The sequence below is a fragment of the Prionailurus bengalensis genome, chromosome E2 (genome assembly GCF_016509475.1).
Source record: "Prionailurus bengalensis isolate Pbe53 chromosome E2, Fcat_Pben_1.1_paternal_pri, whole genome shotgun sequence".
In the NCBI taxonomy this organism is placed as follows: Eukaryota; Metazoa; Chordata; class Mammalia; order Carnivora; family Felidae; genus Prionailurus; species Prionailurus bengalensis.
Genome location: NC_057352.1, coordinates 14,113,876 through 14,185,301, shown reverse-complemented (window position 1 = coordinate 14,185,301; position 71,426 = coordinate 14,113,876). Strand labels below are relative to the sequence as shown.

General features: G+C 47.0%; 1 protein-coding gene across 1 annotated transcript; it reads right to left on the bottom strand.

Moving 5' to 3' along the window:
* Nucleotides 1-29,502: 29,502 nt before the first annotated feature.
* LOC122494013 (cytochrome P450 2B11-like) lies at nt 29,503-44,696 on the bottom strand. The gene is made up of 9 exons (XM_043598849.1): nt 44,456-44,696; nt 40,969-41,131; nt 40,673-40,822; nt 38,873-39,033; nt 36,932-37,108; nt 36,496-36,637; nt 34,564-34,751; nt 34,223-34,364; nt 29,503-30,238 (listed from the first exon to the last, which is right to left on the bottom strand). Exons 1-9 carry the CDS (start codon nt 44,624-44,626, stop codon nt 30,048-30,050), a joined length of 1,485 nt encoding a protein of 494 aa, XP_043454784.1. The 5' UTR covers nt 44,627-44,696; the 3' UTR covers nt 29,503-30,047.
* Nucleotides 44,697-71,426: the final 26,730 nt, after the last annotated feature.

The following is a 71,426-nucleotide window of genomic DNA, read 5'->3' as shown; positions in this document are numbered from 1 at the left end:
GAAGCAAGAAATAAAGCCTGAGATAGAAGGTGAGGGAGAGGGACACAGAGACACAAAGAAGAGCCACAAGAGTCCAGGGAAGGAGACAGAGACCTGCCTGAGGCAGAAACAGAGTGACAGTGGGGATGAGACAGATGATCTCCTCAGAGGGCTGGCGACCTGGCCCAGCCTTGCGAACAGCCAGCAGACATTATATTTTTCTTTTTTTCTTTTTTTTTTTAATTTTTTTTTCAACGTTTATTTATTTTTGGGACAGAGAGAGACAGAGCATGAACGGGGGAGGGGCAGAGAGAGAGGGAGACACAGAATCGGAAACAGGCTCCAGGCTCTGAGCCATCAGCCCAGAGCCCGACGCGGGGCTCGAACTCACGGACCGCGAGATCGTGACCTGGCTGAAGTCGGACGCTTAACCGACTGCGCCACCCAGGTGCCCCTATATTTTTCTAGTACGTTTTATGTGTCGGGCCCTGACAGACCTGATCCCTTGTAATCCCAACTACCTGCTTCAGTGACAAGGACAACAGGTAACACTTACAGAGCCCTGACTGTGTCTGGGAATGGTCTGAGCACTCTGCACACAGCCAGCTAGTCCCACAGCAACCCCACACAGTAAGGGCAACTGTGACCTCCATTTCACAGAGGGGGAGACTGAGGCATGCAGAAGGTTAAGTCAAGGTCTCTAGCGAGGAGGCAACACCCAGGCTGTCTGGCTCCAATCTGCCATTTTAAGGCCTCCACTCCCAAGAGAGAGAGAGAGAGAGAACTGGGGACCCTAAAATTGTGCCCCCTAAATTTGCAGAAGTGAGAGTTCTTAATCCAGAGTCCAAAAATTGTTGGAAGGAGCCTGTGAATGCCCTCAAAATGATTGTGAATCATGGGGTTCCATAATGCCCACCTGGAGAAACTGAGCTCAAGTATTCTGGATCCCTGGAAGGTACAGCTCTAATTTGTTCCACACATGGTTATTATTTTTTTTTAATTTTTATTTTTTGTTGTTCTTTTTTTTCCAATATATGAAATTTATTGTCAAACTGGTTTCCACACAACACCCAGTGCTCATCCCAAAAGGTGCCCTCCTCAATACCCATCACCCACCCTCCCCTCCCTCCCACCCCCCATCAACCCTCAGTTTGTTCTCAGTTTTTAAGAGTCTCTTATGCTTTGGCTCTCTCCCACTCTAACCTCTTTTTTTTTTTTTCCTTCCCCTCCTCCATGGGTTTCTGTTAAGTTTCTCAGGATCCACATAAGAGTGAAACCATATGGTATCTGTCTTTCTCTGTATGGCTTATTTCACTTAGCATCACACTCTCCAGTTCCATCCACGTTGCTACAAAGGGCCATATTTTGTTCTTTCTCATTGCCATGTAGTACTCCATCCACACATGGTTATTATTAACCTTACTACATGTTGGGTGCTGTTCTGAAGGATGGGGGTCCACAGGGACCAAAGCAAACAGTTGCAACAATAAATAAATCAATGAGAATCCCTGTCCTCATAGCTGTCATTTGGACAGGAAGAGTCATTGATGGCTCCCAAAGTTCTTCAGGCTGGCACTTGCTTCAAGGCTTTTGCCCTCACCAAGGCATTTCCTCTGCCAGGAATGCTTCTCCCCACAGCTTCCCATGGCTGAGTCTCAGAAATCACCTCCTCAAAGAAGCCCTTCCTGACCACCCAATCTCCAGCAGCCCCCATAATTCAGTATCTTTTATGTTTCCTTGCTTAATTTTCGTGATGGTGTTTATCACTGGCTGAAGTCATTGTATTTATTCGGTATGCTGCTTGCTTTTAGTTGGCTGCACCTGCTAGAATTTACAGCCTTCATGAAGGGAGGGACTTTGATTTTCATGTTCTTTGCTATACAGCCCCTGTGCCTACATTAGCATGTAGTATGTGCTCACTAAACCTTTGTTGATTGGTAAAGACAATAAACTCATGTATAAGGCTCCCCCTGGACCACTAGTGGCTCTATCTGCCTTTCTCACAAGTATTAACTCAGTTAATCTCCACATGCCTTGGAGGAGGGGATTGTGGATGGGGAAAGTGAGACCAAAAGCTTAAGAAACTTGCTCCAGGTCACAGCACTGGATAATTCAAAGTCACACACAAATATGGAATCTAAGAAAACAAAGGTTAAGAACCAGATCTCAAATTACGGTGAATTAACAGAGTAAAGAATATCCACCCGGGGGGCGCCTGGGTGGCTCAGTGGTTAAGTGTCTGACTTCGGTTCAGGTCATGATCTCACGGTTTGTGACTTCGAGCCCCGTGTCGGGCTCTGTGCTCACGGCTCAGAACCTAGAACATGCTTCATATACTGTGCTCCCTCTCTCTCTGCCCTTTCCCCACTTGTGTTCTGTCTGTCTGTCTCTCTCTCTCTCAAAAAAAAAAAAACCAAAAAACGGAATATCAAGCTGGAAATACTTTTATTTAAAAATTTTTTTTTTCAACGTTTATTTATTTTTGGGACAGAGAGAGACAGAGCATGAACGGGGGAGGGGCAGAGAGAGAGGGAGACACAGAATCGGAAACAGGCTCCAGGCTCTGAGCAGTCAGCACAGAGCCCAACGTGGGGCTCGAACTCACGGACTGCGAGATAGTGACCTGGCTGAAGTCGGACGCTTAACCGACTGCGCCACCCAGGCGCCCCATATTCTGGTGAAATCTAACGAAGGAAGTTTCCCTCCTAAAAGTATTTCCAGGGGTGCCTGGGTGGCGCTGTCGGTTAAGCGTCCGACTTCAGCCAGGTCACGATCTCGCGGTCCGTGAGTTTGAGCCCTGCGTCGGGCTCTGGGCTGATGGCTCAGAGCCTGGAGCCTGTTTCTGATTCTGTGTCTCCCTCTCTCTCTGCCCCTCCCCCGTTCATGCTCTGTCTCTCTCTGTCCCAAAAATAAAAAATAAAAAATAAAAAAACGTTAAAAAAAAAAAAAAAGATTTCACCAGAATATTACAGTGCGAGGTGCTGGGGACACAGCAGTGACCCTGGCGGCCCAGTGCCTCCCTCACCATGTCCCCAGTCGGGGAGACAGCTGTGTCCAGGCAGGCAGCCATCTCCCAGGGCCTGGCTCCTGTTGACACATGCTCAGGGACACACACCCCAGCTCTCCCAGCCTCACATTTCCTGAGAGAGGCCTGCTTGGGGAGGTTGGGAGTGAACCTCCCACTCAGCTGAGCAGATACCTGTGAGAAATCTGGGGGAGTAAAGAGATGAAGAAGGACAGGCAGGGAGAAGCAGGAGGCAGGAGGGCAGGGAGGAACAGAGAGAGGCTGGTTGTCCAAACTCCCTGAGAGCTTACCATCTGGGTGGTGACCCCCTGCCTGTGTCTCCCAGCCCAGCCCTGACCCCTCTGGACTGTCGCTCTTGGTGGGGGGCCGGGGGGGGGCAGGTTTGTCTCTCCCACCATGTGCTCTGTGAGGGCAGGACACCTACTATCTCAATCCCTGCTGTGTTGCTGCTCCTTGAGAGGCTACTCCACAGGAAATAATAAAGGATAACTTAATAGTAGACAGCAACATTCCAGGTGAGAGGTGCAGCTGAGGCCTGAGTTGGGGCTCTAGAGCAGGGCAGGGGTGAAGGTGGCTGGCCCTCTCTTTTTCTTCTCCCCCTCCTCCTCTTGCTTCTCCTCCCTGCTTCCTCTCACCCTCCCCACCCCCCAACTGCCCCATCCCTCTCACCCATTCCCGACAAGGCCTGACTTCTGATTTCATAATCTAAGTTCTGGCTCCTGCTGGTTGAAACTGTTTCCTTTGGAAACAAAACAAGCACCAACCTTGGCCGAGGCTGGCCCCTTCCCCACCCACCCACAGATCTAGCCTGGGAGGCGGCGGGGTGGGTGTGACTGCAGCTCTGGCCAGAAGACCTCGGTGGGGCCCGCCTGTCAAGCGGGTCACCGTGGGGCTCGTGCGCCCCCTGCGGGAGGAGGGGCTGCGACCGTAGGGCCCAGCGGCTGCGGCGGTTGGGCTGGGGCTGCAGGGATTTCCCTGAGGAACAACCACCGTCTGCTGTGCGGTGAGGTTTTAGAAGGAAGGCAGATACCCGACTTTTTCCTCTGGGGTCTGCTTCCCCCAAGTGAAAGGGGCTTTGGGTACCAGGGCGGAAGCCGTTCTGTGCCAGGAGGGTAATGGGGAAGAAGCACCAGGTGATGTGACTGACTACTACAGGACCAATAAGTTTTTTTTTTTTTTTAACTATAATCAGTTTTTTTTTTAATGTTTATTTTTGAGAGAGAGACAGAGACAGAGAGTGAGCAGGAGAGGGACACACACACACACACACACACAGAGAGAGAGAGAGAGAGAGAGAGAGAGAGAGATGGAGACATAGAATCCAAAACAGGCTTTAGGTTCTGAGCTGTCAGCGCACAGCCCGATGTGGGGCTCAAACCCATGAACCATGAGATCATGACCTGAACGAAGTTGGTCGCTCAACCCACTGAGCCACCCAATCGCTCCAGGACCCAATAAGTATTTTTTTTTTAATTTTTAATGTTTATTTATTTTTGAGAGAGAGAGAGACAGACAGAGCATGAGCGGGGGGAGGGGCAGAGAGAGATATAGAAGGAGACACAGAATCCAAAGCAGGCTCCAGGCTCTGAGCTGTCAGCACAGAGCCCGATGTGGAGCCCGAACTCAAGAGCTGTGAGATCATGACCTGTGCTGAAGTCGAACACTTAACCAACTGAGCCACCCAGGCGCCCCTTTAAAAAAAAATATTTATTTATCCTAATAAGTTTTTCATATTTTATTTTTTTATTTTGGCAAAATACACATAAGGTAAAGCTTGCCACTTCAACTACTTGGAAGTGTGCAACTCAGTGACATTAACTACAGTCACAATACTGTGTGGCCGTTACCACCACCTAGTTCCAGAACTTTTTCACCACCCCAAGTGGAAATCCCATATCTATTAGGCAGCCACCACCCACTCCCCCTCCTTCCTCCCCAGCCCCTGGCAACCGCTGGTCTACACTCTGTCTCTATGGATTATCTACTCTGGACATTTGGTGTAGATGAAAGCATATACAAGTGACCCTTCAACAGTGGGTTTGAACTGTGCGGGTCTGCTTATATGTGGATTTTCCCCCCAATAAACATGTGTGGACTGCTTTGGATGTGCTAAGAAGTACATTGAGGACATGCCTACCACCTGCTGGCTGTCTGTTCTGTGTCTGCCATATTGATATGTGCTACAACCACTTCATACACCACAGAGGGAGGAAACTGGAGAGAGATTCTGAGACCTGGTACCGTTTCAGGAACTTCTAAGATCTGGGGGACTCTTCAGATGCTGCCAAGTTTCTTTGGCCTGGACTGTGATGTCCCAAGTGGATTCAGGTGAACCCAGGTGAGATTCCAAGGATATCCCTGTAAATGTATTTTTTCTTCCTTATGATTTTCTTTTCTCTTAAGTTTATTTATTTTCAAGAGAGAGAGAGAGCAAAGGAGAGGCAGAGAGAGAGAGAGAGAGAGAGAGAGAGAATCCTAAGCAGGTTCCACACTGTCAGCACGGAGCCCAACATGAGGCTTGAACCTATGAACTGCAAGATCATGATCTGAGAGGAAATCAAGAGTTGGATGCTTAACTGACTGAGTCACCCAGTCACCCCTTCCTTATGACTTTCTTAATAACATTTTCTTTTCTCTAGCTTCCTTTATTATAAGAATATAATATATATTGCATATAACACACCAAATATGTGTTAATCAACTGGTTATATTATTGGTTAAGACTTCTGGTCAATAGTAAATATTAGTAGTTACGTTTGGGGGGAGTCAAAGTTAATTATGGATTTTCAACTACAAAAGAGGTCAGTGCCACCTACCCCCTACGCTGTTCAAGAGTCAACTATGATATGTGGTCTTCTGTGACTTTCTTCTTCTTCTTCTTCTTCTTCTTCTTCTTCTTCTTCATGTTTATTTATGTTGAGAGAGAGACAGACAGACAGAGCACAAGCAGGGGAGGGACAGAGAGAGACACACACACAGAATCTGAAGCAGGCTCCAGGCTCCAAGCTGTCAGCACAGAGCCCAACGTGGGGCTCGAAGTCATGAATCGTGAGATCATAACCCGAGCTAAAGTCAGACGCTTAACCAACTGAGCCACCCAGGCTCCCCTCGATTGGCTTCTTCTACTTAACATGTTTTCAAGGCTTTCAAAATGTTTCAGTGTTGGAGCATGAATCAGAATTTTGTTCCTTTTTATGGCTGAATAATATTTTATTGTATGGATAGAACACATTTTGGTGCTGATGGCCAATTGGGTTGTGTCCACCTCTTGACTGTTGTGAATAGTGTTGCTACAAACATCCATGTTAAAGTTTTTGTTTGAACATATATTTTCAAGGACCTGACAATTTTTAAATCCAAAAGGCTAGAAAAGAGGACCAAACTGCTATTTTGAGGAAGCCCAAAGTTTTCTGACTGTAATTAGCATTAAGACATGTTTTAGTCCTTTTTCTTTAGGGAAAGATGCTTCAGTGAGCCCTTCAGTTGTGCAAAAGGAAAGCCAAAGGCTCATTAAGGATCAAAAACATTTAAGCCAATGAAGAGGAAACATGTTCCATAATATTTACCCCCTAGGGGAGCCTGGGTGGCTCAGTTGGTTAAGCACTCTACTTCCACCAGGTCATGATCCCATGGTTTGTGAGTTTGAGCCCCATGTCTGGGTCTTTGCTGACAGCTTGGAGCCTGGAGCCTGCATCAGATTCTGTGTCTCCCTCTCTCTCTCTGCCTCTCCCCCACTCGTGCTCTCTCTGTCTCTCAAAAATAAACATTAAAAAGAATTTTTAAAAAATAAAAAATAAAATGAACATTAAAAAAATTTTTTTAATATTAAAAAAGTCCCCTTAGATGTGGGGATTCCTGTGACCCATGGTGGTGGATTAGCTTTGTCGTCCCCACCCTCCTTCAAGGCAGAATTGCAAGCCCAGTGGCTGAGAGTGTCACCGGCCCCCAGCTGTCAGCCTCAGGGTCCACCTCTGCTCAACAAAGAAGGAGACCCTCTGAGCAAAAGGGCATGCTCACCAGGATAGCAAAGATGTTGGCTTTACATTAAAACTTAAAAACAAAACAAAAAAAATAAATAAAAGAAAAGAAAGAAAAACTGGAAAAAATGAAATTGTATATTTAACTAATGGATGTGTAGAGTAACACTTGTTGGCAGTGACCTTCTGTTGGGTGAGTCAGTGAGTAAATTTCACTGATATTGACATTAGCCTGTATGTTGTTATTTCAGTGTCAGCTTTGTTTTCTTCTACTTTGGAGCTAATGACAACTGCCCATCTAGTTTCGAGTGCAGGAAAATAGCACCAATAAATCCCACCTTTTTAAATTTCTTTTCCAGAATCGTGTTTGTTTCTGTAGCAGTTGTGTACAGCACCCCTTCCTGTACGTTGCCTTTTTGCTGGAAAATATTGCACGTTGAATCAAACTTTCTATACAAGTTAGAGGTGGGGGGGTGCACCTCACCCAAGGTCATGCCTTTTCTGGGGCAGCCCACTTCAGCGATTGATGGAGATGCAGGACAATTCTGATGAGCCATATTGCTCCAGAGCACCCATGGAGTTAGCTGAGGCTGGTATGGAATCAGCCACAGAGCTAACTTCTTCCTCCACCCACTCCTGCTTCCTGGTCTCCCTTCTATGGGTGTTGGTTGATGCCAACAACACTCCCTAATAACTATCCTACAGACCAAACTCCATGTCAGAGTCTGCTTCCCAAAGAACTCAACCAGCAACAGCCACGTACTGGATGAAGACAGTCATCTAAGTGTATAGAAGTTAACCATGTGGTGAGCACCCATTGTTGTAGATGTGCTAAGAAGTGCATTCAGGACATGCCTACCACCTTCTGGCTATCTGCTCTTTCATGCTGTTATGTGCCACATCCACTTCATACAGAGGAAGAAACTGGAGAGAGATTCTGAGGCCTGGTACCATTTCAGGAGCTTTTAAGACCTCTGAGACTCTTCAGATGCTGCCAAGTTTCTTTGGTCTGGACTGAGATGTCCCAAGTGGATTCAGGTGCATCCAGATGAGTTGCCAAAGATATCCCTTCTGTGCCGTTCTGTTCTCATATCCTGAGCCATGCAAACTGTAAAGCCATAGTAAATATTAAACAACAGAGACTAGGTAAACTGGGTAGAAATGATACTGGTGGAAACTTTATTTTGGGTCTCTCGTGAGGTTGCTGCCTGGGGCTAAATTGATCCGAAGGCTTGGCTGAGGCTGCAAGATTCATTCCTGAGTCCACTCAAGTGACTATAATACTACAGAATAAGGAATTTATTATAGAAGTTAGACCTTACAAAATGGTGGGACTAGCTAGAAAGATAAAGATCTGAACAGGGAATCAAGAACCAGAGAAAGCTCATTAAACAGCCCTGAGACAGATGAGTGAGTCAGAAATCTGGATGTTAGGCACATCCATTGTTAGAGAAAGACCACGAAGGGGGAGGAACTTCTCTAGAAGCTTATTGGCTTTTTGGGCTACCACTTCTGTGAGTTCAAAGTGAGATGGCTGGTGGTGGGTTTGGGCCACTTTTGATCAGCAGGACCAGCAGTTGGGAAGGAGAGTTGTATGTAGAAAAATAAGATCGAGGGCAAATCAGAACCCTTCACCAATTCTAAATCTGTCTCCCAATGTCTCTGACTTACGGCAGTCTTCAAAGAAAAATGGCTGCTCCTTGGTTTCCACCTCAAAAATCCCATACATCCTTGCTTCTTGCAAATTCTAACGTGGAACCAGGCAAGGATGTGAAACCAGGCAGATAAAAAAAGCACAACATAGGAACTAAAGCACTCGCTGAAAGTGGCCGGGCAGGAAGAAGGCACCTAAGTCCTTGATTTCATGGTGCCCTAGACACATGGAGCTGTCATCCTAGCCTTGGACTGTTTAAGCTGTGCGTTTTTCTTATATTTAATTTTTTTAAATGTCTCTTTGATCTATTTGGAACCCTCTTGCTGCAATCCCAACAAAAAAGGAAAGGACCTAGAGAAACATAACAGACTGATTATGTGACTTTGGAAAAGTCCCTTCTAGATATCTGAGCTTCAGTTCTCCTAAGTCTAAAAAACAGAAGATGTTTCAGTATTAGGAAATGTATTAACGTAAGCCATTACATTAATAGGTCAAGGGGGAAAAAGACCATATGATCTTAGTGTGGGCCAGGCAGTGTTCCAGGCACTACAGATACTGCAGAGAGTGACATCATAGTGTAGAGGAAGTAGACTATAATAAACAAGTTAATACATACATAAGGTGTTGGCTAGTGAGTGGGACCAAGAAAATAAAACAGAGTGGGGCACCTGGGTGGCTCAGTCAGTTAAGCTGCAGACTCTTGATTTTGGCTCAGGTCATGATCTCACAGTTTGTGAGTTCGAGCCCTCCACTGGGCTCTACGCTCACAGTGCAGAGCCTGCTTCAGAGCCTGCTTCAGATCCTGTGTCTCCCTCTCTCTGCCCCTCCACTGCTTGTGCCTGTGCACGTGCTCTCTCTCTCTCAAAAATAAATAAAAATTGTAAAAAGGAAAAGAAAACAGAGTAAGAAAATGAAAAGTAATTTAATTAGAGGGCTACTTTATTTATTTATTTTTAATGTTTTTAATGTTTATTTTTAGACAGAGAGACAGAGACAGAGTGTGAGTAGAGTAGGGGCAGAGAGAGAGGGAGACACAGAATCTGAAGCAGGCTGCAGGCTCTGAGCTGTCAGCACAGAGCCCAACATGGGGCTCAGACTCACGGAGTGTGAGATCATGACCTGAACTGAAGTCAGCTGCCTAACGGACTGAGCTACCCTGGCTCCCCTAGAGGGCTACTTTAAATAAGTTGATTCAATCTTCTAAAGAGAGCATTTATGCAGAGGTCTGGAGGATGAAAGTGAAGCCAGTTGAGAAATAAAGAGGAAAGAGAATCGCAGGTAAAGGGAGCAGCAAGTGTAGCAGTCCTCAGCCTGAAAGGACTCCTGAGGTTCAGGAAAGAGAGAGGCCAGTGGGACAGGGGTGTGTTGATTGACAGCTAGGTCTGGAAGCCACAGTAGGGTGTCTGGGTCCTCATTGTTTGCGGCACTCAACCATTCAAAATTCAAAATCCAGAGAGGACTAAGTACCTGGTGGACCTGACTTGGGTCATGTGGCCAGGGAAACTTGCATGGGGCAACTTGATCAACCCCCAAGTAGATTTCATCTAGTGGGGATGTTGAGATACCCAGAGCTAAGTACCGGTGCTGCTATCTGAAGAAGGAGGAGCGGAAGCTGGGAGGGCACAACGAAAGCTATCAATTGTACTATTTCAATGGCACAAGAGCTTCACCCCCAGTGAGAACAAAATACGTACTTCTTAAGAGGCGCAATTATTGGAAAATGATGTCAATACAAATCTCTGCTTCCTCCTAGCTGTCTGTGATGCTGCCACCGAGGCAGATTTTGTACGTTTGTTTCTCCCTCTGTCCAGGCGCCCTTCCTTTTCTTTCCATATCATTCCTTCCTCTGCTGCATCAGATGCTTGGAGGGGTTTGTGCGAGTCCCCATTGTTTCAGGGCTAGGAAAAGCAGCCACAGGCCCAAAAGGCAGCCACTCATCAGCACCACGAACAGCGGCCCATAAACCTCCTATTCCTATTCTCTCCCAAACCTTTTCAAGGATGTCGTGATGGGTTTTAGACACGCCTATAAATGCTTTCACACTCCTCCAGTCAGGGAGGGTGTCTGATGCCCCTTCTCCTGAAAGTCTGACTTCCCCACTTGCTTCTATTTGAGCTGGTGGATGAAGGGTCTGACTGGGCTGGTGATTAAGCCAAGCCCACCCAGGATAATCTCCCTGTTGAGATTGAGTTAAGGAAATGCAAGTAAAAATACAGAAAGTACTTTCGTGGAACACATTATGGGAATTAAGGCTGTATCTCTCAGTATCTCCCTGGGGACTCATAGCTTCCTGTTTTGCTTCCCTCAACATGCCTACTTGAAGGCTTTTGTGAACCCACAACATTTGGCTTGAATGTGTTTCTGGCTTTCCCTGGCATCGTGACTTACTCAAGCAAAGTGACTTTGGGTTCATAGTGTTGGAAAAGTGAATTGGATTGATCTAACCCATGGATTGACTCCTTGTCCTCTCAGCAGATGACAAGATTGTCTTTTTGAAGATTGTCTTTAAGCCAAACAACTGTGGACAAGACAGTGAGGTAATGTAGTAAAAATGACTGCCCCAAACATCCTTTGGAAGGCACCAGGGGTGGGGAATAATTTCAAAATGTCCCTTTGGCCAGATTTTTGTCAATCTCATTGACCACCCATCCAGCCTCTAGAAAGCTGCCTTCTTTTGGTGCAGATGTGGAATCTCTGGACAAGAGAACAGGGTCACATGATGTAAATCACAGAAACTAATGTAGGAGGAATCAACCAGCTCTTTTCTCAAAAGCAGATTCTGAGGCTCTGATGGCTTCCTTTCCAGAACACTTTTCCAAGTATCTTCTGGACTGTCTCCTAAGTACTGAATCCTTCAGGGCTCCTAAAACTGTTGTAACAAGAAAGACCTGGGGGCAAGAGGTCTACAAGGATGAACTCTGGCAGAACTCATGTTGCTGAAGGCTTACATGAATGTTTGAATGTGTGGATTAAAAAAATATTAACAACTTGGGGCGCCTGGGTGGCTCAGTCACTTGAGCGTCTGACTTCGGCTCAGGTCATGATCTCATGGTCTGTGAGTTCAAGTCCTGCGTCAGGCTCTGTGCTGACAGTTCAGAGCCTGGAGCCTCCTTCAGATTCTGTGTCTCCCTCTCTCTGCCCCTCTCCTGCTCACTGTCTCTCTATCTCAAAAATAAATGAACATTAAAAAATTTAAAAAAATATTAACAACTGGATGGCTTAGGAAGAATAGATACTCTAATGTACAGGGCAGAACTGGTAGACAGTGTGAGCCCTTGAAGAAGAGTCACTCTAGAGATAAGAAGTGGTAGAAGTGTTTGGTACAGGGGATAGGCATGACTCTGATTCGTAAACAGAGAAAAATGTTTTGGAAAGACATAAATGAGTCATAGATTCCATGGCTACTGTCTCTCCTTCCTTGCCAGTGACTCAAGGCTCAAACTCCAAGGAATGACCGCTTGATGAATATATATTTGATCACATGCCTGACCTCTGGCTATATGGTGACTGGGTAAGGGAAGAACCTTACTCCCTGAGAGAGACTGATTTGTTCCCAAATTTTCACTCCTCTGTTATAGGAATGTACACACCCACATTCTTTGCCATGTACCTTTGCAACACCTCCCATTGTGAGCAGAATATATAGACCCCTCCATGTTGGACTTGACCATGTGACTTGCTTTAACCAATGGGATGCAAACAGATGCTTTAACTCTGGTGCCCAGGTTTGATAGCTTCTTATGCTGCTGTCATCTGCAGGAGAGGAGCAGGAGAGGAGCAGGAGAGGTAGCTGCTTCCCCATTAGCTTGGGCCCCAGAATGAAGGACTCCAGACTTTCAGTTGGATTCAGGTCTTAACAAACAGATTTTCTGGCATATACATATAAAATCTATTATACACATGCATAATACATATATATACATAATAAATATGCATTATACATTATTTACATTATATATTATTTACATAATATGCATTACCAAACCATACGAACATACCTGCTACATTGCCTGGCACATAAAAGGTCATTTCATTCATTCATTCATTTATTCACTCACTCATTCATTCACCATCTTCCTGAGTGTGTCACTCTATTACCCACTATTCCCCCTCCTTCTGGTCTTGCCCTTCTTTTCCTTGGCCCCTCCTCCTCTCCTTCTGCTTTCCCGGATTCTTTCCCTCACATACTTCCTTTGCTCCTGTGTCTGTCTCATCATTCATTCGCTGACACCAGTGAGGTGGCCTGTGATTCAATTCCATTCTGACACTGATTGCCTGGCATTCGCATCGGATTCCACAGGTTTAAGGGCTCCATCCCACAGGACTGTCCCCACTTCAGCTTCTACCTACAAATTTCAGGTATCCCAAAGCCATCCACACTTCTGCCTAGCTGGCTACAAATTCAGGGCTTCCTACAGCCCTCTCAGTAGTTCACTAATTCACTAGAACAGCTCACAGAACTTAGCAAAACACTATACTTAGGACTATAGTTTTAATATTATTATTCTAAAGTTTTTTAATGTTTAGTTTTGAGGGGGAGGGAAGGGGAAAAGAGAGAGACAGAGACACAGAATCCAAAGCAGGCTCCAGGCTCCAAGCTGTCAGCACAGAGCCTGATGCAGGACTCAAACTCATAGACCGCAAGATCATGACCTGAGCTGAAGTCGGACACTTAACTGACTGAGACACCCAGGCATCCTCATCTTATTTTCTTATATTTAAAATTTGTCTATTTGTTTCCCATAGGGAGACTGAATAAATAGGGTCCACTGCTGTTCCCTGGTCCAGTAGGAAAAGTCAGTCCCCATCCCAAGACCCTAAATGTGGAGAGTAGATGTGGTCTGCTTACCTCGAGAGAAGGGGATAAAGATGGGATCTTCCTTGAATGTCTCTTCCTCATCGAGGCTAAGAGAGATGATGTCTCACTTCTCACAGCAGTGAAGTCATAAAGGATTAAGCTAGGGGTAGAGTATATCCTGGGATTGAGTGATCCTAGGAGAGTTACACAAGTCTCCTTCCCAAAGACAGCCTGGCAGAAGACCCTCAGAACACTTTGGTGAACAAAAGAGACTCTCATTAGAATAAAGACCCTCATTCCAAATTTTCCTGGCCCTAGCTAGTCTTGTCTTGGGGGTGAGTTATTGTTGAAACAAAGACTTCTGGGGAGGGCAAAGCACTTGAACAAAGGGGGAGATTACAGGGTCTCTGGATCTCACAAGGAGCAGCTTTAATTGAGAGATTTTTTTCTTGGTGGCCAAGTGCGTATGGGTGAACTGGCCAATCACCTTGTAAACCTCTTCCTGTGTTTCCTCTGAATGAAGTAAGTGTCAGGGAACCTCACTGACAAGGAGCAGCTTTCCAAGAAAGCCTTGGAGGGACTGGTGAATCTGGGAAAATTGGTACTAAACAGGGGAGTCATTTCCATTCCATACTCTAACCAATAGAACCAAAAGCCAGGTCTCAGACATCCACTATTTAGTGGGACCATCAAGTGTCATATGGGTAAAAAGTCCTATATGGACATGACTTTAATTTTTAATTCCAGCTCATTTTTTTAAACATGCATTGTGATAGGGTGGGGAAGTTGTGAGAAGTCCGGAATCTTGGATTCCAATTTTTGCCCACCCCATTGATCTCCTTTGAGATATTGGATAACCACCTCCCTTCTTAGATCCTAATGTCTGAGATGTTGGGTTGGTCTAGATAATATCTTCCAGAATCAAGACTAGTTTATGATATTTATTCATCTGCCAAAGTTATTTTAAGAGTCAAGTGTGGGGGCACTTGGTGGCTCAGTCAGTTGAGTATCCGATTCTTGGTTTCAGCTCAGTCTGTGATGTCACTATTCCTGGGTTTGAACCCCGCATCAGGCGCTGCACTGACAGCACAGCGCCTGCTTCAGATTCTCTCTCTCCACATCTCTCTCTCTGCCCCTTCCCTACTTTCTCTCTGTCTCTGTCTCCCTCTCAAAATAAATAAATAAACTTAAAAAAAAGCGTTAAGGGGCGACTGGGATGTTCAGAAGGTTAAGCACTCAACTTTGGCCCAGGTCATGATCTTCCAGTTCCTGAGCTTGAGACCCACATCTGGCTGTGTGCTGACAGCTCAGAGCCTGGAGCCTGCTTGGGATTCTGTGTCTTCCTCTCTCTCTGCCCCTCCCTTGCTCGTGCTTTGTCTCTTTCTCTCTCTCTGAAAAATAAATAAACATTAAATTTTTTTTTAAAAGTCAAGTGTTACGGTGACTTCAAAAGTGCTTTGTAAACAGGAAAGCACTTTGACACCCAGTTTGTTGGGGGAAGTATTTTGCAGTGCTCTGTGACTGAAAACCTTTGCTCTAACTAAGCTCCCCGCCTCTTCCTATTTATTTCCTAAGTTTGTCAATTCTGCTCTCTCTTCATAGCGCTTATCACTGTCTGCCATGATTTTGTTTTTTTATTTTCTCCCCCACTTGATGGCAGTTCCACTAGGGCAAGGACGTCTCCCTGGTTTGTTGCTTAACCTTCACCTTAGCACACTGTCTGCTCCAGGTAGGCACCAAATGAACATTTATCAGATGAAAGCTGGAAGGCTTATAAACTACTCCCCAAGTGCTTTGGAAACATTTAAGCCTTCATCAAGTGCTGTTCTATTTTGACCTGTTCTATAGGTAGGAGGAAAACCCTTCGTGAATGGCAGCTTTCTTGTGAATGTTACAAAGGAATTAATAAATATGAACTCTGTAAAATGGAAAATCACTTCATAACAGTGCACCCTGCCATTCTGTTGAGGTCTTTTGTAAAGAGAAAATTTTTTTTTATGTTACAAAATGCTGTGCAAACCACATACAGTGTTTACAAATACTCTTATCACTTGGGCCATTTGGAATCTTTGTAAATGTTAAAGTGCTTTGTAAATGTCAAACTATTTTAAAAAACTACAAAATGCCCTGTAAACAACAAGGCATTCTGTATACTACAGAATACTCCGCAAATCTCAAACAGTTTTGCTGAAAGCAAAGAATATTTTTAAACGCAAAATGATCTGTCCACGTCAAATTGGTAGTTAATTACAAAGTGCTCTTATACTGCAAAACACTTAATAATTTGGAGAGATAAATACATTGCTATATGCTTCATAATAAATTATTGACAAGAGGCAAAGTCTCTTACACAGTGTAAAGTGAGGTGGGAAACAAAGGCAAAAGAAAAAAAATTAAGTATCCTTACAACTTACAGCCAATTGACAAGTCCTTGAGACAGGCAGTGACCTTCATCTGGGATCTCAGCTGCCTGGATGTTGACCCTTTGCTAAGGGTAAGCGGCAATCTTAGCTTAACATTTTCCAGACCCCTGCCTCAGGGTCCTGTGTCTACTTTAAACATAGTAGAAATACCTTTGAAAATATCCTTTATCTCTACCTTCTCTAACAATCATTCTCCAAGCATATGGCCCACTGATACACATCTGAAGGGTCTCATGACTGAGATTTTACTAAACATTCATAAATGACCTTTTCCTAACTACAGATAGCCCCCTCAGAGTCCTGGAAACCTTGTTTTACAAATACCTTCGAGGCTTGTGATGTCCCTAACCCTCTCCCAACTTGAAGGCACATAATTGCCCTCACAAACCCCAGTGCAGCTCTTTTTGCCCATAGGTCCTGTCCCCATGCTTTAATAAAACCACCTTTTGCACCAAAGATGTCTCAGGAATTCTTTCTTTTTTTTTATTTTTTTAAATGTTTATTTATTTTTGAGACATAGAGAGACAGAGCATGAACGGGGGAGGGTCAGAGAGAGAGGGAGACACAGAATCCGAAACAGGCTCCAGGCTCTGAGCTGACAGCACAGAGCCCAACGCGGGGCTCGAACTCACGGACCACGAGATTGTGACCTGGCTGAAGTTGGACGCTTAACCGACTGAGCCACCCAGGTGCCCCAGGAATTCTTTCTTGACTGTTTGCTCCAAACCCCGACATTTCCACATCATAAAGTACTGAGCACACTAGATAACAAAGTAATTTGTAAATATCTGCATGTTTGTTGATGGTAACCTGCTTTGTTATGTGTGTGATTTGTTGGCTATCCAATGTCCTCTCCTTCCCTTCCTCTTGAACCTGGGTGGAATTCGTAGCTGCACTGGCCAGTAGAATGCAGGGGAAGTGACACTGCCAGACTTCCAAAGCAAAGTCCTAAAAGGCAAGAGTTTCCCACCTGGCTCTCTCTGTGCTCCACCCTCCATTCTCTGATTCCCCGTAAGACTGGTGCCAGGAGCCCCAATCTTGCCCCTGCTGGAGAATCCCTGGACTGTTCCCTCAGCCCCTCCCAAGAAACCTCAATCCCACATAGCACAGCCATGGGCCAGAGCCCTTGGAGGAAAGATCAATGCCCTGTTTTCCTCCTAACGTTAGAGTATAGCTTCCCCAGCTTTCCTTCTGGTCACCTGCTCCGGTTGAGCCTGAGTCTTGCTGTCTGGCGCCCCAATAAGGAAGGGAAGGAACATTGGTGAGCTCCATGTGTGACCTCAACCGCGACCTATCCCTCAGCTGTGAAGTTGTAGCTCAGACTCTCTAAGGACCATAATCTGAGATGTAGTAAGTCTCTCACCCACCTCAGACCCCCAGCCTCCCTTGTCCTGAGCACTGGGACCAAGCAACTGCCTGGGGTTGAGGCAGAGAGGATGGAATGGGAAAGGGGGGTTACTTTTCCTGACTGGAACCCCCCTACCCCCACATCTATTGTCTCAAACATAGGAACTAGCTACCTATAGGCCATCTCTCTCCATGGCACCCTTGGGAGTCGTCAGGCTCCTATGTGTCCAGCTCTGCCCTCAGGCCAGTGACTTTGCCTCCTGGAGCCTCAACTCGAAGGTGAGGATTTATTTACATGGCAGTCACTTCAATAACACTCATTTGGTGCCAAGCTCCTTTGTCAGTATGGCCTCATTCAATCTTCAGTACTGCCTGGGTCTTCACAGAGACCCAAAGGCAGAGAATGAAAAACATCTGCTTTCCATTCCCGATGAAGAGTAAAACAAATGCAGGGCCACCCTGTATTCAGTGTCCACAGTGGCACCGTTCACATGAGCCAAAAGGAGAAAACAATCCGTGTGCCCATCACTTGATGAGGGGATAAACGTTGTGTGAGCATGAAATGAACTTGTTGGCCTTAAGCCAAGATGTTCAGGTTGTTCATCACAGCCTCACACACCCTAACATAGGCCACAACTTTCTGCGGGGCCTCGGTCAAGTCCCCTGCCCTCCTGGGCCTCTTTTATTCCAGCTCTAGGGGACAGCATGATTCAACACTAAGACACCTACTATTTTTTAGACAGATCAAAGGAGAAAAATAATTTGACCATTATGACAGGATCTGAAAAGACATTTAAGAATACTCAAACCAAGGGCACCTGGGTGGCTCAGTCAGTTAAGCATCCGACTCTTGATTTCCACTCAGGTCATGATCTCATGGTTTGTAAGTTCAAGCCCTGCATTGGGCTCCGTGCTGATGGTGCAGAGCCTACTTTGGATTCTCTCTCTCCATCTCTCTCTGCCCTTTACCCACTTGCGCTCTCTCTCACAATATTAAAAAACAAAAGAATACCCAAATCAAATCCTGATCAAAATGTTTAAAAATGAAGAATCTGATGTAAAATAGAGGGGGGCAAATGTCTTTCCTTAATTTGATTTAAAATTGAGAAAAATAATTTGGCTATTGTTTAAAGTGCTGCTATAAACATTGGGGTACAAGTGCCCCTATGCATCAGCACTCCTGTATCCCTTGGGTAAATTCCTAGGAGTGCTATTGCTGGGTCATAGGGGAGGGCACCTTTTGGAATGAGCACTGGGTGTTGTATGGAAACCAATTTGACAATAAATTTCATATTAAAAAAATAAAATAATAAAATTGAGAAGAGTATATAATAGAATAACCATAAAATATATGGAAAGGGTCATAGACAGCATTAAGCTTAACAGAGAAAAAGAAAATATTCTTTTTTTTTTTAAGCTCATATATTTATGAGAGAGAGTGTGCACATGAGCAGGGGAGGGGCAGACAGAGAAAGTCCCAAGCAGGCTCTGTGCTGCCAGCACAGAACCTGACCTGGGGCTTGAACATACAAACTGTGAGATCAGGACCTGAGCTGAGATCAAAAGTCAGATGCCTAACCGACTGAACCACCCAGGTTCTCTGAGAAAATATTCCTTCTTAAGGTTCAGAACAGTCAAGATTTCTCACTATCGCTACTATTATTTAACATGATTCTGTAAGTGCTAGCCCACGACATTAGGGAAAATCTTATGTTATGATTTAACATAAGAAAAAATTAAGTCAAAATATCATTATTTTCAGATGTTAACACCAAGAGAATAAATAAAAAAAACTATTATAGATAAAAGTAATATAAGGAAATTGCCCAGTTTTGACAAAAATATCCGACCCCCAAAAAGCCCACTGAACTTCTGATATACTAATTAAAACAATTTAAAATACTATGTTAAGGGGCGCCTCAGTGGCTCAGTCAATTAAACATCCCATTTCGGCTCGGGTCATGATCTCACAGTTGGTGGTTTGAGCTCCGCATCAGGCTCTGTGCTGATGGCTCAGAGCCTGGAGCTACTTCAGATTCTGTCTTCCTCTCTCTCTGCCTCTCCCCCATTCATGCTCTCTCTCTCTCTCTCTCTCTCTCAAAAATAAATAAACATTTAAAAATTTTAAATACTATGTTAAAAGAGTGCTACGGCCTAAATTGTGTCCCCCCCCCACCGCACCCCCAAATTCATATGTTGAAGCCCTACCTCCCAGTGTGATGGTATTTGGAGAAGAGGTCTTCTTCTTCAATGAGGTCACAGGGGTGGGGCCTGTATGATGGGATTAGTGTCCGTGTAAAGAGAGGTAGAGACACCAGAGCCCAGAACTCTCTCTCTCTGCCTTGTGAGGACACAGCAAGGAGGCAGCTGTCTGCAAGCCAGGAGAAGAGGCTTCATGAGAACCCACCCATAGTGACACCCTGATCTTAGACTTTCAACCTCTACAACTGTGGGAAAATAAATGTCTGCTGGGTAAGCCCCCCACCCTGAGTTATGTCTATGTCATCCTGAGCTCGGTGAGACAAAGAGGCATTTTGAACTATAGCCCCAATCTCCTCCTGTGTTTCTTAGAAAAAAACTTAGCAAGAAATATGTAAAACCTAATTAAGAAAACGAAAGTCCCACTTGCCAGCAAATGGTATGACCGTGGCTTCAATGGACACATTACCTTTTTGTTGGGGATATCTCAAATTTTAAAGTTGTCGAAGCTATCTAAATTAATCTGCAAATTTAAATTCATCCTGGTAAAACCCTAGTGGGATTTTTTGAGACCTTGACAAAATCATTTAAAAGTATACTTGGAAGAACAATGGGGTGCCTGGATGGCTCAGTTGGTTAAGAGTCCAACTTCAGCTCAGGTCATGATCTCGCAGTTTGTGGGTTCGAGCCCCACATCAGGCTCTGTGCTGACAGCTCAGAGCCTGGAGCCTGCTTTGGATTTTGTGTCTCCCTCTCTCTCTGCCCCTTCCCAACTTGCACTGTGTGTCTCTCTCTCTCAAAAATAAATAACCGTTAAAATTTTTTTAAAAAATTAAGCTTGGAAGAACAAAATGTGTTACAGGAACCATATAACTATCTGAGAAAGAAGAGGAATGGAGGGGGACTAGCCCTTGTAAAATATTAGAATATATTATATGGGTATAATAATTCAACTAGTATTGTAGCGCTAGAAAAGACAGATCAGTGAATCAGTGTCAATATGGGTCTGTATTAATAAGTGCAGAATAGACGTAAGGAGATTTAAAATTTTAGCATATGATCAATTCCAAGTCAGTGGCTAAAAGTTGAGCTGTTTGATAAGTGAATCAAAGCACTTGTACAACCACAAGAGTTAATATCCCTTATATTTTTATGCCCTAAGTCCTTCCTGGGCCTCATTCTAGTCTGGGGCTTGGATTTTAACTGGCTCATAAGAAGTAAATCAACTAATTTTCCTCTTTTCCCTTCCCTACTGTTCTCTTTTTCATCTTACCTTTCTTTTATCTACCTATTTATCTATCTATCTATCCATCCATCCATCCATCACCTACCATTGTGTGTGTGCATGTATTTCATAAAAAATTTGGATTATCTATCTATCTATCTATCATCTATCTATCATCTATCTATCTATCTATCTATCCATCCATCCATCACCTACCATTGTGTGTGTGCATGTATTTCATAAAACATTTGGATTATCTATCTATCTATCTATCTATGATCTATCTATCATCTATCTATCTATCCATCCATCCATCCATCACTTACCTTTGTGTGTGTGCATGTATTTCATAAAAAATGTGGAAGGACATCCTCTGTAATATTAACACATCTGGTTTTTTAGAGCTCCTCTCTACTTGCTAGATGGGATTCTTCCCAACTCATAAATCAGTTAATAAAGCCACTTAGACTTTTTTTAAGCCTGATTTTGGTAGTGAATTACAGATGATTTTCACTTTCAATTTTATTGCTTCCTTGTTGGATACAAATTAGAAAAAACAATAAAGTTATTTTTATTTTGAAAGAAAAGCTCAAATGCCTTTCTCAGTTCTTGGCACATAACAGGTCCTCAATAATGGATCATTCATGTGTCTGCTCTTTGTCTGTACATGTGTGAGCATGTGTGTGTGTTTGTCTTTCACCTAATCTCCATCATTAGTTTAGTCTCTATCTTCCCCATTGTGCTCCCTCCTTTTCCTTCCCTCTCACACTGTCTCTGTCCTTGGATATTTCTTGCTTTCTCTTTCCTTCAGAATCCTCATCGTTTTCAAAAATGTTCACCCGGTGTTTGGAGCTGGACAAAGGTAGAAAGTCACACAAGGGAGAGGTGGAGAGCAGGTGGGGATGGGCCCAACTTACCTAGGGAGAATGGAACAAAGGCTTCTTGCTTCTTGAAGTTGTCCTCCACATCCAGGAGGTGGCCAGGGTGGAAGGCTTCTGGCTTCTCAAAGTGGAATGGATGATGGAGGACAGAATTCAAGATGGGATACAGGGTTGTCCCCTAAGAGGGTGTCAAAGTCAAGAGGACCCAAGTGGGTATCAACAAGGAGTGGCTGACTCACTTATGGTACAACCACAGTTGATAATAAGCCTCATCCACTCATGGCTCTACAGTTAGTGGTTGATCTATTGAAATAACGTTCCCCTATTTGGTTAATAGTTGTGTCCCGATCCCTCTAGCTATCCTCGCAGACTACCCTCTTCCCCAAATCTCTTTGGACTTCTCTATAACGCATCAACTAAAAGATTCACATCTGGATCACTGGAAGCCTCCAAAGACCCAACTCAAATACAAGAGGCAGGATCTACAGACATACCTTGGAAATATTGCAGGTGTTATTCCAGGCCACTGCAATGAAATGGGTAGCCCGATAAAGTGAGTCAAATGAATTTTTTTGTTTCCCAGTGTATATAGAAGTTATGTTTACACTATGTTATAGTCTATTAGGTGTGCAATAGCATTATGTCTGAAACAAAGTTTAATAGTTAAAATTAGTTAATTTAAAAACACTTTGCTAAGAAATGCCAACCATTTTTGGGGATTTCAGCAAGTCCTAATCTTGCTGATGAAGGGTCTTGCCCAATGTTGATGGCTGCTGATGGATCAGGGTGGTGGTTGCTGAAGGTTGGGGTGGCTATGGCAATTTCTTTCTTTCTTTCTTTCTTTCTTTCTTTCTTTCTTTCTTTCTTTCTTTCTTCTTTCTTTCTTCTCCCTCCCTCCCACTCTGTCTCCCTCCCTTCCTTCCTCCCTTCCTTCCTTCCTTCCTTCTTTCCTTCCTTCCTTCCTTCCTCCCTTCCTCTCTTCCTTCCTTCCTTCCTTCCTTCCTTCCTTCTTTCCTGAAGTAAGCTCCATGCCCAGCGCAGGACTTGAACTCACAATGCTGAGATCAAGAGTCACATGCTCTACCAACTGAGCCATCCAGGCACCCCTGGTTGTGGCAACTTCCTAAAATAAGACAACAATGAAATTTGCTTCATAGATTGACTCTTCCTTTCACAAATGATTTCTCTATAGCATGCGATGCTGTTTGATAGCGTTTTACCCACAGTAGAACTTCTTTCACAATTGGAATCAGTCCTCTCAAACCCTGCCACCGCTTTATCATGTAAGTTTATGTGATATTCTAAGTCCTTTGTTGTCATATCAACAGTCTCCCCAGCATGCCCGCCAGGAGTAGATTCCATCTCAGAAAGCCACTCATCACAGATCACCATAACAAATATGATAATAATGACAAAGTTTGACATATTGCAAGAATTACCAAACTATGACACACAGACACAAAGTAAGCAAATGCTGGTGGGAAAGTGGCACCGAGAGACTTGCTCGATGCAGAGGTGCCGCAACTTTCAATCTATAAAAACGCGGTTTCTGCAAATCGCAAAAGAGCGACATGCAATAAAATGAGGTATGCCTGTGTTCTCATGGGTTAGTGCCATTAGGTGATTAGATAATATGAATATTAACCCTAGGTATATCTATGCTTGGGAACATGTGCGACCACAGAGAAAATTATTAGAACCATACCTATTGACTTGACAATATATCAACAGCATACTGTTGTTATATTATAAAAAGAAAGATACACACACACACACGCACACACAAGACAAGTGACACGTTGCAATGAGATAGACATAAAGACAGGTGGAAAAGAGACAGGCACACTGGACACACAAGCCGCAAAGTGATAGATACAATATGAACCGATATTTGTGTGTGTATATATGCAGTATGTATTCATATAAACTTAAAGAAATCGTGGAAAGAGAAACATCAAATTTTGAATGTCTTCTCACGAAGGAGGAAAGTAGGAGAGATGACAAAATAGCTTGTAAAAAAAGACAGCTATTGTACAACATATTTTAAGAGGTATTTTTTCAGTCTTCCTGACATCTAATACAGTTAAAAAAAAAAAGCACAGAAGAGAGAGGACATTTATACATTTCTAAAATCTCCCTTCTTCCCACAGAAATCTGGAAATAAAAATTCTCGTTATAGTCCAACAACCAGAGACATGAATCATAAGACTGCATCAGGATTCTGTGATCCTGCCTGTCTCAGATGGTATCTCCCGAAGTGAGTGTCCTTGATGACAGAGCGGGGGATGCCAAGGGGCATGATGTCACTGAATCTCTGAATTTTGCAGATGACAGCATCTGTATAAGGTATTTTTGCCAAATCTTCCAGGGCTAGAAGACGGTGTGAGCCAATCACTCTGCCAATCTCCACCGGACTTTCTCTAAAAATGATGAGAGTGGCAGGGTGGGTAACATCAATGAATGACCGTAATAGTGGGTTCAACCAAGTCACCCAAAACATGACCTACAGACTGTGGGGGGAGGGTCTTGTGAACTTTTCTTAAGGTGTTATGTTATTGTTCCTTCTCAATGAAAGCATGGAGAAAGAAAGTCAATGGCCTTGTTGTAGGGAAGTCTTGTCTGATGTTTCCACTCTAGTTATGAGTGGGGACCACTTGGGTAATGATGGGTGGGTGGAAATTCATTCAAACTTTGGCCACTTTTTTTAACTAAAGATGGATTATGGCTGAAACTGGTGTCATATCCTTTTGTCCCAGTGATTTTCTATGTGATTTTTAGATAAGCCACTTCCCCACTCTGACCTTGAAATTGATTACCTGTGAAATAGGGGAATTTGATTAGATGAGAATTTCTCCAAGTCTGATCTGCAGACCACCAACATGAGAAACAATTGAGGGGCTTTTTAATTAGTAAATCAGCAAGCTGCTCCAAAGAGTCAAGTTCTTTGTCAAGTTCAAAGTGTCAATCTCAAAGCGTTGTGTCAAGAGCCATGTGCTTTAAGGGGGCACCTGGGTGGTTCAGTCGATTGAGTGGCCGACTACAGCTCAAGTCACAATCTCTCAGTCTGTGGGTTCAAGCCCCGCTTCAGGCTCTGTCCTGAGAGCTCAGAACCTGGAGCCTGCTTCCAATTCTGTGCCTCCCTCTCTCTCTGCCCCTTCCCTGCTTGCCCTCTGTCTCTCTCTGTCTCTCTCAAAAATAACAAATAAAAAAAATTTTTTTAAGAGGTTAAAAAAAAAGAGCCATGTGCTGTTTTAGACTGCAAATGCTTTGTCAATAGTACTCTTTGTGACTGGGGCAAGCTTCATTAACCAGAAAGCATTTTACAACCACCTTATGTACTTCATAAGTACGAAAGTACCTTTCAAACCATGGGTTGCTTAATTGAATGAAAAATATTTTGTAAACTAAATTATTCTGTCAACTTCAAAGTGCCTTGTTAGCAACAAAGCTTTATCATAAGTTACCAATCTTCACAGGGGTGAATCTTTTATTTTTTGGACTGACCAGGCTAGAAGTTGTATGTCCTTACCCATCACGTGACCACCTTCCAGCATGGCTGCAAGACCCTCCACCCTTTCTGGCCCTCAACCACCCTAAGCCCAGCTCACCTAAAATATCGGGGTTCTTAAGAAGGAGTAGAATCCCAAACTAAAGAGTGGTGCTGGAGCTCTCTGTGCCAGCAAACAACAGTAAGACCGCTGTGTAGACGAGATTCTTACAGTGGAACTCACTCTCAGGATTCAGGAACTCCTGGGGAATACAAAGGACATTACTTTACTTAACATCTCCCCTTGCAAAGATACCCAGCTTCTGGGTCTTCTTTTCTTCTCGCCCACTCCCCTGTTACTCTGTACCAGTTTTTTCTTTTTTTCTTATTTCCTTTTCTCTCTATCCAAGGTCAGAAATGTAGCAAAAAGTGTGGGCTCTGGAACCAAACTGCCTAGGTTCAAACTCAAGCCCTACCATTCCCTGGTTGGGTGTCTTTGGATAAGGAACTTAACCTCTCTATCGTGTAGTTCATCATCTGGGGTTATTTTGATACTAGGTATGTAAGTACTCAATATATGTTAGGGATTGATATTTTTTGGTTTTCATCTTTTCTGTCTTTGGGTGTCTTTGCTTTCCTTGCAGCTGCGCATCCAGGAGTGATATTGAAGATGTTTAACAACCAGTATGACACTTGCCAAACCAATCAGAATAGACATGGGTGTCTGGCCAATGGAGCAGACACGGGCCTCCAACCAAGTAGAACAGACAGGGGGGTCTGGCCAATCAGAACAGACATGAACCTCCGACCAATCAGAACAGACAGGGGCTTCCGACCAATCAGAATGGGAGAAGGTGGAGAAGGGTCTTGAAGACCTCCTGCAGGGGCAGTTGCTATCTCATAACAGGAATTCCAGGAGAGCCTAGGGAAGCTGAGGAGGGAATAGGGGGTGCGAAGGGGGATGGACTAGTGGCTTTCTTACCAACACAGAGGGAAGTAGTTCAGCATTTAAACAATGCATACATCATATCCAAACATATTAGCTCAATGTCAGTAATGTGCCCATCACTCTCTTTCCCACCTGCCTCCCATCCAGCTCACCCTTGCCTTGTCCATGTGAACCAGGAAGGAATTAATGAAGTCTTGCGGGGCCCTGGGGTCCAGCCTCTTGATGTTTTCAGGGACAAAATCTTCCATTTCTTGAATTTTGTTATACACTCGATTGTGGGTACCAGGAAAGTGTTTCAGGATGCCGGAAAGGAGTTCAAACATTTCCAGGGAAGAAGCAAGGAGTTCCCAGAATCTGTTCTCTCTGGGCTGGTGCTACAAGGGTTGAGGCTGTACCTGCACAGCACAGCAATATCTGACAGGCTTAATTCATCCCGTAGCCTTCGGGAATGTGCCTCCCAGTTGAGCACTCATACAAATAGTGGCACGTGAACAAGTGCGTTATTACCTCTGCTGGGATTTCTCTCACAGGCCACCCTCTCCTGAGGCCTGATTTCTACCTCCAGTTGGACTCATTGCCTCACTTAGAAGGGTGTAGAGGGTAAGTGTGTGCACAGAAAACCGATCTCGATGCCTTCTTGCCTCAGTGTTAGGAGAAAAAACATCTGATCCCTTCCCAAGTTCCACCCATCCCAATTTCTGGCCCACCATGGAAACTTTGGCCTCACCTGGTTGTAGAAAGAGCTGGAAAAAGTGGAGAGATCATTCATTCAATGTAGCAGCCTTAAGATTCTGGGGTCCTGGTACTGAAAGTACTGGCCAAAGATGATGGTACAGATGATGTTGGCCATGGTGGAGTGAAAGAGGAAAGTGGGATCCAGATAGGTCACAGGGTGATGGGGGTGGGCGGTGGGTGGAGGACTGCATTGTCCTTCTGGAAGGCTCTGACCTGGCTGGTGCCTTCTTAGCTTGGTTGGTTTCTTTCTCTTTCTCTTGGCCAGCCTTGCTTTCACTATGTCTCTTATCACACCTCTTTCTGGGCATTTTGCACTTTGTGTCTCATGGTTTTCTTGGGCTCTGTCTTGGTGTGACCTTCTTGGTGCACCTGTGTCTTTGTCTGGTCTTGTGTTTGAGTCTTTGAGAATCAGCCCCTTCTACTCTGTTCTCTCTCTTTCTGTGTCCCGTCTGTCTTTGTGGCCCTGTCCTTGGCCTCACTGTCAGTCTTTGTTTCCCCTGACCCTATTTCTCTCCTTACCTTTTTCTTTCTAAGTCTTTTCCTTATAGTTTCTACTTCTGGATTGATCTTTGTCGGTATCCTGGGTTTTTCCTCTGTCTTGCTTTCTCTGTCTGCTTTCTCCACCTCTCTGTCTCCTTCCCTGTTTTCCTCATTATTTTTCTCTTTTTCGATCTCCTTCTCCCTTTCCCTGAACTTGTCTCTTCATCTCTCTGTCTCTGGATCTCTCTGTCCCACCCTCTGCCTGCCCCTCCAACTCCTGAGAAGTCCCCAGGGCTCACTCTGGGATTTCCTCAGTTCCTCCACCAGACACTGAGCCTCATCCTGGTTTCGTTTCTCAATGCTCCGCTTCCCCATCCCAAAGTCCCTCATGGTGACCTGAGAGATTTGTTGAAGGGCCTTCTAAGACTTTCCATTAGCGAAGATCATACCTGATTGGTGGGTCATGGATGGAAGATTGGGAGGACACATGGGATGTCCCCACCTCTTTTCCCCAAACCCACCCCTATGCCCCACTCACCTCTTCCCCTGAGGATGGGATCAATGATGGCGATGTGCCCTCAGCCAGGGAAAGCCTCAGCCTGACCCACCAGGGCCTCCCTCACTGCCTTGTACCCACACAGGTTGATGACTGGCCGTGGTCCCAGGTAGATGGTGAGGGCATCCAGTACTTCACCCGCAGCTGTGGGGGCAGGGTGCAGATCTCACTCTCTCACTCCAGAGAAGAGTGAGGAAAGAGTCTCCACCCTCACACCTGGATCACATGTGCCAGCCTAACCTAACCACCACTACTCCCTCCCCACTGCATCCTTATCAGGGAAGCATGGACACTTGAACGCTGTGGCCTCCTCCAAGCCTCGCTCATGTGCCCTTGCCCCAAATGTCCCCCTCTTTCAGATTTTACAAGAACTCTCCCAGGTTTGAATTTTAAAAATTACAGAGAATCCTCACACATAAGCTCTAGTACCTCTCCCTTCCCACCCCAGCAGAACCAGAGCTCAAAGCCTCGTGTCTATCAGAATTTTCTCTCTCCGGTTTACCTTCCCTGCATTCCTTCTTATAAGAATTCCAGAAGTTTCTCTCATGGGCCCGATCCCAGCTGGGAGAAGTCAGTCCCCGAGCTGGCCTGCGAAGTCCCCCCACAGTTTGACCCTCAAGTGCCTTCCTGCCTGTGAGCTGTCTACTGTCCAACCACCTCTTGCATTCCACCCGCTTTCCCCATCCCATCTCACCGCCTGGAAGGACTTGAGAAAGCTCTTGGGGTTTATTTGCAAAAAGTTCCCCAGGAAGGGCAGAGGCCACAGTCCCGGAGGGACTTGACTCCGAGAAGCCGGGTGACCCCAGAGCAGCAAGGGGCTGTGACTGCCATGGTCCCGCCTATGTCTTCCTTCCATCCTGCTGTCCCTCTTAAAAAGTAGGCTGCTCTGTTGTGTGTCACCTTCTCTTTTCTGTGATCGTCGGGGCGGATGTGCCAAAAATCTACTTTAGCACAGCTCTTGGTAACTCCCCAGTGGCATCAGTGAACCCAAAGATGGCAGGTGCTGCAGAGGCCAGGAAGTTTAGCCTCTCTATTGGATCCCCAAACTGGCTTCCCATTGGCCCCTGGCTGGCCGGAGGTATCTTAGCAGGCAATGCCCTTGAACCTGGGGTATCTTCTTGAGGGAAGGGCAGTGGTGCCAGCTGGCAGAGCCTGGTGTAGGATGGTCTACTGCAAGGGTGGCTCTTGGCTGATTTTCTTAGAGGGTGGCATTGCATCATGAGGGATTGGAAATCGCTAGAAGACCGAACTGAGGCATCCTGAGATCGTTGGAAAGAGGATTTGCTATGGGCCTCAGAAGAGAATGAGAAATGAGGAAAAAGATAAGGTCTGATGGGGGAAGCCTAGCTCCATGTTGGGTGGGTTTGAGGCTGCCTGATTTAACCATTCATTCATTCATTCATTCATTCATTAATTCATTCATTCCTTAGCAAATATTTGCCTTCTTGGGCCTGGTTTTGAGGTGAAGAAGTTCTCATCTTCTAGAAGGATCCCTAGTGACCTGACAACAAGTGGGTCTCATGTAAGATGGCATGGATCACCATCTTCCCAGGGGATGTCAGGATTTGAATGTTTGTTTCAGTCTCAGGGGATTTGAAGGGGAATACCAGGGAATCCAAGGCACCAGGGGAGAATCATGCAGCTGAAGGGGCCGAGGAGGCCCTTGCATAGAGGGACGGAAGTAGGGAAATTCAGTAAGAATGGGGATGGCAGCGTACAAGCAATGGTCTACAATGTGGATGAACCCCAAAATATTATGCCAAGTGAAAGAAGCCGGACACAAAAGAGCACGTATTGTATGATTCCATTTGCATGAATCACACGGAATAGGCAAATACATAAAGACCAAAAGCAGATTGGTGGTTGCCAGGAGCTGAGGGGAAGGGGGAATGGGGAGTGACTGCTAGAGGATTCCAGGGAGGTCATGTATGTACAGATCATGGAGCGCAAACAGTTGCTAAATGGAGACTGTGGTTGTTCTGAGGAAGGGAGAAGCCCCTGGGGGAAGCCGTGGCCTGGGAGGCACAAATGCAAAGAGCATCTGAGTCAAGTCTCCCATCTTAGCCCCCAGCTTCTATATATACACCACACTGGGAACTCTGTTAACAAAGGAAAGGAAAACACTTCCATGAGTCTATACAAGAGCTGCAGAGTGATGGTCTGAGATGAGGCTGCAGAAAGGACTCTCCCACAGAGGCAGCAACCGAGGAGGGGGGAGACACTGGCTTGTGGTGGGTCTCTCAGCAGCAGGAAGACCCAGGGCCAGTCAAGGAACTGGCTTCTGCAGAGGTGGGAATACTTCCTGATCCTGGGATGCTTTGAGGCCCTTCTCTCAGTCCCCTCTGCGGGACCGAAAGCTGATCTGGTATACTGGGGGCACTCTTCCTATGCCACTCTCCTGGGGTGTGAGGTCGATGTCCTCGGGGGCCACAGGGCTGGCCACAGAGAAGTTCTGGAGGATGGTGGTGAAGAAGAGGAATAATTCCATGTGGGCGATGCCTTCACCAAGACAAATGCGCTTCCCTGTGAACACAGAAGGTCACCAATGTGGGCACAGAGCCGATGCACATCCCTTGCCCGGTCACATCCCAAAGCCCAGACATCTGTGTCCATCAACAACAGATTTGTATGGGACTGGCCTTCAACCTGCAATCCAGGGTGGTGTTTTAGGGGCATCCCGAGCCCTCTGAAACCAAGGGCTAACGTTTGGGTGGAGGTGCCTTGCACGTTTTTCCAGGAGAGTTTGTAGCTTCTGTGAGATTTCCAGAGGCTTCAGTGGCCACTTGGAGAATAAACACTCACTTTAGGTTAGATGTGTGTGTGTGTGTGTGTTTGTGTGTGTGTGTGTCTGCCTCCACATGTGCAGGTGTGTGCACATTTCTGACAACATTTTTAATGTCCTTCATCTCTAATATGAGGACGATGGTACTTATTTCAAAGGACTATTATGAAGGTAAAGAAATTAATATTTGTAAAAATTCTCAGACTAGCACCTGGCCTGTACTAAAGATACTATAGGTGTAGATATTGTTTGTGTTTATTTCTGGGTGTGTGTGGTAAGAAGTGTGTGTGGGGTGGGGTGGGGAGTGTGTGTCTGGTGGGGAGTGTGTGTACCTGTGGTGGGGAATGTATGTGTGGTGGGCAGTTTGTGTGGGAGGGAGTGTACGGGGTGTGGGGGGGAGTGTGGGTGTGTGTGTGTGGAGGAAGTGGGGGAATGTGGAGGGCAGTTGTGTGGGGAGTGTGGTGTGAGAGCTGGGGAAGGGTGTGGGGAGGGGTGGGGGTGGAGAGTGTGTTGGCCCGGAGTGGGTAGGGGGGAATGGGAGGGATAATTGGGGGGGGAAAGTGTGGGGGGAGTACAGGGGGCAGTGTGAAGAGGAGTTGTGTGGGGAGTGTGGAGAGCAATTTGTGGGGAGTGGGGGGGGCCGGGGTGTGAGGAGGGGTGGGGGTGGGCAGTGTGTTGGGGGGAGTGTGTAAGGAGGAAAGGGAGGGGTGGGAGCTGTGTGTGGGGAGTATGTGCGGGGAGTGTGGGGAGTGTGGGGGGGTGAGGGTGTGGGGAGGGGTGGGGGTGGAGAGTGTGTGGGGGGAGTGGGTAAGGAGGAAAGGGAGGGGCAGGAGGTGTGTGTGGGAGGAGTGTGTGGAGGGAATGTAGAGGCGAGTTGTGTGGGGAATATGTGGGGAGAGTATGGAGGGGAGTGTGGAGGGGAGTTGTGTGGGGAGTGTGTGGGGTGAGAGCTGGGCAGGGGTGTGGGGAGGGGTGGGGGCAGAGAGTGTGTTGGCCCCGAGTGGGTAGGGGGGAATGGGAGGGGAGTATAGGGGGGAGACTGTGTGTGGGGGTATGAGAGGTAGTGTGAAGAGGAGTTGTGTGGGAAGTGTGGGGGTGTGGGGGTGTGGGAGGGGTTGGGGTGGGGAGTGTGTTGGGGGGAGTGGGTAAGGAGGAAAGGGAGGGGTGGGAGCTGTGTGTGGGGGGGTGTGGGAGGAGTGTGTGGAGGGAATGTAGAGGGGAGTTGTGTGGGGAACATGTGGGGAGAGTATGGAGGGGAGTGTGGAGGGGAGTTGTGTGGGGAGTGTATGAGGGGGGAGAGTGTGAGGAGGATTGGGGGGCAGGGAGCGCATGGCGGGAGAGTGTGCGGTTGGGAGCATGAGGGTGTATCTGGCACTGTGTGTGTTTGTCTGTATCTGGGTTGTCATTTTATCTCAGTCCGAGAGCCATGGGCTTCAAAAGTTTGGGGGAAAAACCAAACCACACTTAAAATTGTGAATGGGGCGGGGCACCTGGGTGGCTCAGTTGGTTGAGTGTCTGACTCTTGATTTTGGCTCCCAGGTCTTGATCTCTGCGGGAATAGTACGGAGCCTGCTTTGGATTTTCTCTCTCCCTCTCTCTCGGCCCCTACCCTGCTCAGGAGCCCATGCTCACGTGCTATTAAAATAAATAAATAAATAAATAAATAAATAAATAAAAAGAATTGTGAGTGGGTCTGCTTCCTTGGATTCCCAGAGGTGTGAGAGCCTCCAGTAGGTTATGAAGCATGGGCTTGAAGAGAAATAACACAAAGGGAGTAGGAACCCCAGGAAGAGGCACCGAAAGCCTCCTTTACCTCAGTGGCTCTTTCTTTTTTAATGTTTACTTATTTTTGAGAGAGCTCTCTCAAATACACAGAGTGGGAGCAGGGGGGTGGGGCAGAGAGAGAGGGAGACAGAATCTGAAGCAGGCTCTCGGCTCTGAGCACAGAGCCTGACACAGGGCTCGAACTCACCAAGGGTGGATCATGACCTGAGCTAAAGCCCCACATTTAACCGATTGAGCCACCCAGGCACCCCACCTCAATGGCTCTTGATCTGCAAGCTGGCCACCATGGCAAGGCCATTCAGATATTTCCTAGACCGGTCAAGGTGTCAGACATTATGCCTATGTGGACAGCTCTGGGGGAAACGTCTGTATCTTTTTGGCACATCAGAAGTTAGGTAACAGGGACTTAGAGATACTCAGAGCAGGGCTCTAGACTAGCTCTCCTGTGACTGGTTCTGTGACCCAGTTCTTTCCAGAACAGCCTGACTCCTACTGTCTCCCTCCCATCCTCTCTTCCAATCCCAATCCCTGGGACTGTCCACTGGGACACCCTTCACTATCCCGTTGGCTCTAACATCTTTTTGGCTTGGTTTGTCGTTCTTTCCACTCATGGCAATCTTGCATCAGTCTTTTGCTCTGATTGACCTCCCATCAGGCATTGCTCCTCTGTCTCCTTCCTCTTTTGCCCACTTTCTTCAATCTTAAGCTCCCTGTCTCTGTCCATTTGGATCTGATTCCATCTGAAACTCTCTCCCTCCCCCTCTCTCTCTGTCTCCTATTCTCTCTTGTTTCCCCTTCCTCACTGTATTGTCTCGGTGTGCACTCAGTCTCTGTCACTTGTCCCCTGTCATTATCTCTCTCTGTGTCTGTCTTTGTCCTTCTCTCCATTTTTCTCACTCATTCTTTCTTTGTCTCTCTCTCTCCTTCCCTCTCTACATCTCTGCCTCTCTCTCTCACCTTAGAGCAGGACTAGTGAATGGGATCATGGGCCCCACCCCACCATCCCACAAGTCCCCCAACTCTCACTTAAGATGAAATGAGGGAAGCCGTAGCACTGGGCAGAGCCAGGGGATCTGGGTCACTGGGGTCACTGATGGAACTCAAGACTAGGGCCTTGGTTCGGGGGTCCTCCTTTCTCCCAAAGGATGAGGATTCTGGGCATTGGGGTTTTCTCAAGACAGGGCCACATAGTGGAGAACGGGGAAAGAGACAGGTCAGAGCATGTCAAGACCCACTCCTGGCTCCCAGTACCAGCAAGATAAACCCAAACTCCCCCCAGCTTCCAAGGCCCTCCAGCTGAGATCTTCACCCTTCTCCCCTTTTAGAATCCACACTCCAGGCTCCCTGGGTTTGTCTCATTTCTCAAATACGCCATGCTGTCTCCACCTTCAGGCTTTGACTTGCTGTTCCCTCTGCCTGGAACACTCTTCCTAGTGGCTGATTGATACTCACCCCTGAGGTCTTAGCTTAGAAGCCAGTGCTTCGAGGAAAGCTTTTCCTCACCGAACCACCAAGAGTAGTCCGTATTTCCTCTTTGTGTTCCCAAAGTCCCTTTCAGAGCATTTATCACAGTTATGATTAATGATAATAATCATCATCCCATCCATGAGCACCGACTTTGTGCCAAGCAGTTCTAAGCTCAATGCAAGCATTGCAAGCTCAGAGTAGTGCTCACCAGCTATTTTATACCAAGGTGTATCTCTATACCAAGGTGTAGAGAGGTTAAAATACTTTCCCAAGGCCCAGCTTACCGAGATGTGGCTTTGGGATGTGGTCTTCTTAAGCCCTGTCTAGGGCTGCAGGGAAGATGAAGTGGGTTAAAGGTAAAGCAACTGGCATATAGTAGCTGCTCAATGAACCAAGATCTCTCCTGGACTGTCTCAAAGAGAGAGTGGCCTTTCACTCTGGTGTCTGGGAAAGAGAGTGGAGGCCTGGCTTACCCATGGAGAAGGGGATAAAAGCTTCAGTCTTCTTCAGTGCCCCATTGGCATCCAGAAAGTGGTCAGGGTTGAAGGCATCTGGTTTTTCAAAGTAATGTGGGTCATTGAGAGCAGAGTGCAGGAGGGGATATACTTCAGTGCCCTGAGGGAGAGTCACAAGGTCAACAGACACTGCCATTCCTTTCCTCAGCCCACCCTTAAAAACAAACAAAACCAAACAAACAGACAAACAAAAAAACCAAGAGGGCCCTAGTGATAAAACCAAAAACAGGTCAAGTGCAGAGATTAAGAGAACCCAGGATGCCCACACAGGAAAAATGTGGGAGCCCAGCTGGCCTCACCTTGGGCATGAAGTACCCTCTGAAGTGAGTGTCTTTGGTGACCATGTGCGGCGCGCCAATAGGGAAGAGGTCACTGAATCTCTGAATCTCATGGATGACTGCGTCAGTGTATGGCATTTTGGCTCGATCATCAAGGGATGGAAAGCGATGTGGGCCAATCACCTGGTCAATCTCCTTGTGGACTCTCTCTGAACAGAAGAGTGGGACCAGGGAACCTCATTTTATTTTAGTTTTTCCAATATATGAAATTTATTGTCAAATTGGTTTCCATACAACACCCAGTGCTCATCCCAAAAGGTGCCCTCCTCAGTAACCATCACCCACCCTCCCTGCCCTCCCACTCCCATCAACCCTCAGTTTGAGGGAACCTCATTTTAAAGAGACATTTCAGCAGGGACACTGCTTTGTGTGGGCTAATGAGCCAGGAAAAACCTGTAATAAAGGGTAAGGTTATCGACACCCCTCAGAGCAACCAGCCTGGAGGAGGGGGAGGCGGGGGGGGGGGGAGCGGTGGGAAGCAAGAATTCTCACCTTTTCAAATCTATTGAATCTTATGAATTATCTTCCCACCGGCACAGGTAAACACACACACACACACACACACACACACACACACTCACGTGCGTGCGCACATGCACACACCACAATTTTGTACAGAATTTCACATTAAGAACTCAAGGCTATAAACCTGTCAAAATTCTCCCTCTTAAAAGACTGGAGAGGAGCCTGGGTGGCTCAGTCAATTAAGCGGTTAAATGTCTGACCTCACCTCAGGTCCTGATCTCAAGGTTCATGACTTTGAGCCCCACATCGGTCATTACAGAACCTGCTTTGGATTTTCTGTCCCCTCGGTCTCAGCTCCTCCCCCATTCACCCTCTCCCCTCTCTCCCTCTCTCAAAAATAAATAAACATTAAATTTTTTTAAAAACAAAAAGAGTAGAAAATGACCTAATATTTATTGTGTGTGTATTATAGATGAGACACTGTGCTAGGTACTCAGGAATATAACCATGAAATAGATCAATAGATTAACCCACAAACACCTGGATAAATGAATACATAAGCCAGTCGACTTATGAATGGAAAGAGTGATGAATGGAAGAACGTTAGTGAATGGATGGATGTATTTGTTTATCAATCAATATATGAATTATTGGGTCATTAATTAATAAATGGCCCACAGACAAATAAGTGAACCTGATTAACCAGTAAATCAATTGCATAAATGAATGGATGGCTAGATCTATAGAGCAATAAATAAATAAATAAATTAGTGAAATAACAGGTATCAAAAAGTGATGAAATAGGTATAAAAATAGATAAAATAAAATAGGTATAAGAAAGGAACAAATAGATGGAGGGACTGAAAGACAGATAAATAATCAGTGATGAATCAACTGAATTAAATGCATAATAAATGGATGAACGGTGGATTGAAAAACCGATGGAAGAATTAAGGAATGAAATCTAGTTCATAGGGCAGATGGATGCATGCATGGACAAAGGAGCCAATGAATCAATGACAAGTACTTCATTCATTAATCCCTGTTTCAAAAGATCAACAATTGAATCAATTAATCCAAATAAATAATGGAAGCCTAGGTCCTTGAATCAATCATAGGTGAAAGAATCTGAGTATAAGGTAATCAATACAGGTACCAAATAAAAGGATAGACAAATGGATGGATGGGTGGGCAGAGAGAGGAGTCTGTCTTTACATGATGGGAGAACACACCGACGGATTGTTCATATATCCACCGGCGGGGCTGCCTTAGTCAGGGGCTCATTCAAATCCTGCAGCGCTCCTGGTATATATAGGAGGTGAACACTTCCTCCCTCATTCAGGAAGGATCCCAGCTGCACTTCTGCAGCTCCCAAAGGGGTGAGAAGCCCCCGCCCCCTGCCTCGATCGGTTGTCCCCTCCCACCCACCTGTGACGTGAGGATACTTGAGCATGAGCTGGAAAGCATAGCGGAGCGTGCTGCTGGTGGTCTCCGTGCCGGCGAAGAAGAGGGAGAGCACCGTGCAGATGAGGTTCCGATGGTGGAATTCGCTGTTGGGGTCGGACTTCTCCTGAATCCGAGCGGTAGGGGGCGTGTCAGGGGAGCGGCGGCTTTGCTGCACGCTCTTGCCTGGGGGCGCCCTCCCCTGCTGCCGGGTCTCACACCACCTGTCTCTCTCTCCCTCTCTCCTCCCAACTTTCCCCTTTTTTCCTCTTCCCCTCAGTTGGTTCCTGAGTCTCTCCTCCCTTTCCCAATCTCCCTCCCCTCTTCCCCACTCCCTTCCTCCTTTCCCCGCCCTTCTTCTCTTCGCTGCCATCTTTTCCTCCCTCCCTGGCCCCTCCTGTTCCCCTCCCCCAACCCCCACTTTGTCCATGCGGATCAGGTAGGCATCGATGAAGTCCCGGGGGGTGCCGGGGTCCAGGGTTTCACGGTGCTTCTCCACAGCGTCCTCTATGAAGGCTATGATTTCCTGCGCGTTTTTGTAGATTTGCCTGTGTGTACCTGGAAAGTACTTCAAGAAGTTGTAGAAAAGCTCGAACACCTGCAGCAGAGAAGGGGCTGTGAGGTCCTCCTGGGGTGGAGTCAGTGAGTCACAGGGAGGAGAGCCCTCCTGGGGCCTGGGTAGGGCAGAATCTCATCTTGCTCTGCCTCTCTGTTTCTGTCTCTGCCTCTCACTCACTGATTCTAAGTCTCCTTTGATCTGTTGTTCTCCCATTTTTCTCCTTCTGTCTCTTCCTCCCTCATCCTCCCGTCCTGTTTTGGTTGCTGCCACACCTCTCTCCTTGGCGCCTCTCCTTACCCATGTGTGTCTCTTCTCACTTGTCTCTCTGCAGCTACTTTTTTCTTTTAAATCATCTCTACACCCAGTGTGGAGCTCGAACTCACGACCCTGAGATCAGGAGTCGCCTGGTCTACTCACTGAGTCAGCCAGGTGGTTGGCTCTCTGTGCTTCTATTGCCTACTTTGCCCAGTGGATCTGTTTGGCTCGGACCTCTCTGACTCTTTCCACCCCTCACATCTCCTTTGCTGCACCAAACATTGATAACGTGATGCATACACAAGATGAGCCTACTGCCTGCTTAAGACTATTTATTTTGGAACATATTTCTACTGGATTGTCTAGGATTAATGTAATACCTAACTGTTGCAAATAATTGCAAAAAAAAGGTGGAGAGTGCAATGTAAAATTCTTTGTCAATTAAAAAAAATTTTTTAAGTTTCTTTATTTCTGAGAGACACAGAGAGAGAGAGCCCGCCAGCATGAGTAGGGGAGGAGCAGAGAGAGGGAGACACACAGACTCCGAGCTGTCAGCACAGAGCCCGATGCGGGGCTCGAACACTTGAACTGCGAGATCATGACCTGAGCCAAAGTTGGACACTTAACCAATGGAGCCACCCAGGCACCCCAATCTTTCTTAATTTTTAGCGATAACCATTGATAACTCTCTAGTCAATCTCGTTCTAGATTTTTCTCTCTCTGTGGTTCTCTGTGGGAAGAGAAAAGTGAAATCACCTGCTGCACCTGTTGCAAATATTCACTCTGGGCCCCATCCTAGCTTTTTCAATCAGACTGTCTAGCAGGAGGTCATGGGAGTTTGTGACTAACCATTTGGAACAGTCCTACACACAAATCTGACATACACTCCTGGGTACGAACCATAATGAGGCATACTGTTCTGCAGTTTAATTTTTTACACTTAATGTATAATCGTGGTATTTCCAGATTCATTGAGAAACAGAAACCACACTATTTTGTTTTAAAAGAGGAGCATATTACTTTATAATCTGGGAGATAGTTTTAAAAAGACCAAAAGTGGGCGGGGAAATGGGGAAAATGAAGAAATGTGGTCCCTTATTTTCACGTATCCTTGAATTTCTTCAACTGAGGAGATTTGCCAAAGACAGAGGTGAAGATTTGCAGGAATCAGGAACAGAAGAATAGAGAGCCTGACAGTCTGAGTCCTATTCTCTCCCTCTGTCTCCGCCACTCTGCCTCTCAGAGTCTATGATCTCTGCTCTTCCTTGTCACTTTCGCCCTGTCCTTCCCTCTCCTCTTCCAAACCCTCATGTCTTGGTCTCTCTTGATGACTCTCTGACTTTCCATCTCTGTCTCCTCATCCTAGGCTCCCCATCCCTGTCTCCCGTCCCTCCCGCCCTCTACTGCTCAGTGTCCCTGTCCCTCCCTGCTGTCTGTGCCCCCCTTCCAGCCCAAAGCTGCGTTTCTGGGACACCAAAGCAGATCACCCCTTTCCCTGTGCCCTAGATATCCACCTCACACACCAGCCTCCCACACCAGCTCCCTGACCTGGCTGGAGAAGGAGCTGAGGAGCGTGAAGGTCTGGTAGAACAAGTCCAGCAACCGCAGGAACTTGGGATCTTTGTAGCTAAAGCGTGTTCCAAAGACAATGGAGCAGATGATGTTGGCAGTCATGGAGTGGAAAAGGAAGGTGGGGTTCTGGAAGGCTCCTAGGAGGAGGAGGCACAGGTCATGGGACACGGACTCAAACAAAGGCCTTGGGAGCACTTGACCACTGCCCCAATTCCATGTGACTGCCCTCCCTCGCTCAGTGATGACAAAGAAGCAGGAACAGGAACCGCTAACGTTCACCAGCCCAAATGATGGGCCAGCCAGATCCTGTTCTAAGCACTTCATGTATTATTTTACTAAATTCCCACCACAACCCTGGGGGGAAAGTGCTGGTCTGTTATTGTCTCCAGGGTCGTCGGGCTATGGAGGCTGTGTGGTGGGTCCCTCTCAGGCCTCAGCTCTGACTCTGGGGGCAGGTAGTTAAGTCCCAGGGGCAGATGGGTGCAGGGCAGGTGTTCAGTCAATCACATGTGCAAGTTTAAAAGCTCTGCTCTCCCTGTCCCTTGTCTGTCATCCCCTCCCTTCATCTCTTCTCTCCACCTCCAGGGCTCTTTGGTCTCCAGGGAATCGTTCTGCACTTGATGGTTGATGTCTGTATACATCCTGACCTCCCTGGATGGGAGGGGAGCAGGGACTGTGCACCCACCCGGAAGTGTCATGGCATCAGCCTCTCTCTGCGGGTCTCACCTGTCCGTCTTCTCTTGCTCCCCTGCACACCCTTTCCTGAGCTTGTCTGTCAGTCTCATTTTCTCTACCTTGGTTTCTCTCTGCCTTGGTTTCTTTTTGCTTCTCCCGGTCTCTTCCAGTCTCTCTTTGTCTCCATTTCTCTATCTGTGTCTCTTTTCCCTTCCCTATCTCTCTCCATCTGAGTCGCTCTTTTTCCATCTGAGTCTGTCTTCATGGTCTGCTGCCCCTAGTCCTCTATTGCTCCCTATGTCTCTGCCTCTGCCTCTCCCTCCCAGCCTGTACATTTACCTCTCAAAATCTCTTATGAAAGGACCCTGTCATCTTTATGTCTCATAAACACCCTTATATGGAGAATCCAAAAGTAAGTAGAAGTGCTTCTCTCTTTTTTTTTAAGTCTAATTATTTATTTTGAGAGAGAAAGAGAGAGAATGAGTGGGGGAGAGGCAAAGAGAGAGGGGGAAAGAGAGAGAATCTGTGCTGTCAGTGCAGAGCTGGACGCAGGGCTCGAACTCACAAACCGTAAGATCATGACCTGAGCCGAAATCAAGAGTCAGATGCTTCACCAGCTGAGCCACCCAGGCCCCCCTCAGAAGTGCTTCTTTGATAGCCCATCCCAGCTGCCTGAGGGCAGGACGCCCCAGCTGCCCTCCTTGCTCACTGACAGCTTGTCAATAGTTCACCAAGAAGAATGAAAACCCACTTTGTCATTTTCAAAGTGTCTATCGTTTTCCCCTTTCTCTCTTTGCCTGCTTTTATGTAAGTCTTATTTTTGCCCTTGCAGATACAAGTCAACCATGGGTTGGTTTCCCTGAACCCAAGGAAATGCGTGCTAATACATAACCAAGTTTATGTCCTTGAGTTACTCTCGACACTATACACCCCATATCTCTTCTGGCTCCCTGTGTTCCATTCCTACCCATCTCTGTCTGTCCCTCTGTTGGATGGTCTCTCAGGGTCGTTCTCTATCTCTGCCTCTCTTTCTCTGCCCACAGATACACCTCAGTCTTTCTGTTGCCACGCACCCTGCATACCCATTCTCCGGGGACTCACCCTGGGTTTTCCGCAGTTCCTCTACCACACACTGACACTCCTCCTGAATCCGCTCCTCTATACTCCGCTTCCCCATCCCGAAGTTCTTCATGGTGGCCAGAGAGAATCGCCGAAGGAGCTTCCAGCGTTCCCCGTTGGCAAAGATCACACCTGGGGGTGGAGGGAAGGCTTGGATTGCCAAGAGGGTTGGAAGGGGACTCCGGGCCCCTCTGCGCCTCTTATCCCCCCTTCCCAGACTCACCCTCCCCAATTTCCATCTTCCATCATTCCCCTCCAGGTGCCTTTGAGGTCCTTACCATAGCCTTGAAAGATTTGCTCTACAGTAGACACTCTCCCCCGGCCAGAGAAGGCCTCAGCTTGGTCCACCAGGGCCTCCCGTATGGCCTCTATCCCACACAGCATGACCACAGGCCTTGGCCCCAGGTACACCGTGAAGACATCCCCGTATTTCTCTCGGAGCTGTGAAGCATATCCACGCCCAAGGTTACTGTTAGCCAATGTGCACCCATGTGGCCATCCCAGTTGTTAAACCATAAAAACACTCATGTATAGATTGGCAATTAGCTACTGAGTACCCCAAGACCCTCCACCCCAGGGTGCCTTCCCCTCCCAGGACCCGGCAACTAAAGGATTAACCCATGACCCAGACAGAGTCTGCATGGTTGGTGCCCTAAGCAGTACAGATGGTTAAATATCTCTTACTTCTGCCTATACCCTTGAGTCGAACCAGATCTCCCCAGCATTGAAACTGAAGGGTCATCCTTCCTGTGACCCAACGTCAACCTGCTGTCTTTCTCCTGACAATTTCCCCAGAGAACTACCCTAAACCGCTTGGCAGATATGAAGAGAAAATGATGGCTTCGGGGATGATCGTGACATAACATCAACACAGGCATTTGCAAAACTGTTCCGTGGTATTTACTGAAGCTAAACATATGCATATTCAATGACTCATTAACTTCACTCCCAGATGCACGCCCAACCAAAATGTGTACGTGGGTTCACCAAAATACCAACAACCTGATTCGCTGAAGATTTTTTAAAAACTTTTGGTTATGTATTTTAGAGAGAGAGACAGAGTGTGAAGAGGGGAGGAGCAGAGAAAGAAGGAGACACAGAATCCAAAGCAGGCTCCAAGCTCTGAGCGGTCAGCACAGAGCCTGATGCGGGTTTGAACCCACAAACCGCGAGATCATGACCTGAGGCAAAGTCGGAAGCCTAACAGACTGAGCCACCCAGGCGCCCATTGAAGTTTTTCAAATAAAATTCTCAGCAACACTGATAGAGAATAAATATATGGCGATATAGTCATGCCATGGAATAATTATGCAGCAATGAAAAAGAACCCACGCTACAGCCAAGACTTGAATGACACTCACAGGCGTAGTGTTGAGCCAAATCAACCAGACACAAAAGTGTCCATATGTCCTAACTCTATTTCTATGAAGTCAAGATAGTGAGAGGGTGGTAACTGGAAGGGGACTGGAGGGTGGTTTCTGGGGACAGGACATGTTGTTACTTACCTATATGTCAACTACATGAGTATGTCCGCTTGAGAGAATTCATTGAGCTGAACGTTTACGACTTGTGCACTTTTAGGGGTCATGTTAAGCCTCACTAAAAATTGACTTAAAATCATGAAAAGGTTACGTTTACTGCAAAATCTCTCCCACTGATCTCTGCAGAGCCTCCTTACGGTCTCCCTACTGCCATTCCCATCCCCTTACGATCAGTTGGCCACCCACCTCACCCCAGTCTGAAGCCAGAGTATTCCCTATGAAAATGTATATTAATTAATACCCCTAACCGGCTCCAAACCCTCCAATGCGCCCCACTGCACTGAGGGTAAGATCTGAGGTCTCCACCTTGATCCACATCACCCTGCATGAGGTGGCTGCGTCACCCCTCTGCTTGTCCTCCCCCTCGCCCCTTCCCTCCCTCAGATCCAGCCTCCATGTTGTCCCCCAAACATGCCGAGCTTGCTCTCGCTTCAGTGTTCTTGCACTGACACCTGCCTCTCTACAGTGCTTTGCTCCTACATCTTGCAGGGTGTCTGCTCACAGACACAGCGAGACTGAGCCTCTCCCCCACTATTCAATCTAAGTAGCTCCACCACTTTCTAAAATAGCACCTGGCTTTCTTTTAATCATAGCTCTTGTCTACCTAGTATTTCCTTATTTGCTTAACATGTATGCCTTGTCCAAAGCCACATCATCAATGCCTAGAATGTTCCCAGGACACAGAAGGTGCCCTGTAAATGACTGTTGAATGAATGGATCAAAAGAGCTGCCATTTAATGAGCACGTACTATACACCAGGCTCTCTGTGCAGTCTGCCACCCAGTCCTCATTAATGTTATGAGACACACATTCTTATCACCATCTCATTTTAACAGAGGAGGAAACTGAGACTCAATGAGTAAGAGTTGACTCTGAAACACAAAATCCACATCTGTCTGACTCTAGAAAGATCTGGGAGCATACTAGGGAATGGAGGAGGAGCGGGGCCACCCTCTCCGACCTGTCCCATCGTGACACCCCTTAGTCCATTCTCTCCCTTCCTGTCTCCAAAGATGCAATAATAATGGAGGATCATGGACCCCTAAAGAATCCTGGAAGTTCCATGGAAGAACTTGAGGGGGTCTGGAACTCTCAAAATTTTATTAAAAATCTTTGTGGACATTTGGAGGGGAGAGAGCCCACAGCTTAACCAAATTCTCAAAGGATTTGTGATCCCCAAATCATTAGGTAGCGTTGGCCCAGGAGGACATTGGAGATGAGGACACCTCTGTGCCAGACCCCAGCTTTCCCTCCATGAAGTCCCAGCTGTGTGACTGAGGACAAGTGTCTTCCCCAGGCTGAGCCTCACGGTCCGTACCTGTGAGATAAGGATAGCACCTCACCTCGCCCGCAGGCGTGTGGTAAGCCAGACCTGATGAATTCCCACGGCGATACAGATAAATCCTAGCCATGTAAATCTGAGCAAAGAAATCAAGCCCAGGAGTTTACAGAAAAGCGTGGTGCCCTTAGGAGGCACTGAAGTAAAAAGTACTCAGGGCCTGTGCATACCCATCCCTCCACTTGTGGGAAAATTCTCTCTCTTAAAAGCAAAGGGATGACAAACCCAAGATTCAGGAGTGTGGTGGCCTTGGGGTATGTAAGCTGGCAGTTATGTCGGTGACCCAGTTCTCCTGTTGCCCAGAGGGTGCACCGGTGTAGATTACATTATTCATAAATAAATTGATAATCACATGTAAAATCAGGCGTGGAAAGCGGTGATACAGAGCCTGGTAAACACTCCAGTGTCAGCCATTACTGCACATTTGTTTGTGGCCGTTATTGGTAAGAACCTTGTGCCTCCTCCCGTCTTCCTTCTCCTCCTGGCATCCACCTGGGCCAATCTCCGCTCTCTTTTCTTGCCAGAGGAGAAACTTACAGTTGGTGACTCTGCGCCTTCTCTCTCTTCCAGGGCCGGGCAGGCGCCCAGAGACTCCACAGGCAGAGGCAGAAGAGTATGAAATTCTATACCCATGGCTTGCGCCCAGACGCCTCCGCATGCCCACCCACCCACCCACTCCGGGGCCAGTGCCCACACACTTCAACTGAGCAGGGACGCCTCTGACCGTCTGACCACCAGCTACCATGCTTCACCTCCATGCACCTTCCTCGCCACCTTCATACACCCCACCCGGAGCCTGAAAGGATGCCTTCACTCCTTCTGGGGAGTGATCCCCAGATCCAGGGGCAGGGAGACACCCTCAGAGCCCATGCATCGGCATCTCACCCTCAGGAAGGATTTGAGTAAGCCTCTTCTGTCCATCTGCAGAATATTCCCCAAGAAGGCCAGAGGACGGGGGCCTGGCGGGAGGCGGCCATGGGCCTTCGGGTGGTCCCTGGCCAGCAGAAGCAGGAGTCCCGTGAGGACAGCAAGAAGGAGAACGACACTGAGCTCCATGGCCGGGCCCAACTGTCTTTGTCCCAACTTCAGCCTTGATTGATCTGGGCTTTTTATCCTGAGCTGGCTGCCCCACCCAGTTATGTAACTGTATTCACTCCCCGCCTCCCTTCTCATCATGTCCAGGAGTGTGAACTTGAAAGAGTGATGTGCTTTTTCAAGTATGGGACGTCCCATTCTTCCGGCTCACACAACCCTGTACATGTTGGCAGAGACCAGGTGGTAGCGATTCCAAAGTCCACAAGAGTGCATGTGCCTGGTGCACACATTGGGCGTATTTGCTTTGCGGCTATGGGTGAGCATGCGCGTTCGCCTTGACGTGCTCGCGCTTGCGTACGTTTTCCTACGCCTCCTTGCGTCTGTGCGTGTGCTGGAAGGAGTTTATGTGCAGAGTGGTGTTTGTATTCACGTGAACGTGCTGGCGTCTTTCTGTGTATGCGTCTGCATGAGGTTGCATATATGTTTTTGCATGTGTGGGGGCTTACATGTATTTGTGTGGATTCATTTGGGAAAGGCTGTGTGCATCTGGGTGCACGTCTCCGTGCGTTAGTCTGGGTGTGCCTGCGTTGTTTGTGCGTCTCGCGGTCCCTGTCTGTGTGGGACTTTTAGGTGCCCGGTGTCTACCTCCACCCCCCCCCCCCCCCCCCCCCCCCCCCCCCCCCCAGTGACAGCCACTGATGAGAGTGATGATGACGACAGGAGGAGGGGAGAAGCACAGAACTGGGGAGACTCAGAGAGAGAGAGGGATAGAGACGGAGGCCTGGCGGGTGCAGCGTTCAGGTCCCTCCCCACCCCCACGCCTACCCCTGGCTCTCTGATTGCTCTGAGCAGTGCCTGGCACTTCTGTCCCTGCCTCTGGCTCTGCCTTTACAGTGCAGGACATTTCTCTGACCCTCTGGAACAGTCTTATGTGACTCTATCTCTTGCCATCTCTCACTATCTTGGTGTCTCTGTTTCTGCCTTTAGACTCTCAGCTCCCGTATTGCAGGGACTGGGTGCATTTTGATTGATGTTCCCTGGGCTCATGTGTGTCTCCATCATCACGCTGGGCCTCTGGGCCTCCGGCAGGCTCAGTCCAGATTTGCCCAGGATGTAAATGAATGTGGCCACATCCACCTGTCGTGCTCTGAGCCTGGCTTTCCACCTCACTCTGTCACTCTCTCCCTCAAAAGAGACCGGGGGGGGGGGGGGGGGGGCACGAGGCGACGTCTATCTTGCAATGTTGGACAAACCCTTTGCAGGCTGCAGGACCCTGGCCTCAGAGGTTGAATCATATCCTTCTGATCCAGGAGAAAAGGACGGATAGTCCCGATATCTTGAATTCACGGGTGGAGCCCTAACTTCGTTGATGTGGGAGAGGTGCCACCATGGACTTTCCTGACCCAGGACCTGGCTGTGTATCTGGCACTGAGCCATGGCCCCATTCAAGCCCCGGGTGTCACTGAAGGAGAGCCATAAAGTGCCTTACACAGACTAACTCACTGAATCCTCACCCTTTAAGGTAGGTACGGTTTCTTATCCCCACTTTATAAATGGGGAGAGTGAGGCAGAGAGAGATGGACAGTTTTACTGAGGGACACAACGGCAGGTTAGAACTGCATCATTCAATATGGTAGCCACTTGCCACATGCAACTATTAAGCACTCGAAACATGGCTAGCAGAAAATGTGAAACTTAATTTTAGTTAGTATTGATACTCACTTCAGTGATTAGAAAACTTACAAGTACATTTGGAGCAACTTGGGTATGTGAACCTAGTTTTTCAGTTACAAATTTCATGAAATCTAAACACAGATTAAGTATTTCTGAAGAAAAGTCAAGGTCCCAATCAAGGTGTTGTGTAAGTGCGAAATACACACCAGATTACAAAAAAAGATATGCTGAGAGTCAGAGGCAGGACAGGGAGAAGCCAAGAAATAGACAAGGAATATAGTGTAGGGATGGAGGCAGAGGAAGGGAAGGGACAAAAGAAACAGCAAGAGAACAGAAGAGCAAGAGAGAGGCAGAGATACAGAAACATGGGGACAGAGTCTGCAGGGGGCACAAGTGGGGCTGCCAGCTGTGGAAAAGTTGGGGGGTTTGGTTGTTTGTTTAATGTTGATTTATCTATTTTGACAGACAAAGAGCAGGAGTAGGGGAGGGGCAGAGAGAGAGAGAGAGAGAGAGAGAATCCCAAGCAGGCTCCGTGGTGACACAGTGCAGCCCGACATGGGGCTCAAACCCACGAACTGTGAGATCATGACCTGAGCCAAGATCAAGAGTCCAGTGCTCACCCAACTGAGCCACCCAGGCACTCCTCTCCCTCCCCCATTTTTAATCCCCTTCCCAGGCAACCACTGATCTGCTGTTTGTCTCTAGAGATTAGCTTGCACTTTGTAAATTTTCTGTTAAATAGAATCATATGGTATACACTTTTTTGCCTACCTTCTTTCCACTAGGTATTCATTATTTTGCAGTCTGGGTAAACTGAATAGTGGCCTCTCAAATACGTCCTTGTCCTAATCCCCATAACCTGTGAGTGTTACCTAAAATGGTAGAAGAGATTTTGGAGATGGGATTAAATGAAGGATTGTCAAATGGGGAGATTATCCTGGACTATATAAATAGGCCAGTGTTGCAATCACTTGGCCAATGATAAGGATGCCAAATACATGAAAATGTGTTCAACATCATTCATCATCAGGGAAATGCCAGTCAAAACCACAACGAGACATCACTTCACACCTGTTAGAATGGCTGTTATTAAAAAGACAAGAAACATAGGTGTTGGCGACGATGTGGAGAAAAGGGAACGCTCGTGCACTGTTGGTGGGATTGTAAGCTGGTGCAGCCACTGTGGAAAATAGTAGGTAGGTCCCTCCAAAAATTACAAATAGAAATACCCTGGCCACCTGGTTGGCTCAGTTGGTTGAGCATCTAACTCTTGATTTCGGCTCAGGTCGTGATCCCAGGGTTATGGGGTCGAGCCCTGTGTTGGGCTCCGCTCTGGGCAAGGAGCCTGCTTGGGACTCTCTCTCTCCCTCTGCCTCTCCCCGCCCCCCCCCCGCCTCCGCCTCACATAGATAGATACATAGATACATAGGTAGACAGATGATAGATAGATACATAGATAAATGAACCATAGGGTCCAACAATTGCAATTCTGGGCATTTATCTAAAGAAAACATTGACTCAAAAAGATATCTGCCTGGGCAAGCATGCGTGCGCACACGCGCACACACACACACACACACACACACACACACACAAACATATTGCCGATTGCAGCATCATTTACAAGAGCCAAGACATGGAAGCAATGTGTTCTGCCCTTGCAGGGTTCAGTGTGCAATAAATGTCACTCGGGTAAAGTGTTTGGTAGTGCTGTTCTCTGCTACTATATCCTTGCTGAATATCCACCCCCTTTGTTCTATCAGTTATTAAAAGAGGGGTAATCCCATCTCTGAGTATAACTGAGATTTGCCTGTGTCCCCTTGCAGTTCTATTTGTTTTTGTTGAATGCATTTTAAAGCTCAGTTTTCAAGCATATACACCTTTGGGACTGTCATGTCTTCTTGATGAATTGACTTTTATCATCATGAAATAGCTTTCTCTATCCCTGGTAAGATTCTTTTCTCAGAAATCTGATTCTTCTGATACTAATATTAGCCCTTTTGAGATTTCTTCTGATTAGCATTGCTACGGTGCCTTCCCCCCACCCCCATCCTTCCCTTTTAATTTACTTGTGTCTTTGCATCTCAACTAGGTTTCTTGTGGGCGGCATATTGTTAAGTCTTGCTTTTGTTCCCCTCCATTCCCAGACCTTTTCATTTGGGTGTTCCAACCGTCTGCACTGAATATGATCAGAGATGTTTCTCGGTGTTCAGTCTGGTATCTGTTTGCTCTTCATTCTCTTTCTTCTTTTTCAGACTTCTTTGGGATCACATAGTTTCCATAATTCCATTTTGTCTCCTAGCTTACTTTTGTGGTTGACAGCATACATCTTGAACTTAATGTTTTTTGGGGTTTTTTTTGTGTGTGTGTGTGTTTTGTTTTGTTTTTTTAACAAATCCCCTTTAATCTCCTTCACTGGCCTACTGGCTTCAACTGTTTGATTTATCTTTGTGGTTGCTTTAGTGTTCACAGAATACATCCTTACCTTGTCGTAGTCTCTGTTCAGGTAGTATTATGTCACGTCACATATCTCATAAAATATTTGGAGCTCTGGGCTACTGTTTTCACATGGATTATTTGTACATATGCTGTAAGCCTCACACTACATTGTAACTATCTTATTTAAACATTCAAATATCTTTTTAAAAGATTTAGATAGTTGGGGGGAAAATCTTACCTATTGCCTATTACAATTACATGTCCAGGTTCTTCATTCTTTGGTGTAGATCCCTATGTTTCCATTTGATATCATTTTCCCTCTGCCTGGGGGACTCCCTTTCACATTTCTGGGGGTACAGGGCTGCTGGTGAGGAATTCCTTAACGTTGGTGTATCTGAAAACACCTGTGTCTTGTCTTTGTTTATAGAAGATTTTTAGCTGGATGTAGAATTCTAGATTTAGAGGTTTGCCATGTCGGATTTTAAGATGTGGCTCCAGTGTTTTCTTAGCTGTACTGTGTCTGATGAGAAATCTGATGCCCGCTTTATTGCTTTCTACATCATGTGTCTTTATTCTGTGTCTGCCTTAACATTTTCTTTTTTTATTTTCTTTTTCTTTTAAATTTTTTTTCAACATTTATTTATTTTTGGGACAGAGAGAGACAGAGCATGAACGGGGGTGGGGCAGAGTGAGAGGGAGACACAGAATCTGACACAGGCTTCAGGCTCTGAGCTGTCAGCACAGAGCCCGACGCGGGGCTCGAACCCACGGAACCGTGAGATCATGACCTGAGCCGAAGTCGGACGCTTAACCGACCGAGCCACCCAGGCGCCCCCCTGTACACCTGAATTTAAAAGCAAGTTCTACCACGTGTAAGTCTTGGCAAGTGGCTGTCCTCCCTGATGGACCTCAGTTCCCTCATCTATAAAATGGGGAGTCGTAAATGTTTCCCAAATTGTTACAAGCATTAAACAAGAATATGGACCAAATGCACCACAGAATCAACAATAAACAGAGGTCTTCAGAAGTGGAAGTGAAGACTGAGGGGCAGGAGGCAGATTTTCAGATGTACAAATTCTGGTTCCTACAGGGCAAGGGCCTAATCTGTTTGGTGTTTTCAGTGGCCAGTTCAGCGTTTGGCTCATGGACAGTGTTGGGGGGTAGGGAGGCTCGGGGAGAGGGGTCAGAGCTGAAGCTCAAGCAGTGCCTGCCAGTCTGGAGGTCAGAGAAGGCTTTCTGGAGGAGACTCCATCTAATTTGAGACCCAAGTGATAAATAGGCATGACCCAGGAGAAGTGAGAAGAATGGTGGGGAACAGTGTTCAAGGGAGAGGGAGCAACAGGTACCAAGATACTTTCTCTCCAGGGCCCCTTTCTCCCTGGATCTTCACTGACACCTTTCCCATCCACATGGGGAGCAGGGGAGCCTTGGAGTAAGATTCATTCCATTCTGGGATCTGTGGGGGCTGAGGGTCTTGGCGCATCCTTGGATGGGACTCAGGGGACCTGGGTCCCAAATCCCCCACTCTACCTTTTAGTTGCCTGCGTGACCAGGTAGTTTTCCCCACATCTCTGGATCTCGGGTTTTCCATCAGTAAAATTGATGTCCTGATAACAGAGGTTTTGGTCTAGATCTAGGACTATAAATGGGCTTCATCTCATGTGTCAACGTTCGTTTCATGAGAGTCTAAGAAAGATTCTGAGGTTTAGTGCACAAGAGTGCTGAGATTGAGGGGCGCCTGGGTGGCTCAGTTGGTTAAGGGTCCGACTTCAGCTCAGGTCATGATCTCGCGGTCCGGGAGTTTGAGCCCCGCGTCGGGCTCTGGGCTGATGGCTCAGAGCCTGGAGCTTGCTTCCAATTCTGTGTCTCCCTCTCTCTCTGCGCCTTCCCCGTTCATGCTTGTCTCTCTCTGTCTCAAAAATAAATAAACATTAAAAAAAAAAAAAGAGTGCTGAGATTGATTGATAATGCCTGCTGTGGACAAAGACCAAGGAAGTGGAAGTGTACTAAGGAATGCCATTTGTCTGCCGTCCCTGGTCTAGATAGATGGCTTCTTTTGGCTTCTCTCTGATTCTGGCATTGTGTGGTTTTGTGTGTAGAAGCAAGGGGACCCACGCACACAATTCAGCCAAGAGAATTTGTTCAGTTCTGCTCGTGACATCTTTTTTTGCCAGGATGGAGACCACCAATACCGCCCTCACATATGGGCTCTTGATCCCTCTAAAGTATTCAGACTTTCAGCCTGAAGTCAGCAGGCTGGGTACAAGGACCTGGGACTCCCAGCACATTGCTGGGGGATGGGGAGAGTATCATTTGAGAGGATGCAGGGTGACTGTTGTTAACGCAATCACAATCGTGGGCTTGAAGACTGGGATGCTGAGGGTGGAGATAGATGCCCAAGGCAATAAGCCTTCCCTTGGTCAGAACTTTTTCCCACCCTTTTCTGAATGGAGCTCATAGAGTGAGAGACTGACTGAGTCATGAGGCCAGAGAGACTACCCTGCCTGGGGGACGGGGCCTGGATGCCAGACACAGATGTTGTCCTCCACGAGCTCCTTAAGTTCCTAGACATCCTGCCTCTGGGTGTGCCCCATGCTGTCAACCAGGACACCCAGTTCTGGGGATACCACATCCTCAAGGTATAGGCTGAGTGTGGGTCCTCTGAGTTCAGCTGGTGTTTCAGATCTCCTAGGTAGGGCTGTCAGACTGGGGAGTGTTGGCTCCTGGGTCCTTCCAGAGCCTGATCCCCACCTGACCTCCTTCAACCCAACCAGGGCTGAGATTGCCAGCTCCCTGATGGAGCACCAAAGTGCCACAGTTAAGATCTAGGGCTCTGGAGTCCCCTCGAATCCCTGCACCTCCAGTTCCCAGCTCTGTTACTCTGGACAAGTGACTCAACCTCTCTGAGACTTGCTCTCTTCTTCCATACAGTGGACACAATAGTACTGCCTCCATGATCCAGCGGCTTACTGGTACATAGTAAAGGCTCAACATTTTTAGGTATTTGATTATTATTACAACCAGATGTCTGTTGTCAATGCCAGTGCCAGAGTGATCTAATATAACTTGTTGGGTCACATCCTTCCTCTGATTAAAACTCCCCCCGGCTCCCATCTCACTTTGAGTAAAAACCAAATGACCCTGCATGGCCTCCAGACCCCCCTCTGAGTTTATCTCCTACTCTGTCTCCCTAGCTCACTCCAGAACACTCAGCCTCCTCATTATCTTTGCATATTCCAGGGCTTTCTCACCTCAGGGCCTTTGCACTCACTGCCTGTTCTCCTACCTAGATTGCCCTTCCCTCAGACACCCTCGCAGCTCACCCTCTCCTCTCCTTCAGAACTTGCTCAGAAATCACCTTCTCAGGGAGGGCTTCCCTGGCCCCCAAGTGAACAACTCTTTGTACACTTTATCCGGGACTGTATAATTTTTATACTCTGTCTGGTTTGGTCCAAGTGGGGCATTGTGTCTGTCAGGGGGAAGGAGTAGTGGAGATGTCACCATGAAAGAGAGATGAGGCTCCTGGCCTTAAGGGAATTGCCTAGAGAGAGAAGTCCCAGGTCCATCACTACAATCAGTGAGCACACAATGTCTTGGATCAGATCCCTAGAAACAGACTCTGAGATGGAGGTGCACATAATGACACCTGCAGGGAAGTCAGGGCCACAGGTGGTGGCGGACTGTGACCCGGATGCGCAGAGGACCCAGTCAGTCCCATGTGGAGCTGTCCCAAACTGAAGCAAGGGGCTGGCTTCATACTCCTGCATCAACCAGTGGCTGGATGTGGCTTCCTCTGGGGGAGACCACCGACTCGGTGAGGTAGCTCCCTTTGGCCAAAGGCCTTTCTTCGATTCTTAGAAATCAATCAGCTCTGATCCATTAGCAGTGGACATTCGCAGGGGCTAGAAGTGAGCATCTCAGTCACAAAGCAGGCCTGGGTGGCCGTGGCCACCTTAGCTTCCCCCACACAAGGCAGAACACCAAGGAAGGTCCCGCCTTCTCTGAGTGTTTGGCAACATCACATCAACCAACAACCACCCAGGAAAGCTTGCCTTCTCCTTCCCTGACAAAGAACCCTTCCCAACAACCTGGAAAGCAAGCTTTGATCTGGATGTTCTCTGGAGTTCTGGATGATCTTGAGCTCCTCAAGGGGATGTGACCATTCAGAGAGAGTCACCCTGCCCCAGACCCACCTCTGTTTCCTTCCCACTTACAGCTCTGTCCTGTCCCCCAGCCCATATGTCCCAAGCTCTGTCCACACCCATATCCAGCTACCTCTTGACCATCCCTCAAGTCAAGGTGTGCACACGCCAAAGACGTAGACTGCCCTTGGAGGGTGGACCTAGAGAAGAGGCATCTGAGGCCATCAGACAGGGAATTCTACAGTCCCAAAGGGAAAGTCCACAGCAGAGTCATGGGTTCCAGGAAAGCAGGAACCCTCAGCCCACAGGCTCCTCCCTCCTCCTGGGCATGGCTGGAGGAGGGTCAGAAGGTCTAGATCTATTTCTTCTTCCTCTTCTTCCTCTTCCTCCTCCTCCTCCTCTTCCTCCTCCTCCTCCTCCTTTCTTTACATTGTGCTAACATACAATTTACCATTTTAACCATTTTTAAGTGTACAATTAGGCGGCATTAAGTACCTTCACGTTTTGTGAAACCATCACCACCATCCATCTCCCACACTCATCACCTTGCAAAACTGAACCTCTTACCCATTACGTATCACCTCCCCTTTCTCCTTCCCTCCAGCCCCTGGTAAGGGCCACTCTTTCTGTCTCTGTGAATCAGCTCATGTAAAAAAAACCAAGGGCACCTGGGTGGCTCAGTCAGTTGAGCATCCGACTTCAGCTCGGGTCATGATCTCACAGTTCATGAGTTCAAACCCCATATCAGGCTTGCTAGTCTCAGCACAGAACCTGTTGCAGATCCTCTGACCCCCTCTGTCTGTCCCTCCCCCACTTGCACTCTCTCAAAAATAAATAAAACATCAAAAATTAAAAAGAAAAAGAAAAACCATACAGTATTTGTCCTTTTGTGACTGGTATGTTTCACTTAACAAAATGTTCTCAAGGTTCATCCATGTTCTAGCTCATCTCAGACTCTCTTGCTTTTTTAAGGGTGAGTAATATTCTGTTGTATGGATAGGCCATATTTTGTGTACCCATTCATCTGTTGATGGACACCTGAGTTGCTTCCACCTTTTGGCTATTGTGAATAACGCTGTTATGAACACGAACATACAACTATCTTTCCAAGTCTCTGTCTGCTTTCACATATTTTGGATATATACCCAGGCCTGGATCTGGGGTTTTTTTTCCTTTCCTTTTTTTAAAAAAAATTTTAACATTTATTTATTTTTCAAGAGACAGAGAGAGACAGAGCATGAATGGGGGAGGGTCACAGAGAGAGGGAGACACAGAATCTGAAACAGGTTCCAGGCTCTGAGCTGTCAGCATAGAACCTGATGTGTGGTTCGAACCCACGGCCCACGAGATCATGGCCTGAGCCGAAGTCACAAGCTTAACCAACAGAGCCACCCAGATGCCCCAGGCCTGGATCTGTTTCTGAGAAGCCCCCTTCAGACGCCCTCTCCAGGCTTGAGTTACAGCAGAAAAACAGGCCTTCCTTGGATGTATTGCAGGTGCAGTTCCAGACCTCTGCAATAAAGCTACTAAGGCAATAAAATGAGTCAAATTAATATTTTGGTTTCCCAGTGCATTTCAAAGTTCCACTTATGCTATGCTATAGTCTGTTAAGTGTGCAATAGCACCATCTCTAAAAAACAGGGGCACCTGGTGGCTCAGTTGGTTAAGCATCCAACTCTTGATTTCCACCCAGTTCATGATCTCACAGTTCATGAGATCTAGCCCCACATTGGGCTCCATGTGCTGACAGCACGGATTCTCTCTTTCCCTCTCTCTCCGTGCCTCCCACACTCATGCTGCTGTGTGTGTGTGTGTGTGTGTGTGTCTCAAAATAAATAAACTTAAAAGTTTTTTTTTTTTTTTTTTTAATAAAAACATGTACAGGTGCCTGGGTAGCTCAGTCGGTTAAACATCCAACTTCGGTTCGGGTCATGAGCTCACAGTTTGTGAGTGAGCTCCCCATCGGGCTCTGTGCTGACAGCTCAGAGCTTGGATTCTGTCTCTCTCTCTCTCTCTCTCTCTCTCTGCCCCTTCCCCGCTTGCAATCTGTCTCTCTCAAAAATAAACATTAAAAAAAATTTTTTTAACCATGTACATGCCTTAATTTAAAAATACTATAGGGGTGCCTGGGTGGCTCAGTCAGTTGGGCATGGGACTTGGGCTCAGGTCATGATCTCGGGGTTCATAAGTTCGAGCCCTGCATCAGGTTCTGTGCTGACAGCTTGGAGCCTGGAGCCTTCTTTGTATTCTGTGTCTCCCTCTCTCTGACCCTCCCCTACTCACGCTCTATTTCTCAACAATAAAAAAAATATTAAAATAATAATAAATAAACAATATATTGTATTTTTAAGCAATCTCTACACCCAACGTGGGATTGGAACTCACAACCCCAAGATCAAGAGTCTCAGGCCCCAACTACTGAGCCACCCAGGTGCCCCTGGCTTAATTATTAATAGCATCTCTTTTGCTCTGAAAACAATCCTAGTGAAGATAATGAATTATATTGTCTCTGGTTTAAATGCACTTTTTTTTGCAGCTTTATACAATTGCTTTTTATTTTTATTTTTTAATATGAAATTTATTGTCAAATTGGTTTCCATACAACACCCAGTGCTCATCCCATCAGGTGCCCTCCTGAGTACCATGGGGGAGGGGAAGGAAAAAATAAAGGTTAGAGAGGGAGGGAGCCAAAATATAAGAGACTCTTAAATGCACTTTGATTTTAGGGCACGTGGGTAGGTCAGTAAAGCATCCAACTTTGGCTCAGGTCCTATTCTCACAGTTCATGGATTCGAGCCCTACATTGGGCTGTGTGCTGACAGCTCAGTCTGGAGCCTGATTCGGATTCTGTATCTCGTTCTCTCTCTCTGCCCCTCCCCCGCTCGTGCTCTTTCTCTTTCTCAAAAATAAATTAGAAACATTACAAAAATTTTTTTAAGTAAAAAAAAAAATGCACTTTGACTTTACAGCCTAGCTATCTAGGAAAAAAAAAAAGATTTAGAGGCTTTAAAACTAAATCATTAATAGCATAAATAGGTTGAATGTTAGAATTGTAGGTCTTTCAAACAACCAAAATAGCTGACCTTTATTTTTTTTAAGTTATCTATTAATTTTTATTATTTTTTTTGAGAGAGAGACAGAGAGAGAGCACGAGTTGAGGAGGGGCAGAGAGAGAGGGAGAGGAGAGAGAATCCCAAGCAGGCTCCTGTCAGAACAGAGACCCTTGTAGGGCTCAAACCCACGAACCATGAGATCATAACCTGAACCAAAACCAAGAGCCAGACGCTTAACCGCCTGAGCCACCCAGGTGCCCCCAAAATAGCTGGCCTTTATTAACCACTGACTCTATGCCAGGCAATGTTGTCAATATTTTACAGTTATTAGGTCATTCAGTGTTCCCACAGCTTCAAGAGGTGATTACTGTTCTCTCCATATTACAGTTGAGGAAACCAAAGAGGTTAACCAGCTAGTAGGTGGGGAAGCTGGGACTTGAAATGTCCTGCTGTTCTGTGCAATCTCCATCTGTCAATCATCAGTGTTGTGGTTGGACTGACCCATGTGGTTCTTATGAGGGCAAGATGCCTTTCAGCAGTAGCTATCAGGAAATTTTGAAAAGAAAACTAAAGAGGCATTACTTAAAGGACCTGGGAATTACACAGCACACCTGGGGCCATGCAGTGAAGTTGCAGGAAGAAAGAAAGGGAGCCCATGGCCTTGGGGTTCTGCATTTATTGGGATCTTAAGGGTGGTGGAATAGGGTTTTGCAGATTTACTCTTTATTGGTGAATTGAGAACAGAAATCAAAATTTTTTTTTAGTGTTTATTTATTTGTGAGAGCGAGAGAGACAGAACACAAGCAGGGGAGGGGCAAAGAGGGAGAGAGAGACACAGAATCCAAAGCAGGCTCCAGTCTTTGAGCTGACAGCACACAGCTGTCAGCTGTCTCTGAGGCTTGACACAGGCCTCAAACCCACGGACTGCAAGGCCATGACCTGAGCCAAAGTCTGACGCTTAACCGACTAAGCCACCCAGGTGCCCCATGAGAGCAGAAATTTAAAGCATGGAAAGGGAAAAAAGAAGTGTTCCAAATGACACAGTTATCAAAATCAACAAAGATCTCTAAAAGTAAGGGGCCTGAGTAGTGGGAGATGGCCTGCCTCTTAATCTAGATGTGTGGCTGGTAGTGTACTTCTTGGAGAAAGCCATCCAAGTGGATGCTTTGGGAATCAAATCTTAAGTCAGGCTCTTGCATTATAAAAAGGAAAAGGGAAAAAAAGTGTCAAGGTTTACACTACCATCCACCTTGTGATGCCAAGGCACCAGTCAATAGTGAGGACATTAACTGCCTAGGTAGCTGATGCGCTAAATCAGGAGGAGGGCCCACGGTAACCAGGAAGTGGGATAGTAGCAAATCTTATAATAATTACACAGGCAGTATTTGAAATCCAGTCTGTAAACATTGCCCCAAACTTGACAAGGTCAAGCCATGAAAACAGGTTAGTGACCATGGGGAAATCTGTTCAAGGATTTGGGTAATATTGCAAGATATTTTAACACCTTGGGCCAGCTGGTATAGGTAGGTGTGAACCTGTCCTGAGTTGGTAGATTGCTTCATATCTCATCAGACCAGTTTTTTTTATTCCTGAGAGTAGGCCAGTTCAGTTAAAGGGCTGTGTCTCATTTCAGGAGATGAGGAAGTGGGTGAGTTCCCCCACGTTAGGCCTACATGGTGCATCAGGTATTTTTTTTTAAGTTTATCTATTTGTAAAAAAAATTTAAAACATTTATTTATTGTTGAGAGATACAGAGACAGAGCATGAGCAGGGGATGGGGCAGAGAGAGAGGGAGACACAGAATCCAAAGCAGGTCCAGCCTTGGAGCTGTCAGCACAGAGCCTGACGCGGGGCTCGTACCTACAAGCTGTGAGATCAAGACCTGAGCCGAGGTTGAACATTTAACTGACTGAGCCACCCAAGCACCCCTAAGTTTATTTATTTTTTTAATGTTTATTTATTTTTGAGAGAGAGAGAGAGAGAGAGAGAAGGCGGGAGAGGGACAGAGAGAGAGGGAGACACAGAATCTGAATCAGGCTCCAGGCTCTGAGCTGTCAGCACAGAGCCCGACGTGGGGCTCGAACCCACAAGCTTGTGTTTATGACCTGAGCTGAAGTCGAACCGCTTAACCAACTGAGCCAGCCAGGTGCCCCTCAGGTATTTAGTAAGAGTGATTTCTACAGAAACAAAAGAAAAAACAAAGTTTAATGATTGGAGTAGGTTATAATCCCCACTTCTGAGTTCTGAAAGCAGCCAGTGGAGATTTCCAGATGTCAGGCTCAAAGCATCTTCAGATGGAGTGAGAGCAGGCAGTGATAGTCTGATGCTTTTCCTGGTTTGAAATTTGAATGTCTCTGGTCTTTCTGAGTGGCCCATACAGCAACAGGCACAAAGGTTGCCCATACGTGAGCTGCTGGGGTGACTTCTTTGAAGTTTCTATCAAATTGTCCCACCTCAGCTTACATGGCATTGGAAAAAGGCAGTGTTCGTTTTCAATGAGTCCAAGTCAGAAGGTGGGAGAAAACTTGGAATCATTAGTTTGAAGAATTGTAGCAAGATATGGGAGGAAGTAGGGAGAATTCAGTATCCAGTCCAATTTATAGCTAGAAAACAAAACCTCAAAGACAACAGCACTAGAATCTGATAGCCACAAAGGTGTGTCACTGAAACATATTTTTTCCCTCTACAATAACCCCCATTTCTACCAAAGATAATCAAAATATGACTAATCTCATTAAACTTGGCCTGGTCATCTCCATAAGTGCAGCAAGAATAGTGATTGACCATATAGACACTTTTAAGTCTGCTTTGCTGGAACGTTTCATAAGGAATCTCAGATCGAATGTTTAAAAGCCTCTGGAGGCTAAGGAGCCAAGCCAAGCACTCATCATCACATTTTGCCTGCAAAACCTATAGATTTAAATGAATTCCTCTCTTCTCGAGGTCCCCCAAATATCCTGAGGCTCCTGGGCCTACCAGGAAGTGACTTTCCTTACTCACCTGCTAAGGCTGCCAGGATCCCTGCAAGCAAGGGATCAGGCCAATTTTTCCAAGGGGTTTCATTGGTTCCATAAAGTCAACCTTAGTTCTTTAAGCCTGTCTGATCATATCTGAGTCTAGACATTTGTCTCTCATATATGCCATTTGGATATACTGAGGGACAGCATACCAAGCAGAAGAGCTATAACCAGTGCAAAGGCCTTGAGGCAGGGGGCCTGGTGTGCTCTCAAACATCAAGGGAGCCAGTGCAGGTGGAATGTAGTAAGAAAAAGGGGGAGAGGTAGGTGAGAAAAGAAGGACTTTGTCAAGGTCATGCAGCTAGTAGGCAACAGACCTACGACTTAAACAGGACCTGCATGACCTCAGAGGTCAAGCTTTTAACCATAACATCATGTGTCACAATAACCCAGCAACCGTTCCATGTCGTGGTCATTGCTGCGTGTGAATCCTGTCCTCATACATGACAGGCATTATTATGTATGGCATGCTACACGATGCAGGAACTCCAAGAGATGGAGGAACTGGAAAGGGCAGAATTGGAAGCGAGCGTGTCTAAATTTTAACTCCACACTCTTCCCGGGTATTGCTGCACTGACACAAGGAGCTATGGAGTCCTTAAATTATGGAACTACAGCATTTTAGGATCATGGGGCCAAGGGCAACATGGTTGTAATGTCGGTAAAATATCTAAGTACTTCCCATGCTGGTTGGTAAAGAGTCACTACACTGAGGGTCTCCCCAGGTGGCTCCCCTATGGCTCGGGCCCACCCCAGCACCTCCAGACCTCCCAGAATCCAGCACCGAAAGGGTTAACACGAGCCTCAATCTCCCCACCTTGCTCCTACCATCCATCGGGTGTCTACTCTTATTGTTCAGGTGTCAGACACCGGTAATAGCACCCCTGCTTGGACCTATCATGTGTCATTTCTGGAAGGAAGTGGGATCTTCAGCCCAAAAATTAACATCAAGTTCACCCAGCAGAAGTATAGGAACACGGGCCAAAGCCAGGGCGTCTTCTCAGTAGACATTCCTGAGCGCAGGCCTCATTTGAAACCACCTGTAAGGTCAAATAAATACTCTGGGCAACAAGCCCTTAATCTCCTGAGGAGTTTCTTTCAGAACTAGGTCTGAGGTCAGACCACGTACTCCACTCAGCATTCCTGGGGCCTGCCAATATCCTCTGTGTCGTCCACCAAAATGCTTCAGCTATAGGTCCACTCCTTGCAACGAAGGGAAGGACGCGGGCTCCTCTCCCGCTTCTTGGGGCCAACCTTGGCCAACACACCGCATACGCGCCCCTCCGAGGGTCGCCTTCTGCATGGTTGAGGCAGAGGCCGCTAACAAACACCAACACCCACCTTCCCTCCTCTTCCCCCGCGCACGCCAGGACATTTCCCAGTCTCCCTTGCGGGGAGGCCTCGTCATGTGATGCGTTCTGGCCAATGGGATGCAAGCGGAAGTAGTGTTCTCTACAGGTTGCAAACTTGCTCTGCAAAAACCTCCCACGTGCAGGGCTCATTCTCTCTCCACCCCAATTGCTGGCTGAGCGGCATGGATTCTGTGAACCCAGGAGAGAGAGGATGGAGCCTCAAGACGCATGGAGCCTGGGTCTCTGAATGATCCCGTGAAAGTCCACCCACCAACTACATACACCTAATTTACATAAGTGGAAAGTAAACTTGCATTGAGTTAAGTCGACAGGCTTTTGGAATCTGTTACGGAAACTGGTGTTACTTATCCTAATTCAGTATTGTCGGGAGCTTGGCAAAATCACCTCGCCTCTCAGCTTTGAAATGGTAATAATGACACCCATGGGTTGTTGAGAAGATTAAGCAAGATGGTGGATGAGTATTTCTGAGACGTAGACATTTCGGTTCAATATGTACTCATACTTTCCCTTCTTTCCTCTTCTAATATGCCCACAGGAGAGGCTAAAAGGAGGGAACTTCCATAAGTGAGGTATCACAGGAGTCTAACGATGTGGTTCTCCCTGACTGTGGAGGCAGGGGCATGGCTAAAGTGACCTCTGGGGAACTCCATATCTGATGCTTAAGAATTAAAATATTAATCCCTGGGTCTAAACAAACAGAGGCAGGACAATCTCAAAATAGCAGGTGACTGCCAAAAAGTAGAGAGATTGGAAAATTAGCAGTCTGGGATCTTATCCTGGCTCCAGAATGAGCCTCTACATTCCAGAAGATTCAGCAGGAGAAAAGCCAGCAGGCATGAAACTGGACAGTGTTTGGGGAGCCTGGTGAGAAGCATGGGCTACTTAGAAAAGAGACACATGTGGAGAAGATGGTGGGAGAAGGGGCTGAGGGTTGACAGTGCAAGTCTTCAATGTCAGGCTGAGAGGTGACTGTCACCCAAAGGATGATGGGGAGCCAGGAAAGGTTTTAAGCAGGGAATGGCACCATCTAGCTATGCTCTAGAAAACTCACCATGGATGGTATCAGTGGATGGCAATTTCCATGACTCCACTAGGAATTTGGGAAGGCAGAAGGGGACAGTAGAAGAGCATGAGCTCAGTAAACATCCATTTCCCTTTTCATATTAGACATTTGAGGGCCAAGGGGAGGATGATACGCTGAGGAGGAGGAAGAGGGTACAGATAAAGACACAGATTGAGCATCCCATGGCCATCACCTGAACAAAGACAATTAGTTGCTACTTCCGATAGGTGATTACCATTCCATTAGGAGCCTATTGTAGCTCAGGGGGAGATGTATGGGGCTCCCAACTTCTGGGAAGAATATAGAATGTGGATGCATGCCATGTTGGGAAGGAGGAGTCCTTTGGATGACTGAGTAGTGGCCGGTTTCCTGGCTCACCTGTCTAACCTGGAGAGCTGGAGGGGTCAAGGGTGGGAAAGGAGCTCCTGCATAGCCACGTGCTGCTTTCATGTGAGAATCACTGTTTTAAAGGGTGCCTGGGTGGCTCAGTCGGTTGAGTGACCAACTCTTGATTTTGGCTCAGGTAATGATGCCAGGGTCGTGGGATTGAGCCACCCTGTCAGGCTCCATGCTGAGTGTGGAGCCTGTTTGAGATTCTCTCTCTCTCTCCTTCTGCCCCTCTACCCCACTCATGCTCCCCCCTCCCTTTCTCTCTGTAAAATACAAAACAAAATAAGCCCTTTGGGCTAGAGCCCTGATTCCCACCCTTTTGAAACATAGTTTGGGGTCGGGGGAGTGGTGGAAGAGGAACTCTGATTCCTTCTAAGTAGGCAAAAGTTGATGAGGATGGGAAATCTGGCAGGAGAACACCATGAAAAGTATCTTTGATTTGCCTTCTGGATCCACTCTCTGCCCTTCTCCATCTGCCCTTGACCCCAGTTGAGTGGGCTAATGAGAAACCACAACAGAAAATTAGAGGGGGGCACCTGGGTGGCTCAGTCGGTTGAGCGTCCAACTTCGGCTCAGGTCATGATCTCATGGTTTGTGAGTTGAAGTCCTGCATCAGACTCTGTGCTGACAGTTCAGAGCCTGGAGCCTGCTTTGGGTTCTGTTTCTCCCTCTCTCTCTGTTCCTCCCCCCACTCACTCTCTGTCTCTCTCTCCTTCAAATATAAACATTAAAAAATTAAAAAAAAGAAAATTAGGGAGAAGGCAGGGAGAGAAGAGGGATTGGTGCTATGGGCTGGACTCACATTTGGAAGCCATGTGGAAGCCCCCAATCTCTCAGAAAGACCATAAACAAAAATGAGGCCATGAGGTTGGGCCCTAAACCCACGTGTTCTTATAAGAAGAGGGTGTTTGGACACACAGAGAGACACCAGGGGCACATGCCCATGGAGGAAGGACCACGTGGTCACACAGTGACAAGTCTGCCATCTGCAAGCCCAAGACACAGGGCTGGCCAGAAGCCAACCCTACCCACCCCTTGATCTTGCACCTCCAGCCTCCAGAACGGTGAGAAAATAAGTTTCAATTGTTCAAGCCACCCGGTCGGTGGTGTTTTGTTATGGCAGCCCTGGCACGCTGACAGTCCCTGTATGAAACTCTTCCTGACTACCTGGCTTGAGGGGAGGATGACGCTGGTTTCCCGCTAGAACCCTGAGACAGATAGTAACCAAGATTTTGCTTCCATTCTGTGTCTTCCTGTGTCTTCGGTCCTTGGCCCCTTTGGCCTGCCAGGATATTTGAGAATATTTTGCAATGACTGCTTTTGTGGAAGGGAGGACAAAAGAGAAACAGGACAAAGAGGAGTCATTTCTTTGCTCCGGAGTTTCTCAAATCTAGCCCGCAGTGGGATCCAAGTCATTCAGGGGAGAAGACAATCGACTCTGTCCCCGAAGTCAAGGGAGATTTTCTGAACTCAAGGTGAGGAGCGAAAATGAATGGGAGAATGCCATGTACCCTTGAAAAGAAGGCATCGGTTCTCTCTCTCTCCTGTCCACACGCCTTCCTGGACAGGGCTGTTCTGGTTCAGAGAGAACTGGACCCACACTGATTGGGGGCAGCCAGACCCCACTGACTGCCCGTGCCAGGCCTCTTGTGAGGGGCTTTGGCCCAGAGAGTGAGGACACCTTAAAGCCCGATTCTGATGCAGAGTAAAACCCAAGGCAATGGCAAGGTGAAGTGACTGACTGGGTCAGAAGCTGATTTGTGTCTCCATCCTCCTCCCCAAAATTCACATGTTAAACTCTCAGCCCCCAGTAGCTCAGAATGTGACCTTATTTGGGAATAGGACCTTTGCAGAAGTAATTAGTGAAGATAAGGTCATATTGGAGTAGGGTGGGCCCCAAATCCAATATGGCCACCGTCCTTATGAAAGGGGGGAATTTGGACCCAGATACATGCTCGGGGACACGCATTCTGCAAGCTAAGGAATGCCAATGAATGCCAGCAAACCACCAGAAGTTGGGAGCGAGGCAGGGAACAGGTTATCGCACACAGCCTCAGAAGAAACAGACCTGGCCCACACCTTGCTGGTGGACTCATGGCTTCCAGAACCGAGATGATACATTTCTGTTGTTGAGGGTGCCCAGTCTGAGGCACTTTGTTACAGCAGCCCTGGAAACTAATACCAAAGGTCTTCACAGAATTCACCCACTCCGAGTTCACCCACCCATTCCTTCATTTATTCCACACATTCTGATGTTCATTTCTCGGATGCTTGGGGCCTGCATTCTAGTGGGAGAGGCAGACAATACATCAGTAAGCACAGATGAAACACCACGCTGGGCAGTAAATGCTCTGAAGGAAACCAGAGCTCGGTGAGGCTGCCACCTCAGCTGGGCAGTCAGATGAGGGGATGTCACACGGCAGCGGCCCCAAGGCACTGAGGGTATGAGTCATGGAAATCTCCATGGACTGGACACATAGGTTGAGCCAACAATGCCCGGGCCATGGCTTGGACTTTTATCCCAAGTGCAATGTGGGGACATGATCAGACCTGTATTTTGACGAGAATGCTGTGGCTGCCTTGAGGGAGAGCAGCATGGCCAGCCCAAAGGGCAGAGGGCTACCCTTAGGAGGCTACCCAGCGGGGGCTGCCACACGCAAGTACCACACACCGGGTGGCCTGAACACCACAAATGTGTTACCTAAGAGCGTGAAATCAGTGTCACAGGGCTATTCCTCCCAAAGTCTGTGAGGGAGAGTCTGTTCCAGACTCTTCTGTGATTGGTGGGCCATCTCTGGTGTTCCTTGGCTTGTGGGAGCATCACTTGATCTCTGCCTTCTTCTTCATGTAGAGTCCTTCTCAATTTCCTTTTTTAGTTTTTTAAAGTTTGTTTATTTGTTTTGAGAGAGAGAGAGAGCACAAGCAAGGCAGAGAGAAGGAGAAACAGAATCCCAAAGAAGCTCCAGTCCCCAAGCTGTCAGTGCAGAGTCCCCTGCAGGGATCAAACTCACAAAACAGAAGATCACGAATTGAGTTGAGATCAAGAGTCAGACACCTAACTGACCAAGCCACCCATGGGTCCCTCAATTTCCCCCCCTTTTTTAAAATTTTTTTTTAACGTTTATTTATTTTTGAGACAGAGAGAGAGAGACAGAGCATGAACGGGGAGGGTCAGAGAGAGGGAGACACAGAATCCGAAACGGGCTCCAGGCTCTGAGCTGTCAGCACAGAGCCCGACGCGGGGCTCGAACTCACAGACCGCGAGATCATGACCTGAGCCGAAGTCGGACGCTTAACCAACTGAGCCACCCAGGCGCCCCTCAATTTCCTCTTTTTTTTTTCTAAATTTTTTTCAATGTTTATTTATTTTTGGGACAGAGAGAGACAGAGCATGAATGAGGGAGGGGCAGAGAGAGAGGGAGACAGAGAACCGGAAACAGGCTCCAGGCTCTGAGCCATCAGCCCAGAGCCTGACGCGGGGCTCGAACTCCCGGACCGCGAGATCGTGACCTGGCTGAAGTCGGACGCTTAACCGACTGCGCCACCCAGGCGCCCCTCAATTTCCTCTTTTTATGAAGAAACACTTATGGGCACCTGGCTGGCTCAGTCGGTTAAGCATCCAACCTCAGCTCAGGTCATGATCTCACAGTTCCTGAATTTGAGCCCTGTATCAGGTTCTGTACCAACAACTCAGAGCCTGGAGCCTGCTTGGGATTCTGTGTTTCCCTCTCTCTCTGCCCCCTCCCCCCCCCCCCCACTTTCTCTCTTTCTCTCTCTCTCTCTCAAAAATAAACGTTAAAAAATAAAAATAAGGACACACTCATATTGGATTTTAGCCAATTAATGACCTCATCTTAAGATCAAGAGTTGGATGCTTAACTGATTGAGCCACCCAAGCGCCCCTTATGGGGTGGTTTTAGAGACTCACTGAGGACAAAGGTGTTCTGGATCTGGCAGATAAGTTCTTCAAAAATTTAACCTCTCCTAGCCTCATTCTCAATCAATCACATGCATGTATGGTGCGGGTGGGGAGGGGGGAGGGGAGGGGCAGGGGGGTGGACCTGAGGCACAGGGATAGCTGGACAAGGAAGGGTCCTGGAAGTCCGGGGTAGGCAGGTCACTGAGGTGCTCAGATCTGATATGGACTCCTGTGACCCCAGACTTTGGATTCTGTCTGGTACCTGAATGGGCCAGGGCTCAGATATCTCAAAATATCAGCTGATAGCAGGTCAATAAATACTTTGAGAAAATGAGAAATTGACAATCTGAAGCCCAAGCCCCGATTCAGCCTGGGCACTGAGCTGGGTCCTAGTCACTCAGTGAATTTGACCCTGGTCACACGCTGCTACCCCCATAGTGATCCTGAACACTGCTTGGCCCACAAAACACATCTCAGGGAGAAGAGCAAAGACAGGGAGATATGAACCTGTGTGCCACGTTTGGTTGGAGGTAAGTAGGGTGAGGTCTTAGGCCAAAGCGGGTATCGGGAGAAATTTTGGAAAAATGGACCCAGAGAGGTACCTCTGCCATCAGCAAAAGCTTTGAAAATCCCACTGAGCGATTTTGATTTTTTTTCTTGGAGGGCTTTGGAGAACCACGGAGGATTTTAAGCAGAGAGGGTCACAATCACTTTGTGCTTTAGACTATTCCCTGCCTTGGAGACTGGGTTAGAAGGGTGACTGGAAATGCAAGCTGTGCAGCCACTCTGGAAAACAGTATGGAGGTTCCACAAAAAACTAAAAATAGAACTACCCTACGACCCAGCAATTGCACTACTAGGTATTTACCCAAGGGATACAGGTATGCTATTTCGAAGGGACACATGCACCCCAATGTTTATAGCAGCACTATCAACAATGGCCAACGTATGGAAAGAGACCAAATGTCCATCGATGGATGAATGGGTAAAGAAGATGTGGTATATAGATACAATGGGGTATTACTCGGCAATCAAAGAGAATGAAATCTTGCCATTTGCAACTACGTGGATGGAACTGGAGGGTGTTATGCTAAGTGAAATTAGCCAGTCAGAGAAAGACAAATATCATATGACTTCACTCCTATGAGGACTTCAAGAGACAAAACAGATGAACATAAGGGAAGGGAAACAAAAATAATATAAAAACAGGGAAGGGGACAAAACAGAAGAGTCATTAATATGGAGAACAAACTGAGGGTTACTGGAGGGATTGTGGGAGGAGGGATGGGCTAAATGAGTCAAGGGCACAAGGACTCTACTCCTGAAATCATTGTTGCACTATATGCTAACTAATTTGGATGTAAATTTAAAAAATTAAATTAAAAATTAAAAAAAAGAAGGGTGACACGGGTTGTGGAGTGTGGAGGAGAGACAGCCCCCAGGATGGCCACGATGGTGTAATAATCAGAGTAGGTTAACTGTTGTAACAAAGATTCTCATAAATCTCAGTGGCGTAAGGCAACAGTTTATTTCTCATTCACATCTCATTTGGGTGAGGGTTTGGAGGGTCTCCCCCTAGTGGTCACTTCAGGACACAGATTTTTTTTTTTCTTTCTTTCTTTTTTTCCCTCCATTTTGTGGCTCTTCAATCTTCCTGGTGGACAGAAAGCCTGCAGAGGATTTCACTCCGGATGCATAGTCGCCTTGAGCCAGAAGTAACACGTGTCACTTCTGCTCTCATATTTTGGGGGTGAGAACGGGTCATACGGGTCTCATCGACGTAATGCTACCTGGACAGTGGCTTCTTCTCGTCAACAACCCCAGAAGGCACAGCACAACTGTTTTGGTGGCCAGCTCGCTGTGCCTAGGGCACACCACGGCTCCAGTCGTGGGGGCTGAATAGTCAGGAATTGTTTCTTAAGTCAACAAATATTTATAGAGCTCCCGATATGTGCCGGACGCTGTTTTAATTCCTTGGAATTCAGCCAGGAACCAAAGTTCTTGCCCTCAAGGAGCTTAGATGTTTAGGGAGGAGACGGATAATAAACACATATGTGCTATTTTTCTTTCAGTTGCAAATAGCAGAAACTGACCTCAAACCAGTTAAAAAAGCAAAAAAGAAAGCAAAGGGGCAGTATTGGTTAGCTCCCATATTAGTTAATTTGGGTGTTCCGGGAGGTTAACCAGCTTCAGCAACTCTTTCACGACCACCACCACCCTTGAGAGGAAAGGTGCTTCTGTCCCTCCCTTTGTGCTATGGCTTCATTCTGGGTCGCTCTCACATTTTTTGGAGGGCAAGTTGTTCATTACAGCCCCCAACCCCCTGTTAACTCAGGAGAGACCCTGATTGGCCCCGCCTCAGTCACATGCCCATCTTTGGTCCAATCACCATGAGTCTATGACAGTAGCAGCCAGAGCCATTGTTCCCCCTTGAGGAGGGTGGGAGGGGAGGACAGTGTCTGGTCTTACAGCCCCACTAGGACCAAGTACCTGTGTTGTGGAGGAAGTTCCCCACATCAGGTGATTACCAGGTAAGGAAGGAAGTGAAGGAGCACTCAGATGACAACAAACAGTAGACCTCTCAGTCCTAGTCCACTGTGGTCCACGTTTAGACCAGAATCAAGACACACCCACTTGCTCCTACATGCAGCCCAAAAGCAGCCCCACTTGGGGGCACCTGAGTGGCTCAGTCAAGCGTCTGACTCTTGATTTCAGTTCAGGTCATGATCTCACAGTTCACGGGTTCAAGCCCTGAGTCGGGCTCTGCGCTGACAGTGTGGAGTCTGCTTGGGATTCTCGCTCGCTTACTCCCTTGCCTCTCCACTCCCTCTCACAAATAAACTTTAAAAAAATGTCCCTTTTCAACACAACAGCAACTCCCATACACGACCAAAAATTTCATTTACCCTCCGTCCCCATAAAAAGGCTAATCCCTGAGCCAGGGTCTAACAAAGGAACTCTGAGCAGGGTGTGAGGTGCACACTGTGGCAAGGTGTCAGTCAGATGTCCAAAACCTTTCAGCCCACTGAAACCATGGGCTGTACCCCTGCGGTACAGCCTGTTGACTGTCTACACCACAGACATTCCCATTCTCTTTTTTTGGACTGCAAAGTTTGGGTCCCACAAAAAAGCTTGGAAATACTCATTTTCCCAGCATTCCTTGCAGCTATGGGTATTCCTGTGTCAAAGTTTTGGTCAAAAAGACATGAGAGGAAATTCCTGCTATGTTGTTCCAAAAAAAAAGATTCTTCCCCTTTAATAAAAAGGGAGTAGGATGTGAAGAAAGTCCTCTTAAGGTGCAGGCTGCTCGCTGCTTGACTTTGGAGACAGCTGGGCAAGGACTAGAAGTCAGCAAAGAGGACAATGGAGCAAGCGAATAAACAGTTTTTTTATTACCCTGTGAGTTACCAAATCCGTTCTGGCACTGCTTACCTCCAGACTTTGCTTTGTAAGAGAATTAAATATCCTTATTGTTAAATGCACTCTTGATCCAAGATTTTTTTTCTTTTATGTTTATTTATCTTGAGAGAGAGAGAGAGCATAAGTGAGCAGGGGAGGGACAGAGAGAGAGGGAGATAGAGAGTCCTAAGCAGGCTCTGTGCTGCCAGCACAGACCCCAACGCCTGGCTTGATCCCAGGGACCATGAGATCATGACCTGAGATGAAACCAAGAGTCAGACGCTCAACCAACTGAGCCCCCCAGGTGCCCCTGGTCCAAGATTCTTCTTTCACTGTTCACTAGGTGACCAGGCTGTACAGCGAAGGTTAGAGGCAGTTCATGCCACCCAGGGGAGAAACGGGTGCATAATTCAAGGTCACTGAAACAGACAACACACACACCAGGCTCAAGTGATACAGCCTTTACTTACAGCAAGGGAGGAGATCGAGTGCACAAGATCCAGGCCCCCATGACCGGAAGATCTACTCCACGGCCAACACTGGCCATGTAAATGCACACACCCCACTTTATGCTGCACTGGAAAGACCCGGACCCCTCCCCTGGGGGTCTGAAATCCAGAAAGCTAGGGACTTGTCTGAGGGCCATTGACACATGCACTTAAGTAGAACAAGGGAGTACTGGGGCACCTGGGTGGCTCAGTCAGTTAAGCGTCTGACTCTTCATTTGGGTTCAGGTCACGATCTCCCAGTTCGTGGGTTTGAGTCCTGCCTCTGGCACTGCACTGACAGCACACAGCCTGTTTGAGATTCTCTCTCTCCCTCTCTCTCTGCCCCTCCCCTGCTTGCTCTCTAGCTCTCTCTCTAAATAAATAAAAATAATCTTAAGAAAAAAAAAGAACAAGGGAGTACTCATTAAGTTTGACACAGGGAAAAATATTTCCTCACAAGGCAGTAAGCCCAGCACAAGCTGGGAGTGCTCCTTACCTCTTGATTAGGAATTGTTCCAGGCCCAAGGTGTGTTGTAATGCAACTGAGCGGGTGTGGAAAGACTGCCCACAAGAGACTGACTGCCGTTTCGCAACAATTCTGCTACTGGAAGCAGAAAGTTGGCATTCTAACGGTCAACATCTTGGCAGTGCAGTGACCGCCTTTGACATCCAACATGCCGGCCTCTAGTCCTCTTCTCTGACACCTAATTCTCCATCTTGACCTCCAGGTCCAACCTGAAGGGGGTTTAGAGGAGGATTTCCCTTCCATGGTTGTACTGTTTTAACTTCGGGGAGATGTTTCAATTTCTTGGGAGTTCCATGGAGGTTGCCTGTAACGCCAGGAATCTTGACAAGTCCTGGTTCTTGAATCTGAACTTAGGCTCAGTCAGGTGCCCTTGTGTTAATTAGAAAACAGCTCCCTCCAGATGGATAAATTAGAAGGAAAGAAAAAAAAAAAGTATCTCATCTGGCAGATCCATTCCTCAGAATTCTCCGCTAGATGAGTACCATTTTTTGAAAAATAAAAAAGTGTCTTGGGGCAACTGGGTGGCTCAGTTGGTTAAGCATCCACCTTCAGCTCAGGTCATGATCTCCCGGTTCATGATTTCGAGCCCCGTGTCGGGCTCTGTGCTGACAGCTCAGAGCCTGGGCCTGCTTTAGATTCTGTGTCTCCCTTTCTCTCTGCCCCTTCTCCACTCACATTGTTTCTCTCTCTCCCTCTCTCAAAAATAAATAAACAGTTTAAAATTAAAAAAATATATATATGTCTTCCTGTGGTTGGATGCAGCTCTGCACCAAGATGTGTGAAGTGTGAGCAGCTTGCGGTGACCTTTCCCTCCCTGCACAGTGGACAACCTGCATAACTGCACAGCTATTGATTATTTAAGCCCCACCTTGGAGAGTCTGCCTCTACAGCAATGGTCATTGGAGCTCTGGGTCCCCGAGGGGCGTCAACAGAGCTGGACTTGCTGACAAATGTTGCAAAAGTCATCAATGGCTGGTGGGATCAAGAGTACCCATCAGAGAATCTCCAAGCAGAAGGCATGGAGAATGTCTGTATTAATTAACGTCAAGGCCCAAGTTGCTAAAACCAACAGAGCCCAAGATACAGTGACTTAAATAAAACAGAAGTTTCTTTCTCTCCTTTGTGATCCCTTTGAAGTTGGGTTGTCCAAGATGGCAAGTGGTTCCCCTCCATGTGGTCAATCTGGGATCCAAGCCCCTTTAATCTTTTTTTTTAATTTTTTAAATGTTTATTTATTTTTGAGGTGGTGGGGAGAGGCAGAGAGAGAGGGAGGGAGGCAGAGAATCTGAAGCAGGCCCCGTGCTGTCAGCACAGAGCCAGAGACGGGGCTCAAATTCA

Bases quoted from the DNA above. Each gene is read 5' to 3' on its own strand.
- LOC122494013 (XM_043598849.1), bottom strand. From the start codon at position 44,626: ATGGAGCTCAGTGTCGTTCTCCTTCTTGCTGTCCTCACGGGACTCCTG. The intron at 39,034-40,672 runs GTGAGTCCCCGG...TCCTCCTCCTAG, and splicing joins GGAACTGCGGAAAACCCAGG to GAGCCTTCCAGAACCCCACC. The intron at 34,752-36,495 runs GTGGGTGGGAGG...TCTTCTGTTCAG, and splicing joins CAAGTATCCTCACGTCACAG to AGAGAGTCCACAAGGAGATT.